The sequence below is a fragment of the Corvus cornix genome, chromosome 5 (genome assembly GCF_000738735.6).
Source record: "Corvus cornix cornix isolate S_Up_H32 chromosome 5, ASM73873v5, whole genome shotgun sequence".
Classification (NCBI taxonomy): Eukaryota; Metazoa; Chordata; class Aves; order Passeriformes; family Corvidae; genus Corvus; species Corvus cornix.
Genome location: NC_046335.1, coordinates 54,413,175 through 54,472,546, shown reverse-complemented (window position 1 = coordinate 54,472,546; position 59,372 = coordinate 54,413,175). Strand labels below are relative to the sequence as shown.

Below are 59,372 nucleotides of genomic sequence, written 5' to 3'. Positions count from 1 at the left end.
GGAATAACCGGGATAACCGGGAAAACCGGGATAACCGCCCCGCTGGGGCACCGGGGGCGCCCCCGATGGCCGCGATTCCCTCACAGGACGGGGGCGTGAGGCGGCCCCGCGCGCCTGCCAGGGATCCCCCCATGGGTCCCTCAGAGGCGCCCGGGACGCCCTCCCACCTCCCGGGTGTGCCCGGCGCATCCCGGGGCAGTCACACTTAAACCGAGCTCTGCATCCAAACTCTGGGAAAGTTGGAAGTCCCGGGGGTCCGGTGGGAGCTCCGCTGAGTGCTGCCAGGGGGGAGAGGCACAAGGCAGAGCGGGTTTGAACGCCCATCATTCCCACCTCGAGATGGGCACTGGAAAGGCCACGGACAGCCCCTGTGTGGTGGCTGTCCCTTAGCAGCCCTGTGAGTCAGCACCAGGGGAATATCCCGTGGCATTTTAGGGGGGGAAACGCCAACAGGGAATTCTCAGGTGTCCCAGAGCTTCCTCACAGAACCTGTCCTCACTGGGACACTCAGGTGCCCATGGCTTCCATGGTCTTACCAACAGGTGAGACATGGCAGCAATGGAAAATACGGAAAACTCCATCTTTTCCTCAAAAAATGAGTTTAAAGCCCTAAAGCAGACCCAACAAGCCTTGGAAGTTATTTGATCAGTATCTTTAGCAGTACCACAGTCCCCATCACTGAAGCCTCTCCATCAGTTGCAGAATGGCGTTTTTCCATAGAATCATGGAATCTGCTGAGTTGGATCCACAGGAATCGAGCCCCACTCCCAGTCCTGCACAGGACAGCCCCAAAATCCCACCATGTGCCCGAGAGCATTGTCCAAACGTTTCTTGAGCTCTCTCGCAGGCTTGGAGCTGTGACCACTTCCCTGGGGAGCCTGTTCCAGTACCGAATTTGTGATATTTCTTTTAAGCTTGGGAAACTGCTGGGAAGGACCTGGCACATGGAACAAGCCATGTGGCTCCAGGAGATAAATACACACACAATGAGAGCGAGACCCTGATGGTCTGCCTGAAATTCAGCTAAACTGCAGGAGACCTAAGAGTCTGAAATACTTCCTTCTTTGTTCCAGTGGTCCACAGGGATCTTGCAAACAAGAGCAGGATCAAGCAGTGGTACGATTGTTGCAGGATCCAGATGTTACACAGGAGAAGATTGAGGGGAAATTCAGCTATTTGGAGACACTGATTCCTGAAACAAATACCAGTCGTTGGTGATGGAGCAGGGAAAAATAAGTAACCTTAACAGCTACACTCCTGGAAGCCCTCAAGGTGCAGTAGGGCAACTCTCCTTAAAAACTCTCTGATATTGTTTACGAGTTGGACTTGGATGATCCTTGTGTGTCCCTTCCACTTCAGGATATTCTGTGATTATCCCATTTCACTGCTGCCCTTTGGAAATGCAACCTTTGGATGAGACGTTTCCAGGCTCTATTTAATGCAGCTGGACATCACCAAGAGCCACTCCATGAGTACAAAGGTTCTGTCTGCTCAGACCAGAGCTGCTTCCCACCTGAAAAGTGAAGGCAGCTCATAGTGCTGCCAAATTGTTCCCTAAAAATGATATTTTATTGGAGTTCTTCCCTCTGCTGTGAGCCGCAGGAACAGGAGGGAAACCACAGCACTCTGAGATCAGAGGGAGTTCAATTTTGGTGTTACACAGAGCACACTTCCTCCAGTTGTTAGATGTGTTCAAGTGGCTTCCAAAATCTACCACCTCAGACTCCCATAGCTAAACAGAGTGATATTTGAAGCAGAAAAGTGAAGAAATCTGGGAATTCTGAAGTTCTGAAACCACCCTGCAACTCAAGGAGTAAACCCACAGTGTCACAGTGTTCTAGAGGGAAACACTTGGGCAAAATTCATGCTAAAGTTTGATGACAAATATAATTTAACAGCTGCTTTTTGAGGAAAGTGGAGGTGAGGCCACCTTCCCTCTTCCAGGTGGTTGGAATAGAAGAACATTTGGACGATGGACAGGTTGAGGATGGGGAACTGTGTGCTCCAGAGCTGCACAAGAGTGGGAAGCACAACGGAGCCATCTGCAGAGCTCCCTCTCTTTTGACAAACTAATTTATTCTGAAGTGGGGCCTTTCCTCGTCCCTTTCTCAGAGGGATGAGGGGGAAAAATGGGAAGCTAATTGCTGATTCCAGAACAATATGTCTGTATGTCTGCTGGGCTCCAGCCTCTGTCAGGTGGCGGCACAGCTGAGATGCAGCATTTGGGCTTTTTCTCTCCTTATTAACTGGGAAAAACAAACCACCAAAACCCCGACATGAGATCTTCCTACCCCAAATTCTGGCCTGTTTTTTGGGAAAGGGATAACATCCAGGGCTGTAGACTGCCTGAACAGCAGCACGACAAGGATCTTTGTCCTCAACTCTCAAATTGGGCTGTGGAAGCACCTTGCTGAGGTTGTACCTGTTGGTAAAAGGGGTTGTAAAGCCCTGTGGCTGTGGGGAAGCTGGGCCAGGAATCAGCAGGGATTAAGGGATTGTCCCTCATTGCACCCCTCACCTCCAGGTACTGGGGTGGGATAGGGACACACACAGCTGAGCCAGCGCTAAAGGGGAAGAAGGAAAAAGAGGATTTCACTGTTAACACAGGGAAAACAGGGAAAAGCATTTTCTGACTGAGTTTCAGGAGTAAAAACTTTATTTGTCCCACAGGAGAATGGGGAAGAGTCCCAGCATCTCACTGCGGGTCAGGCTGGGAGAAGGGTGTTTGCACTGCACACCCCAGAGCACACTCAGAGCTCTCTGACCTTCAGGAACAACTGTGGTGAGTTTTAAAAAGTCACAGGAAATCAAGAGGAAAACCCCCCCAGCAGTGCTGCAAGGACAGAGAAAGGGAACCTGCAGCTCCGGTGGCCATGCTGGCAGGAGGCTGGCCTCACCTCTTTTTAATCCAAATGGGGAGGCAGTGCATCCCTGGGTACACCAGAGCTTCCTGCACAGCCACAAACTGATGGAAAGCTCCCATTCCACCAGCAGCTTGCAAACGGGCATGGAAGCTTAAGCAACAGCCCTAATCCGAGTAAGCTCACACACTAAGAGCAGCAGTGTGGAGGATCCTGCACTGACTGGTTCCTCGGCCGGGCCTCAGGGAAGGACTTGGCTGCAGGGAAGAGCCCAACACATCTGTGAGGGGGAGGATGGCCAGCCCCACCTTCCCAAACAGCCTTGTGGCCACAGATGGGGATAAACCCATCCTTGGGTCTTTATGTGGCCCCGGTCTGGCTGCAGTGACAGGGCTGGGTTAAAAAGTCTTTAATTCAGCACATCTCAGCTGCATCCCATGGGGATCCTGCCTTTTCTAGTCATCTCCCCCACCAAGAAACATCCCCAAATCCAGCTGTGTGATCCCATCCCTTCTGAGGTATCTGCAGAAAAGGTGCTGGTGCTGCACTGGCTTGCTGTCAAAGAGATGGGTTTTGGTGGTCCTCTCCTTTCCTTCCCCCTTCCAGGGTTAACCCAGTAACTGCAAAAGGCCAAATGAATCCCTGGTGGAGCTCCATGGACTGACTTGGAATTCTATTACACCAAAAAAGCAAATTGGCTGTGAGTGTTCAGGTCTGCAGCAAACCAGCTGTGGTTACACAGGCAGCTTCCTTTGAGATTTCTGTTTAAACATCAGCATTTGCTCGTTTTTAGCTGGGTGAAATATTCCCCTTTTTCCATCAGAAGAAGCCAGGAGGGATTCAGGCTGGAGGAGAGGGCTCTGCCAGCACAGAGGTGTCATACAGGATCTCATTACCTACCTGGAAAAATCCAAATTACTGTATTTGTGTCTCAGAGATTCATCTGCAACTTTTTGGTGCCATTGCTGCTACGAAGGTTTAATTCATCATTTATTTTAATTAATTTTAGTTTTAGAAAAGTTCATGCTGTTTATATCCGATATTGGCTATGAAGCAGCAGTGCCAAGGAAGTTCAGCAAATGAAAGGGGATTGCTGTGTTCTATTTCTTATTTCACCTCTCATCTTAACATTTTAAAGTGCTTTAGTAAGGAATATATAATAGATGTAATACATGTAATTTATTGATGGAGGGAAAAACAGAGGGACAATGAGAATACCTCAGTGGGGACCAGCACAGTCAGGAAATGAGACTGGATTAAATTAAAGCAGAGAATGACAGGACTAAGAGTTAAGAACGTCCCTGAGTGTTATGGTGGATGGAGGTGAATGTGTGTGCTTCAGTACATTGCAAAATCCAGATTAAAAGCAAGGACTCTGCTTTATGAGCTGGGCCATGGCAGGGAGTGACAAACTCACATGCATAGGAAGGATAAATGTCCTGCCTTGTGTTCCCAAGGTAGCCATTCTTTTATGAAGTGTGATTCACAAAACTAGGGAGGCTGAGGGGATCGCAATGCAAAACACATGTCCCAGAAAGTCAGGATGGGAAAGCAAGTAGCAATTATGGGACCATCTGTGCTGTGGGATGGGCTGCGGCAGAACCAGCGCTGGTCCTTTGCCCCTCTGTGGGTTGTTGGGCTGGGACAAACACTTTCAGCTGTGGTCGGCTTGGAAAAATCAGTGGGAACAAACCCATGGCTGCTTGTACAACTCCTTGCACAGAATTAATACAGGAAAAACCTAATAAGAAATCCCAAAGGCACCACTCAGCCAATCTGCATTTCCAGAGGAAACAGCTGCATCAGCAGGAAATCATCTCTCTTTTGTGTCCCTCAGGTGGGTGGGAGCTCGTGCCAGCACATGGACATGGGGACAGGGACATTCCTCAGTGGGGGAGATGTGTCTGCTTTTCACACTCCTGCCAGCACAGGGACACAGGGACATTCCTATTTTCCTATGTGAAAAGGAAACATCACTCCTGGATGCTTTTACCCTTTCCTTGTTCCCGGGCTCCCAAAGATGTCCAGCACCCTGAGGCCCACCCAGAGTCCCATTCAGAGATGTTTTCAGCCCCGAGAGTTGTTTTGCATTCCTTACTTTCAGCAGCTGGAGGCAAGATCAGCACAAGGAGGAACTAATATCTCCATGGGCTTTTTGTGGGACATCACAAAAAGCTCCAAAATCTTCATTAATACAATAACAACATCTCAATGTTGGGGGAAAATACACACACATATCTGTTAATCCTCTGCCTCATCCCAGGGGTTGGAGGGTGAATTTGGGCTCAAACTCACAGTCTGAAGCTGCTGCATCTCCATCCCTTGTTGGCCATACATCAGGCACCCAGTGGGAAGGTTTGGAGTTTCCCTGCGCAAATCTCCCTCTTAGGGACATGGTTTAGTGGTGGCCTTGGCAGTGCTGGGGGAACAGTTGGACTCGATGGTCTTAAGGGTCTTTTCCAACCTAAATTATTCCATGATTCTATGATAATCCTATTAGCATTAACATGGGCAGTGTGGCTAAATCCCCACATTCTGCACAGAAATGGAATCCCTGAGGGGTTGGCTTAAAATAACAAATACTCAGAAAGGGAGAGATGGGAGCAAAGGAGGGTTTGTCTGGTGATGGTGTCTCCTATGGGAATTAAATCAGGCCGTGCTCAGGGATTTGGAGATGCTGTGGAGAGTCATCTGGGTTGGGGATGGATCTGGAGGATGTGCAATTGGCTGGAGAAAACGCTGTGCCCTGGGTGGGCAGCACCTCCTTAATTTCCTTTCCTACATCTTTCCTCACTCTTGTTTGATAGCAGTGAGAGAGAAAAAGGAAAGGAAAAAAGGAAGGGTCAGCCCACCATTTCCTCGAGACTTTGAAACACAAGATGGGTTTTGAGGGATATGGGATGCACAAGGCTGTCAGGGGACGGATTGTCGAGCAAGTGCTGGCGCTGTGGGGAGAGCACAGAAAAACCCTGGTGCAGAGACACCATAGCAGGGGAAGAACAGCCATGCTCAAAAAGCTGGAAAACAGGCAGACCCACCACAGCCATCGATGTTGAGGTCCTGTCCACATGTCCAACGGCAGGATCTTCCCATGAGATGAAGTGAGAGATGACAAGGGTGCAGGACAATGGGGGAGCTGCTGCAGGGGAAGATGTGGGTCCCATGGCTGCAGGGGGCCACAGCCCTGGGCTCAGCCACAGGCTTATCCCAATGTCCTGGCTGCTGCAGCCCTTGCAAAAGTAGTCATTAACCCAAATATCCTCATTAGATCCTCACGTGAGGACTTGTAGTCCACCAAAGTATTCCTGCAGTGGGAAGATTTCTGCTCTTTTGAGATACAAAGGTGCCTGGAGTAAAGGGAACTTTAATTCAGGAGACCCTGGATGATAGTGATCACTCTTGGCTTCACATTTAATGAGCAGTTTATTCCTCAGAAGTGTCCATGAAGTGAATGGTGGCACAGCCTTGCTCCTGTCCCAGCTCAGAAACCCCCAACAGGTTCACACTCAGCCTGGAAACCGACCAAACGCAAACAAAGTGGGTTGTTCATACTGTTTGGACAGAGCCTTGGATCAAAACCCATTTATTCTGCTATTACTATTCATTATTCCCTCCAGTGGTACCCTGGATGTTTGAGCTGGGATCTGCTTAATCCCGTAAAGCCCAGCTTCTCGTGCCAGAACGGGGAACAAAGTCATAATTCTCCATTCGCAGCCTCCCAAACTGTTGCCATGGGAATGATGCAATGTTCCCAATTCCTGGGGCTGCTCTCCTGCCAGTTCAGGTAGGAGAAGCCACTTTCCCGAGGGAAGAGTGCCCTGGATTGAGTGCTGTGCTTTGACAATTAGCCAGCGAAGTTACGGATCGCTCCATCAAAGTGACAGCTCTGCACTCACAGGGACCTGGTTTCTGAATTGGAAATGAAGCCTTGGGCAAGCCTGGAGGTACCTGGAAGTGCTGGATCTGTACCTTGGGGTCCTCAGGTACTGATAGTCCCTCTGGGTTTGTCCTATTTACAGCCTTCCCCACTACTGCCATCCCCATCCAGGTCCCATCCCGCTGTCCCCAGCTCCTCACCCCCAGTGACACCCCAAAACAGGCTTCCTGCCCAGGAACCCACCCCCAGGGCTCCTCGCAGCCTCGAGTCTGTGCCAGGGCTTAGGCAGGGTCTGGTGGAGACTTCTGAAGTACAAAAATCCCTGGGGGGTGCTGAGGATGCATTTTGATGTGAGGGGCTGGTGTGGTAAGAACTTCCCAAACTTCACCTGAGAGCAGCAGCCCTGATAAATCCTCCTTAATCCATTACTGTGGTCAGAGATTGCCCCAGCCCTGCCTTATCCCCAAAACCAGGGGGAATCAGGGCACTGATCTCCTCAGAACGCTCCAGCCAGCCCCCATCCCATAAAAGCACTTTTCAGAGCTCATGGGAGGAAACGTTGCTAAAAAGTGTCACTTACAGTGAAAAGTTCAGTTTGCCTGTGAGAATCCAGAGCTGTACAAACTTTCAAAGCTAAAACGGGGAACAAGGCAGGTCCTGATAGGAGCCTTGTCCAAACCTGTGGAGATAAAACTGGTTAAAAGTCACCCTCTTTCCCCCCACCTGTTTTCTTTCTATAAACCAAATAAAACTGAAGCCTCAGACCCTTGGAAATGGCTACTCCCTTCCTCCTATCCTTGAGACTTCAAAGCCTAACCTGAAAATTCCATCAGTGCATGTTTACTCCTATGCCTTGCCCTAAATTTGGGTCTGAGTGGATCATCTCTGTACCAAATCTCGTTGTGCTGTTCTCTGTCACATTAGAACCTGCGCAGCCCTGGACTGCCCAGATTGGTGCCTCTTCACCCAGCACTGAGGGTTGGTGGTGTCCAGGCAAGTCCTTCCCTGCTGCACAGAGACTGGATTTGGAGAGCTGATCGGTCCCTCTCTTTAAAACAACACCCTTTATCCAGGCAGATTGAATGCAGGGGACCAAACAGGAGGCTGGTGTGGAGGGAAGCTCCTCAGAGCTGTGCCAAGGCTGGAGCTTGGCTGTGCCTTTGGGAGAGAATTTTCCAGCAAGCCATGCAGCACAGTGAGTCTGTGTCCAGCCCAAACAGCCTTGTTTCCTTCCCAAAACGTCACACGAGGTCTAAAGCCTTCCTAAAGTCAGGATATGTCTATTTGTGGTGGCTTCTTCATCCACACATCCAGTTTCCTCAGCAAAGAAGAGAATTCTCTGTGCGAAAAACCCACACTGGCTTTTTATCACCTGGTTATCTGCCAGGTGCTTCAATAGATCTAAAACCCCCCATACTCCAGAAGCTTCCCAGGCATCAAAGCACAGCCAAGCACTAAATAATCCCCTTGGTCTTCCTCTTAACACTTGGGAAGAGGAGTAGGAGTTGATCTCCTCCTCTGCAGGGTAGGATGTCTGATGGCTCAGAAACTGCTGGATCCTAAAGCTCTTCAGCATCGTCAGCACCAGATCCAGAGGCACAGAGGTCTCTCAATTCCCTCTAACCTCCCTAGCCAGCCCCCTGCCCTCCCTCCTGCTCCTCTATCCCTCCGACTCAGCTCCATGCAACGATGGAAACTGGGTTAATAGATGAAAGAGGAATTGCTAAAGCAAATATTTTCTTTCCAAAGCTCTCTTCATTAGCTATAAACACAGGGAACTGCTGCGGATAACCAACGTGTTTTAGAGGGTTGTGGCTCTGTGGTGAAAGCAGGCACTGGGGACACATGGATTTCTGATTTTTTCTTAAAACCAGCATTGCTCTAGCACCTCATCCCTACTTTGTAGCCCATCCCTAGGGCTGGAGAGGGAACTGTGGCACAGTTCCAGCATGGTTCCTTCTTCCCACAAGCACAGCTGGGGTGAAGGATATCATTAAATCCTGGTAATCCAAATTTGGTGGGCAAAGATGTCTTCAGGCACCTTTCAGGGGACACATACCCTTCAAAAACAACCCCCTGGCCAGAAAAACTTTGTGGCAGCAGCAACGGAGCAACAAAACCCAAGAAGCAATAAGCACAAGATGCTCCCCTCACTTTAACATCCACCTAAGAGCAGTAGTGATGTAAAAATCCCCCCAATCTTTGGGAAAAGGGAACAAAAATGTGATTTGAACACCTGAGGGGCATGAAATCCCCAGGAGCTCTCCTGGCGTCTCTTATCCTGAGCCAGAGCCGGCCCACCAACCCGGCTTTGCCGTGATTATAATCCTTAATTTCTGATTTTGCCACCTGCACTATGTTTCATGAAATTTTAAAGCTAATGCTCTGCCAAACTCAAATGGCAGTGGAGCAGATGTTTAAGTGCAGCCAAGGATGAATAAATTATGGGGCTCGTGGCTGTATGGTGAAGGAGGGAGAGGGTGGATGGCTCCAAATAGGGAGATAATTGATTTAAATGACATTGTCCGTTGGAGTCACCTGGGATCAGCTCTTTGGGCACAGGCAGAAGAGATGCAGCAATTAGATACTGGTCTGAGGACAGCAGTGACTTGCTTCCCTGCAGACTGGGCTCAGCCTCTTCTTTTTCGCTGTTCTGTGGCTTTTCTGCCTCTTTATCCCACCTCAATATCAGGCAGGGAGAGGAAAATGAGGCTGATTTTGCTCTTGGTCCACCTGGAGCAGAAATGAACCTGTTTGTGTTATCCGGGGGCTCTGGGAGGGAAGAGAATATGTTGAGCATTTAAAACACCTTTTAATTTCACAGAGAAAGGCTTAATAATCATTGATTGTTGGACGCCAAAGCCAGACCCAGAAGCACCAAACTGCATTTTTTAATCACGAGATGGGTCAGAAATGACGGTGACTCAGGAGCCCACAGGATTTTTGCTCTTCTCTGCTACAGACAACCCTGGTGAACTTGGGCAAGTTACTTAACCCCTTAGCATGGCCCAGTCCTTCTGGTGGGGAAGGTGCTTATCTGGCAGGGGTAAATACATTCCCTTGGCAAACCCATAGCTTCCTTGGAGGCAAGGATTCCCTGGAATCCCAAGATCTTGCTGATCCATGGGACCTCTCTTCCCAAGGGATGCTGTGGCTGGTTCTGCCCTATGCCTTTCCAAGGACCTGAGTTTTGGGGGCTCAGTGCCACCCTTGCCCTTACAAACCACAGCCCAGGGGTGGGACCTGCCTGAAATTGCAGCATTTTTTGCATTTCACCAAAATCAGCTTTTCTGCAACTCAAACCAGCCCTGCTGGAGTGTGCTGGCTTTTCAATCATCTGCCTGTCTGTGACTCCTGACACCTTCCTGGCATGATCTCCATGCCAGAGCACAGCCTCCCTCCAGTGCACCCCGACCAGGAAGCTAAGGCAAATCAAGCAAAAAGCAGGAGGCAAAGGATTGCTGCCCCTGCTGAGGAGTGCACTGAGAATGTTCACCTCCGGCTGGGCCCGGGACTGGCAGCAGAGGAAGGGGGACCCAAGGCACTGCCAGCAGCAGTTTTGGGGTGCTCAGAGGTGCTGAGGTTCTGACCTGTGTGGAAAGGACACCGGTCAAAAAGGGCTCGATCCTGCCTATGGCTCCGGGGAGACACTGCCACAGAGAAGATAGAGATGGAGGAGGTTTTCTAAGAACAAAAGCAGCCTGTGGAAGCTGCAGGAAGACTTCCAGTTTTCCAAGACAGGCCGAGTAAGAGTACAGGAGTATGGGTGCTCCTGTGTGCTGTGACACAGCTGCCGCTGCGGGAGAGAAACCAGTACCAAGTCCCAGGTGGATACTGGCTACTCCTGTGGGAACAGTGATCCAAACAAAGGGAGCAATGTCCCATCTCAGCAGGGATGTGAGAGCCAGGGCTGCCCCCAGAGCGGGAGATGGTCTCCATAAAGATCCAGGAAAGACCTTACCAGTCTCAAGTTCCGCACATCCTCATGGTCCCACGAGGAAGCTCTGCGGAGCCGTGTTGGAAACGCTGGCTCTTGGGAACACCAGCCCCGGGCAAGAACGTTCAGCACTGATGCGACACCAGCTCCTTGGGGAAGCAGGGCCTGGGGGAGCTGCACAGAGGCTCCCAGTGCTGGAAGCTTATGCTTGGGCATACCCAAGCAGAAGAAATCATCCCTGGGGATTTCCTGAGCGTGTCTGGTCAGCAGGGATGGGGCCAGGCCATCCCCTCTGTGCAGCTCCCTATCCTCATGCCAGCAGGAGCACCTAGGCGCTAAATCACAGTAGAGACCCTGCTGTGTTGCAGAAATAACCATTTGCTTTTCTCCTCTGCATTGGACAGACCAGGCAGCTACCACTCTTTCCTTTCCTTCAGACCAATGCTGGGCTTGTTATCCCTCCAAAGAAGCTCCAAGCTCTGCAATAAGGCGCAGAGAGGACACAGGCTGTGTATTTCCTAATGCCCCTGGCACAGGTTGGCTCACAGGGGGAGCATCGATCCAGTACAGCCCCCTTCACCCTGCAGACACCCAGGGCACGTGGATTATTTCCATCCCGCCAACAGCTGCAGGAAAACACACTCACTCCTGCCTCTCTTATGGAGGCAGCTGCAGCAGAGGGCTGGAAAATCCCCCTCTGGGCAGTCCCAGCTTTGCCACCAGACAGCCCCACAGAGGAGGGGCCTGTGCGTGTGCCAAGCCCCTCAGCTCAGAGAGACACCCTTCAGAAATTCCCTCTTCTCTCTCTGCCCTGCCCCACGTGGGGGATGCTCCATGGATGAGCTGAGCAGGATGATTCAGTGCTCATTGTACAGCCCGAAGAGATCAAGGTGCCTCAGCACATCTGAGTGATCCAAGTGCCGCTCTGATCCTCCTGCTGCAGGGCACATCTGTCTGGCTGTCATTGTCCCTACCAGTGGGGGCTGTGAGCAGAAACTGCAGGATCAGAGAATTCCAGAATTATTTAGGTTGGAAAAGATGTCCAAGATCATCCAGTTCAACCGGTGACCAATCCCCACCTTGTCAATCAGACCAGAGCACTGAGTGCCAGGTCCAGTTGTTCCTTGAACACCTACAGGGATGGTGACTCCACCACTTCCATGGGCAGCCCATTACAATGCTGGACAACCCTTTCCATGAAGAAATTCTTCCTGAAATGTATCTTTCCTCCTGCCTGGGGGCAGCAGTAGCCAATGGTAGGATGTCCTGCAGCAGCGCTACTTCAGTTTTGGGTCTGGCGGGGACATCATCTCCTGCCCATTGTGACAGCTCCGCGCTGGAGCGAGCAGGGTGGTTTGGGTAGAGCTTATGCTCTCAACCTCCTCAACCTCATTAGAGGTTCAGGATCATCCCCTTTCTCCTGGATGCCTTTGGAATGACAGATCCTCAGGCATACCCACACCTCCGGGTCTGCCCGGAGCTCCACGTGCCAAGGGAGAGCCGGCTGCTGTCCCCCCACCGCCAGCTCCCTCCTCCCGCTGGCACTGGGCCGCCTGCCATTTCCCTTTGGCGAGCACGCTGCTCCAGCCTTTTTTTCCCCATTCAGGCTGACAACTGGGCCTCAGCATCAGCTGCTTGTTGCTCAGCATCAGCCTTTCAGCAAACAGCAGGTGCAAGCGGGGCGACCCTGGGCTGCGCTACAGTAATCCCGCAGCCCCCCCGGGCCTCCCTCGCACAATATTGTCCCCTCGGCTCAAGAATGTTTTTGTCTCCCCTTCACAGTTGTGAATTCTTGTATAGATTGAAAAGAAATCTCTTTCTAATCTTCCTGCGGGGCCGTGGCTGGGAGGAGCGGGTGCCTCGCTGCGAGGGGAGCGTGGCCGGCACAGCTGTGCGGGAGGAGCGGGCAGCTGACAGGCAGGACGCAGCGACAGAGCGGCCAGGACGCAGGGATCGCGTCCTCTCTGCCTGCACCCGTGACAGCGGATACGTGTGGCTCCGTGGGCTCTCACTCCAGCCTGGTGAAGAAACCGACTCATCACCCACATGTGGGAACGCGGAGGTGACACAGCAGCAGGTCCGTGCTCCAGCAGCGGCGTTGAACCGCGGCGATTGCTGCCGGGAGCCCCGGGGAGGCTGAAGCAAGCGGGAATACACAGAGATTTTGAGTAACACTTCGTGTTGGGCTGCAAGAGGGAGGCAGGAGCAAGAGGGACGCTCGTGAACAGGGATGGAGCATCACCGCAGGGCTTGGCTTCAGCACATCTCTGTACAGTGAAACCAGGACGCGATGACACTTTCGTTATGTGTCACCCTGTACTGAAATTGCTCAAAGCCCAGCACGGGAGGGAAACATCATCCTTCCCACAGATTACCAAAGCCTCCCTTCCCCTCATGGACCAGCTCCACAGGCAGGAAACCACATCCTCTGTCCCACATACACACCAGCACACATGCTCCCCACTGCCCTGAAAGTGGGGTGAGGGTTCCTGCCCTCCTCTGGGACAGGCAGTGGGACAGAGCAGGGGACAGAGGGGCTCTCCAGGGAGCTGCTGAGAGGGAGCCAGTGGTCCCACAGCAACGCAGTAGGCTGAGGATCCCATCTGGCAGCCCCAGCAGGACTCAGGACATCTTTTTTGGAGGTAAGCCACCGCACCCAGGTCCCTGTGGAGGATCGGGGAGAGCCACTGCTTTGACTGAGGTGCTGTGCAAACATGAGTTCCTCTCCCACATCCTGCACCTCTCGGTGTGGTTTGACCTCTCTTGACAAGGCAAGATTTGCTTTAACCACAGCCCAGCCCCATGACGGGGCTGTGGCTCCCTGGGCGGATGGGCTGTAAGCCCAGCTGGCCCCACAGACCCTCCACAGTTTTACCTCGCAGATTTTAACACCATGTCCCTGGTGTGTTCATCAAGCAAACAGCTCCCTCACGCTGTGGGCAGCCCCACAAACACAGTCTCTGTTTAACCTCAAGCTGTGTCCAAAACTGGAAGGAGCCATGGTCTACTCTGCCCTGAGAAGCATGAGGCAGAATACCAGAGATGACCCAGCCCATCTTCCCCACTGTATCTTCTACTTCCCTTGAGTTTCTGGATCAAACACTGGCAGTGCCCCAGCTCAGTGTGAGCCCAGCTTTTCTACCACAAGGTGATCGAGTCCAACCTGTGCCTGATCCCCACCTTGTCACCCAACCCAGAGCACTGAATGCCATTGCCTAGTTATTCCTCACCTCCAGGGATGGGGACTGCAGCACCTCCCTGGACAGCCCCTTCCAATGCCTGACCACTCCCTCTGTAAAGAAACTCTTCTTTATATCCCATCTTAACCCCCCCAGTGCAGCTTGAGGCTATGCCGTCTCCTCCTGTCACTAACTGAACCTCATTCCAAATCCCACACAGCTGAAATAAGCTCTCTGTTACCTTGTACTGGGTTTGCATGGCCAGGTTTTGGTAGCCAGGGGACTACAGGGGTGGCTTCTATAAGAAGCTGACAGGAGCTTTTCCCACGTTCAGCAGAGCCCATTCCAGGCAGCTCCAAGATGGATGTGCTGCTGGCCAAGGCTGAGCCAATCAGGAATAGTGGTGACACCTCTGGGATAACATATTTAAGAAGGGAAAAAAATATGGCAGATGGAATTGGGTCCAGAGAAGAGTAGGATGAGAATATGTGAGAGGAACAGCCCTGCAGACAGTAAGGTCAGTGGAGAGGGAGGGGCAGGAGCTGCCCCTCAATCTTCAATCTGTGGTACAGAGCATAGTGGAGCAGGTTGTCTGTCCCCTTGCAGCGCATGGAGGGCCATGGGTGTGCAGAGATCCACCTGCAGCCCGTGGAGGACCCCACACTGGAGCAGGGAGATGCCTGAGAGGAGGCTGTGAGCTCATAAGGAGGCCTGTGCAGGGACCTGCAGACCCACGGAGAGAGGAGCCCACACTGGAGCAAGTTTCCTGGTAGCACCTGTGAACCCGTGGGGGATCCACCTTGGAGCAGGCTGTGTCTGAAGGACTGACGCTGTGGAAGAATGATCCACGATGCAGCAGTTTGTGGAGAACTGCTGCCCATGGGATGGACTCACACTGGAGAAGTTCATGGAGAGCTGTCTCCTGTGGGAGGGACCCCACACTGGAGCATGGGAAGGACTCCTCTCCATGAGCAGTAGCAGAAACAACCTGTGATGAACTGACTGTAACCACCACTTCCGTCTCCCTGTGCTGCTGTGGGGGGAGGAGTTAGAGCAGGGAAGGAGGGAAGGGTGGGGGGAAGATGTTTTTAAGGGGTTTTTGCCTCTCTGCAAAAAACAGGTGCTCTGATTTTGTTAGTAATAAATTCAATTAACATCTCTACTTCGAGTCAGTTTTGCCTGACAGTTCTTGGTGAGGGATCTCTCCCAATCCTTATCTCAACCCATGAACTTTTGTTATATTTTCTCTCCCTGTCCAGCTGTGGATGGCAGTGATAGAGAGGCTTTGGTGGGTGCCTGGCACCCAGCCAGGGTCAACCCACTGCATACCTTAATGAGTAACTCCCCCTGCTCTCCATGCCTTCTCTGCTCAGTGGCCAGCCAGCTGCAAACAGGGCAAGGATCTTGAAAAACAGGGAAGATGCAGCACATCCAGCCCTGCCACCAGCCAAAGGCTGTCAGGCCAGGACAATTTCCATCACATATCCACAGCAGACACTGTTCGGATCATACCCAGAGGCATAGCCCCCTGTGTTTTCCCTGTTAGCTCTGCTGCTCTCCAGAGGAGGCCCGAGGCACAGCCTGCATGATCTCTGTAAATGTATTTCTTTTAAATGAGAATCATGGGGAAAAACTGTGGTTGGGAAGAGGGAGAGATAGGCAGGGAAAGCAACACGGTAGCTGTTGCTGCTGCCAGCTTGGATGCGCTTTGGTGGGTACCAGAGCCTGCACCTCCCCTCTGCTAGGACCCCCCCCCAGGAGCACAGGCCACAGCAAAGGCGTATTTTATTAGTATAGTATAAAGATTAACCCCCTTTTCCCCAAAAAAACTCTCCCATCCCTTTCCCAAGGCAGCGAGGATTTATGAATCGCTCCCTGCCCCTGTCCCGAGATTTGTTAGATATTGATTCATTTTACCTTCAACTCCAAGATGCTAATCAGCCTGGAAAGTGAAGGCATTATTTATTATGTCTATTAAAATCAGACCTCTCCAGTGCTGAAGGACAGGTTTAAAAATCTCTAGGTTGCTTCCACCTTAGAAAACCTATTTTTAACAATCTGAATCTCACATCATCCTGTTATGGCTCTGACACTCCCTAGAAAAGTTCCTCTGGCACGAATGGATCGTAAGAGTGATCCAGGAATCATTTCATGGTAAAACATAAAAGTCTGGTCACATAACTAAATTCTTACATCCGTGTACAGCAATGCACTGAGTGTTTCTGGTATGAAGTGCACCTCAAGGTTCACTTCCACAGCATTTTCAGATGCAGCTCAGGGCACCTCTGTCCACCCTCTATCCAGAGATTTAGGCTGAAAATTAAACCCTGGGACACTTCCTGGGTGACAGCCACCCAATGAGGCTGAATAAATATGAAGTTTTGGAGGAGTGCTACCACCAGGACTTTAGAAGCTCTTTCTGCCTCTTTGTGACTTTTATAAACTCTCAGTGACCTACCTGGCAATTCAGGAAAGTGAACTCTCTTCAATCTGTGACATTTTAAAATTCTGTGTTAGTCTACTGTCACCTGGTACAGACAGGTGTCGACTACAACCAAAAAAATACACACAGTCGAAGGTGAGTTTTGTTAAAACTGCTGGGAGCTGCCTATGTGGCAACTGTTTAATTAACTGTTCAATCACATTTCCAGCAGCTCGTTTTGATTTGTGATTCTTATTTAAAGGCTGGCAGGATGCTGTGCGATTTCCTTTAAAAAGCTGGATAAGCCCCAATTTGCTGGATACAAGATTCACTGAGATCACTCACAAACACATTGCTCAGCTGCCCGGAGGTGGAGTGTGAGGACAGGCTTGGCCAAAACAACAACCTTCAGAGGGAACCAAACCCCAAAGAAAGTCAGCTCTGTCTGCCTGCTTCATTCACAGATGTCACAACACAGCTCGGACGTGTTAACTGTCCCCAGAGCGATGGATGGTGACAGCTCTGAGGGAATGACTTGGTGGGAGCAGTCAGTCAGTGCAGCAAGGACTCGGGCCTGCACTCAAATAACTCCAAAAGCAGCCGGAATAGGAAAGGAATTCTGCAAATAGGAAAGGAATTCTGCAAAGAAACACATGGGATTTAAGGAAGTTTTAGGAATCAGCACCTAAAACTCTGCTTGTGCACAGATGATTTTCAGCATTCATGATAGCAACCCCATGATGTGCTTGGTGTCAAGTTCCCACAATGGAAGGTATTAACCTTCCATTGGAAGGTTACAGCAGGAAGTTTCACCTTCCAATGGCAATACGCTAAATTCTAACTGTTTAACGGCACTCAGGGCTTTTTAGAAAGAACAAAGTTGTTCCCTCATTGTCCATTTTTGGTGGGTTTGGATTGACTTTCTGTGTGCAGGAGTGGCTGCACACCCCTTGCCAGCCTGCCTGGTGGAGGGATGAACCTCTGCTTTGCAAATCTGAGAACCAACAGCACATGAACAGCATGAATCAGGGTGATCACAAAAGAGAAAGAACACTTCTCCTTCCATGTACCCTCTGATTAATTTTGTCCAAGCCCAGTCCAGCAGCATCTGCTCCCAGAGCAGGCAGAGGGGATTCCAGAAGTGACGATGCTGGAATGGCAGGCAGGAAGAAGCTCAGTTGTGCATTCCAGCCTCACGGTCAAGGCCTCGTGGTGGTCACGGTGCTGCCTCTGTACTGGTGGCGTTACTTGAAGGTGGCGTTGAAGGCCCTGCCGATGATGAGCCTGCGCACCTCGCTGGTGCCCGCCCCGATCTCATAGAGCTTGGCGTCGCGCAGGAAGCGCCCCATGGGGTAGTCATTGATGTAACCGTTCCCACCTGCCACCCAAAACAAGCCACAGGTCACTCCTTGTCCCCAGTTTCAGGGCTGAGGGTGGGACAGCAGAGGGAAATGCTCTTGCACTGTGCTTGGCTCTGTCCAGCCATCAGTGACTCACCCAGGCACTGGATCCCATCCAGGGCCACCTGCGTCGCACACTCTGCTGAATACAGGATCACTCCGGCACAGTCCTATGGGACAGTCACAATGGCACAGTGAGGAAAGGTGTCACCTGCCCATCTCCAGTCCCTGTGCTGCCCTCACCCTGCCATCACTCTACAGACACCTGCTAAGAACCCTGAACTACTTGATCACAAAGCACAGGGACAGGGAGCTCAAGCAGTGTCCCTGTCACTATAGAACACTCATGGCAGGTCTGTAAAGGCCACATGAAGACAGAAGAAGGAAAAAAAAGTGCACCAGAGAAGCTGGTGTCTCACAAAGGCCCATCAATCCCTCAGGAGACCACTGTGATTTGCTCTGGGATGCAGAGCTCTGTGCTCCCACTGTTAAACACTCAACATCCTCCTCTAATAGAGGTGTGGTGACAGGTGGAGGTGACAACACCTCTAACAACTGCTACAGCACTTACAACAGCCAGGACATCTGTCTGGGCTGCCAATAAACATCTACTGATGCAGCTAAATTTCTTGCTTTGTAAAAGGAGGCTTGCTTTTAATTTGTGAGTGAAAAAAGGTACTTTGGGTGTGAAAAAAAGACCCTTTGGGCTGTGAGGACTCTAATTGTACAGAGGCTCCCCCCAGGTGAGGCTCTGGGACTGGAGGAATTGCCCCAGGACACACAGCCCAGGTAGGAGTAGAGCTCACCTTGGCATTGAAGTGGCCCTGGTCACAGGCTTTGGCCACATTGTAGACGTACTGCCGGCACGCCATGAGCCGCGTGTACATATCTGCCATCTTGCCCTGCATGAGCTGCACAGCCCAAAGACAAGGGACGTTAATTAACACAAGTGAGCGGGACCAACCGTTCCCCAAAATATCTCAGAGAAACTAGACACAGGAGGAGACATGGGCCCAGCAGACATGAGGGAGCTGGAGGTTCTGCTCATTCACAGACCCCTAGATATCAGCCACAGTCCCTCACCCGCCAACAGTGACTTCAGGCTCAGAAGTCTTTCCACCTTCTAACCACATCATAGAATGCCAGGATTTGTTGAGTTGGAAGGGACCTTAAAGTTCATCCAGTTCCATTTCCTTGGCATGCACAGGAACCTTCCATTAGCCCAGGCTGCTCATTATCACATTATGCAGCCCGAGCATAAACACCAGGTGACCTTCTCCATGCAAAGTCCCCGCCAGGACAAAACTCTCAGTCTTCTCAGTTTTAAAGAGAAAAGAGAACAAAAATTCCCAATTCCTTTTCTGCCTTACCTGGAAGTGGCCAATTTTCTGTCCAAATGCTTCTCTGACATGCAGGTATGGAATTGCATGGTCAAGAACAGCTTGCATGAGCCTAAGAAGAGCAGAGGGAAAAGGGAAACTTGAATATATTGATTTAACTATATATATAAAATATATAATTATTATAATATCTATATTTTATATGTATATATTATATAAGTATATATATTATATATATAATATATATATATATATAATATATATTATATGTAATGATTTAACTGAAATAATGATTTAATTTTGGAAGAGTAACCCAAGGCAAAAAGGTTCTCATAGCTAAAGTGATATCCTGCTGTCTTCCTACAGCTTCACTCAAACAAGGCTAAGAACAAAATCCAAAGGTCCCACATTTCTCCCTAGTGCTCATTTGGGACATTCTTGACATTTGGGAAGGTCTGACTTTTTAATTCAGGGGACTGAGACTTGAAGAGCTTTCTCACAAACATAGCCAGGACAGCCCGTGCTGCCTCTTATCTCCAGAGCCCCCCAACTCAAGGAGTACCAGCCAATACCATAAAAAAAAGCACAGGTAAGAACAAGGAGGGGAAAAAGTCCTCCTCCTGCTTTGTGGAAATTGGTCTTTCCACATGAGGATTAGCCCAGAGAGATCACTCGGGAGGACTAAAGGACTGTGGGGTGCCAATAATTACTGGGGAGCTTAAGGATTGAATAAATGAAGAACAAACCAGCTTGTGACTCTCTGGATAGTGTGTCTAAGGAATTGGTAACACAAATGAGCTGGTTATTCCCTGAGTAATAATGTAGGGATACACAAGCCAGCAACTGGGGACTGAGGCAGATTTATCATCTCTGGAAATTTTTATATCAAGACCAATCATTTCTCCAAAGCTTGCTCTGGAGGATCAGTGGACACTGGCAGGCAGACTTGCAAACATTCTTTCTGGCATTGCTTCTTCCATCCCTTGCCCCTCACAGGGGGCTCCACAGAGATGCTTTCAATTTGGAAAACCACTGTGTGAGGAGCTGAGAGCTCAAGGATGAGGCAGAGTACACGTGAGTGAGTGGTGGCTGCCGAGAAGGCCCTGAGCACCTCCAGGAGAGTCCAGTCAAGCAGCTGTGCTGGTGCTGGAGTTCTATGCTGGTTTTGACTGGGACACCCAGCAGCCACGGGATCCTTGCACCTTGCTTCCTTCCCACATCTGACCCAGCCTCTCCTCTTCTGCTGCCCCAGTAACCCAGTTCTCCATCCGGGATATATCCTACCAAGAGCTGCATCCCAAGGGATCCCCACCAGGCTTGGCGATCACCAAGCACCCTTCTGGCCCTACAACCTGTAAAAGATGACAAACCCTTACCCCAAGGGGCCCCCAGACAGCACGAGCCTCTCCAGGTCCAATCCACTCATCAGAACGTAGACTCCTTTGCTCAGTGTCCCCAAGACATTTTCAGCTGCAAAGAGAAAAGGAAAAGGGATTTATTTATGTGCAAAACTCAGACAAGCTGCTCTCTGAGGGCCTGTGTTCACTGAGGGGAGGAGCAACCTGGGCTAGCAGAAGGTGTCCCTGCCCAGGGCAGGGGGTGGGACTGGATGAGCTTTAAGGCTCCTTCCAGCCCAAATCGTCCTGGGATTCTATGAAAAATGACTGAATAGCCTGAACAATTTCCTGGAAAAAAATGTTTCAGCTTCCAAAGCCAAAGATCAGGAGGAGCATTAATGGCCAGAGTGCCAAGTGCGTTAACATCCAACACTGCAGGGATGTGCTTCTCCATGTCATCATCCTCTTTCCACAAGAACATGATGTTCCCTGTGGATGACTCCCGGGACATGATCAGAGCGCTGGGGCACTGGCCTTTATGATTTTAGGGTGGAGGGATCCAATACAGTTAGAAATGTCAGATTTCAGCTGAAACTCTTCCACTTCAGCTTTTGAAGGTGTCTATGGGGAGCTGCAAATGTACAATCAGGATTTTTATGATTCTGGATAAGACATCTTCTCCATTTGCTCTAGAAAGGCTGGAATTTTTCTATCAACAAAACTTGCCACTGGAGTAACAAACATTGCTATTACAGAGGCCTCTGCTGTACTAATAGGGGAAAGGATGTCCATTTTCAGGCCCTGGCTCCAAAAGAACTCAGAAATGTTACAAAAGCCTGTTGGAAAGTCTCCAGTAAAAAAACCTTCAGGGCAAAGTAGCTCACCTCCATACAAGGATGGGAGCTCTATTGGAAACAAGTTTCTTGGGAAGCCTCAGAAAGGCTTTGGAGAAGCAGTGGTTAAGAACTAGGTCCATGAGGGTGAAAGAGCAGTGACCTGACAAGGGATGTGCTCCCTCTCTGCAATCCAGCAGATTGCACTTTTCCAGTTCCACCAGCTCCCTTGGAGGCTGCCAGAGAGCAGATAAGCATCTGCAAAGCCCTCAGGGTCACGGGCTGAACATGTGTGTAATTAGTGATCCAATTTATCTGATCAAGAAGACAGGAAGCCACCATGATTTGAACGAAACTCACCAGGGATCTTGCAGTCTTCAAAGATCAATTCACAGGTATTAGACCCTCTCATTCCCAGCTTATCCAGCTTCTGGGCTGTCCTGAAACCCGGCATTCCCTGCAAAGTCAAGACAGTAAAAATACCTTTCATGTCTCAGTTCTGACAGACTGAAGAAAATCATGAGAGATCTGTGAAATTCCCCTGACCACAGGAACATGTGCAGGGTGCAAGGAAGGAGATAAAGTGACCTAGGAACAAGACCAAGTCTAAGTGCAAGTGCAGAGAAAACAAATGGACAGAGAAACATACACATAGGAACCCTGTGCATCCATTTTCTAATGCACATAAAGAGCAAATAAATTATTTGGACAGTTGCCAACACAGGCTCTCCTACAGCAAGGGTTGGAAGCTCAGCCAGTAACTGAACTATTCTAATAATGAAGTTATGTCCATCAGAAGGTTTACTGATCTCAGATTTTATTTTATTAAAGGTTCCTTTCCTGCCTGAAAGGCAGAAAGTAGTTTGTCTTTGAGGAAGAGGCTGGCAGTTATGGAAGGAAAACCAGCTGACTTCCAAATGAGGCAGTTAGGGTGAAGGATTCTGCTTTAAAACCCTGTGGGAATGACTAAACCTACCCTCTCCACGATGAAGGCGGTTATGCCTCGGGAGGCTGGGACAGCATTCATGTCAGTTTTAGCATAGACAATGAGAACATCTGCGTCTGGCCCGTTGGTGATCCAGAATTTGTTCCCATTCAAAACAAAGTAGTCTCCTGGAAGCCAAGAGATGAAATCTGTTAGCTCACGACAGCAACACTGGTATTCTCGCTCCATTTATTCCCTAACAGGCTTCCCAGAATCACTTAGGTTGGAAAAGACCTCCAAGATCGTCGAGTCCAATCTTTGGCCCATCACCACTTTGTGAACCAGACCAGAGCACTGAGTGCCATGTCCAAATGTTCCTTGAACACCTCCAGGGATGGGGCCTCCAGCACCTCCCTGGGCAGCACAGGACAGGCTTTACCTTTCTTATCTGCCTTCAGCTTCATGGACACAACATCAGAGCCAGCATTTGGCTCGCTCATGGCTAAGGCTCCAATGTGCTCCCCGCTGATTAGCTAGAAGAAAAGACAAATATTAGCAAAAGATGAAGACCAGCAGCACTGTTTGTGTTCCCTCTTTAGCCCCCCGCCTGTTTTCCTGCACTGAACCTCCACAGTCGCTGTTCTCTGCAAGAATGCAAAGAGAGCTCCTGTTCCGGTACAGCCCAAGCAAGGAGCTCCCTTGTGCTGTGCCGAGGGAACAGAACCAAATCCCAGTGGGATGAGAATAGTGACTCAGCTCTGTCTGAGCTAGACAAGCACAGCCCTGCTTGCACAACACATGAGGAAGCTGCCAAGGAACCATGCAGGCAGCCATATGCCTGTCCCCAGCTCCTGCCTGGGCTTTCTGCTGCCCTTTTACACAAACAGGAGCTGGTGAACACAAAAAGCCAATGAGGGGGTGAAAAGGGATGGGAAAGTTCTCTGCAATGTTCTCATAGCCCAGTCCCCACCCTCACCCCACAACACCCTCCTCCTGTACCTGCTCACACCAGGCTCTGGCAGAGCCGTTACTTCTGCTTCACTGTTTTTTCATCCTGCCCTTTTCTCCTTGCCTTTCTTTTTCCTCCCTGTGTACTTTTGTCCATCTTCTTCTCCTTTTGATCTATACTTTTTTTTTAAAAGCAGACTCAATGCTTAAGATGTGTTCAACTAATTCAATCCATCAGTGCATTGCTACAGAAGTCCTCATGAGGTGCTCAAATATAGTTAAGCACTTCTAAGTGCTCTGTCAGGAACCAAAACAAGTCAAGCTGAAGTGACATCTCATTGAAAGGCAGAGAATGAAGCATGAAAATACACCTGAGGAAGGAGGACACTTCAGGGTTACACATTTGCAGGCTGCACAGTGCTTTGAGGAAGTGACACTGTACTTTGCACGTCGTTTACATCAAGTTTTTTGTGCTGATAATTTCACTGATAATCTCAGTAACCGGGTTTCAATGTGCTCATTGTTTTTCCATGCATTGAAAAACTGAAATCTATTTAATGCACTTCTGAGTTACAACATCAATGCCCCAAGTGATGATGATATTTCACATGTAGTTAATTAACAGCCAAACCAAGCATTTGGGCAGTGAGAAATGGAGAATATAAAATAGGAAAGCAGTGACTTTCTTTCAGAGATCTCAAAATGATTTGGGAATTTGGAAGAATATTCTCCAGTGTCACCTCAAAGCCTCCCTTAGTAACACAGCTCTAGAGAGCTGGGCTGTGCTGCCTGCAGACAAGCACCTGGGCATAGGATGAGGTCAATATGGATTAATAGGACAAAAATTGACAAGCTAGAGAAGGGCAAGGTTGGCAAGGTCAGTATTTCCTAAGGTTTGGTCACTGAAATCTGCTGGTGCTTGAGATGCTAACACACTGTGAAAGACATTCATCCTCACAGCCAGAACCCAAATGCCACGTACCTTGGGCAGGTACTTTTGCTTCTGGGCCTCGTTGCCATTGCGCACGAGCTGGTTGATGCACAGGTTGGAGTGGGCCCCGTAACTGAGCCCCACGGATGCTGACGCACGGGAGATCTCCTCCATCACCAGCACGTGGTCCAGGTATCCCAGGGCAGATCCACCATATTCCACTGGGAAGAACGGAAAAAGCTCGTGTTACCCACCATGTGCACAAGATCCTGCAGCTGGGCTCAGTCTCCAATGAGATCCAAGACACTTTGAATGCTTCTGGATTTGACTGTTGCCGTCCCTGAGCTGGGCACTTCTGGCCCCATCCTCTCTGAATTTCAGTTTTCTCATCTTAAAGTCGCAGGGATATTTTGTCTTCAGCATAAACCATACTTGACTCGTATAACATAGTTTATGTGTAGAACATGCACAAGGACACATCTTGAACATGCTACTGACACTGCACAATAACGAGTCCTTCTTATCAACCTTAGTATTATCGCAAAGATTAAATCGCCAAGTTGCAACCTCCTTAAGGTGAGAACAAAGGAACACAGGCAAGGTTTGTAAAATCCACATATGTTTGCCCCTAAACAAGTGAGGAATCCTCAAGCTGCTCAAAAATGTGGCACTAAGGACTCTTCTAAGCCCACAAACGTGCAGGACACCAGAAATTTGATGAGTGGCCAATTGAGAAGGGGAATGATCCATAAATGCAATTCATTAGTGACAAGCATGTAGATTTTAAGAGAGGATGAAGTGAGACAGAGCAGCACTGGGAGCCCAGCTAGGCACATGGAGTTGAGCCTAAAACTAATAGTAAAGACTAAAGTTACACAGTAGAACAGGGAAAAAGAAGGCAGGTAAAAAGAGAAGGCTGAGAAATGTGTAACGGCCTTGAGGAGCCAACAGCCTATGTAAATATATACACATATACCTAAAACCACATTTATATACACACAAATACAGTAACCTCCCAACCTAAAAGTCTTGCTCTCCAGGTAGGAAGCAAGTGGTTGTACTGCTAAGAGAAGCACTACAACAGGACATGAATGCCAAGAAGCAGCTGGGGAGATAAACTGAGAGCACTTACTCGTCATCAATGTGGAGGCTGCAAGCAAGAGCAACAAGGGTAAGAGCAAATCTCTATGTGTGCTCAGAGTGACCAAAAGGCACAGCTCCAAGGGGCTGCTGTTCCAAATTCCTCAATTTAACACCACAGCCACTGGCATCACACATTGTCTTTCCTCTCATGTCCCTCATTTCAACTCCTGCCTTTATCTGCAGGGCCCTTTATCCTCTGAAATCTCCTCTCTCTACCGCGAACCTCAGTTTAGGCGTTTGCTATCAGTATCCTAAAAGATGGGTTTAACAATTTCTCAGGAATGCAAAAACAAGACATTTTTTTATTAACTCCTATTGAATGGCTGGGTTTGGTGCTTTTGCCTCAAGAAAGGCAAGGTAACTGTGAGCAGCACAAATCCAGGATTGCTTTGCACTGCAAGAGGAACAGGAAAATGATCCTGCCAGACACCTCCTCATATAACACAAACCATGGTGTGGTTTTGAACGATGCTGCCATTTCAAAGCTACTCTTTGTATATGACACGCCCATATTATCATTACATGGGAATCACATATTTACATTTCTTCACTTTGCCCTTTATAAAACAAACGGAAAATTACAAACACCACAGTTCTTTTAGTTTTAGGAAGAAAACAAATAGCACTGTTACTCAAAATGTTCCCGTAATAGACTTGATGCACTGGTGCCCAAACATGCCATTGAATTGTGTACACCCTCCTAAGATTCCACACGATCTTCATATCCTAAATCCCAGTCTCCACCTCCTCCAACAAAAGCAATGTCAATAAAGAAACATGCAACTCCACAATCCAAAATTAGGTGAAAAATCCTGGGCATAGGAGGGTTTGAGAGGTAAACCTTTGAGAAAATCAAGAAGGACAGGACTTGTGAGGAGATGGCTTATTTATAGTGTGGGAAACTGCTGTAAGCCTCAGGCACAACATCAAAGAAGAAAGAAGGTAAGAGTGAGGAAAAACAGGAGCAGCAGTAAATGGGGAAGAGGAGAGAGAAAGCAAGCAGAAATGCGGAGTCTTTCAGCACTGAAAGCAAGGCAGAGGCATTTTTCCGATGCATTGCTATTCAGCTGGATTCTGCAGAGCCTTTGCACAGCCACGTCTAGAAAACAGACTTTTCCATGGGGAAAGAAAGGCCCCATCAACTGTTTTTCTCCACTAAGGGCTTCTCCTCATTACCCTGCCTTGGTGCATTCAGCACAACCACACTCATCTGTAACATTCATCACAACACTTTTCACTAACCTGCGCAAGGCTGAGTAAGATTTCCCCTGATTTTTTTGACTGTGGTTGGCTGTGGTCAGCTGTCCGTTCATTATCACAGCATTTCAGGGCATTATTTTAGACCCTTTAACTTCTCCCATTATAGATGGATGTTTGGTCTGGGATACTTTTATCTCTAGCTCTCCTCCTTCAAAACTTGCTTCATATTAGAAAGGCACAATGTATGTTTGAGCTCCATATGTTACATCTGGAGAAACCATTTCTGAGCAGTGCCTTTAAACTGTGAAAGGAACTTTGTCTAACAAGGACAAAGGATTCAAAGTCAGAAGAATAACAACAGTTTGGAAAGAGTTTTTTAAAACACAAAGATAGGACAAAATGGATGTCACATCACAGACAAGGCCGTTGTGAACTGGAAAGTGAGAGTATAAGTGGTCCCTCTTTTGTCTGAGGAATCACCCATCAGAAGGTAAAATGGGAACAGACTTACCAGGGGCTGTGATCCCCAGAACTCCCAGTTCTCCAAGTTTCTTCCAAAAGTCCTATGAATACAGAACAAGCAATCAACCCAAACTGGCAGTCTGGGCATCAGCATAACAAGTTTCCCCAGGAAGCTCACTGGACACATCTGTTTATCTGCGATATAGCACGAGAATGAGGCAAATGCAACGATACCTGTTCCTCCCACAGTGCAGCTCCATCCTTGGAACTGAAAAACCACACAGATTTAAGGACACTAGCTATGCTACACATGGGAGTAGTTTGTGGAATTCAGTGAAAATTCACATGCCTAAATTTAATTCTGGAAGAACACCTCTTAAGATTTAACTCTTTGCCCATTCTAAGGAAAATTTTTGTGAAATAGTATAAAACTATCCACTACGAAAACATGAAGTGGTGCTATGAGCTGGCACTTTAAAACCCTTCCAGTAAATCAGGAGCTGGCAACTAAAGCCAAGGAAGCCTCCTTGGGGGAGATTAAAAAAATGGGAATGTTATAGCCATGACAAAGTGCAGTAGCAAAGGATGCTGTCACCAGGGAAGCCCACACATGTCCTGGTGGGGCCATCTCCCTACTGCTCCCGTCCTCTGCTATGTGATGGACACATAGGTGAGTGCTCCTCATATGGCCTCTGTGTCCAGCAATAATTATCAGGGAATATCTCCAGAGACTTCAAAAAGTATCATACAATAGCTCTGGATGATATCTGGAATGCCAGGCTAAATTTATACACTTCACTTCAAAGCTGCACATACATCCCTGGAAATGTCAACATCAGAACTCTGGGAAATCCTGGCAGATGTTTAGAGCTTTTTGAGTCTTGTAGAGCTTATAAAAACCAATAGTCAGATCTCTCATTTCCATCAATCAAAGCACCCTGTGGCTGGCACAGCATTTGTTTGGTTTATTAGAAAGGCAAGTTTCAGCTCAACAGTCAAACTCCACATTTCAGCATTTGCACACAATATTTTCACAGCAAATCTGAGAGGAAATTCATGTCCAAGAAGGGGACTGAGCCAGGAGTATACAAAGCACATGTTGGAGAAGGAGCCTGAACAGAGCCAGGCAGAAATCCCATAAGAATCCAAACGAGACCATTATCAATCTTTATTATTACTATTATCGCTGGGTTCTGCCCCAGCTTGCTGAAAGTTGGTAACAAAAGATAAAACAGGAAATCCAAAAAACGTTTTCTCTGTGGCTTTTAAGTTTGAAAAGTTAATGCACATGTTCCTGTGGTGTGGCCTGGGATTGTCTGGACTAATGCAGAGATCAAAGCCCGGAGAGGCTTTCAGAACCACATATGAAATACTTGCCCGCATGCCTTTGAATTCGTTTTCCTGGTCAATCTGTTGGGCCTTTGGAGCCAAATGCTCTTGGCAGAACTTTGTCATGGTCTGTCTAAGCTGGGAAAAGAGGGGAGGAAAAACACATCCGTTACATCTCAGCAATATATTGTCATCTTCTTCCCCTGGATCTTGCCAACATTCCCTCACCAGGCAACTCCAGCATCCCAAACTCAGAAGCACAAGACCATAAGGAAATCCACGGTTCAGGTTACTGGCTGAAATACCACATAAAAGGGTAACTTTTTTAGTCTTTTAAAAAGGAGCTGATGTACTTTAGTCTCTCTCAGCATTTAACCTTAATCGTACCCTGACATGAGAGAATGTTCCTGAACTCCTGCCTGCACTGGGGCTTCAGGCATGTTTTTGGGCAGTGAACTTTGGAAGCTGATGAACTGAGTTTATAATGTGGTAACCCTATCCAGTAGCTGCTTACAGCACCATTTAATTACAGGCAGATACCTGTAATAAGCAGGGATACTAATTAAAACGTGTTTGTGTGTCAAATTGGAACTACATTATCTACCTTACTACCTCCTACAGTGGGAAAATTTGATAGAGCCAGGAGTGTTCATTGATCCAAGTGTTAAAAAACCCAAAACATTTTTCTAAATTTTAAACTCTGAATACTTACATAAATGTATTCTACAGAACTCTATACACATACTAACAAAATTTATACAATGTCTTAAATGTTTTTAACAGGAAGATTTAAAAACTTGGTCTGGATCTTATGGTAGAGTTTAATAATCCCATTTTTTTTCTTTTTGGTTCTTTATTCCCACATATTAATTCTGGTGAAGGAACAGTTTTAGCGACTGAAACCCTGAGCTGTTAAACCAGAACTGACTGCATTACACTTCAGCAAAGAGTTTAAAATAAATTAGAAGAAGCTTAAAACCATAATAAAAAAAACCCCAACACCTTAATCAATTAGAGATTGAGGATGGACTTGGACAGGTAACTGTGATACCCTAAGCCAGTTTATAACAGTTATATTGCTTTTAAGTCACAGTTTCACTAATACTGAAGATTATTTCTGATCTTGTTTTTTTAGCTATTCCACCGGACAGATAGGAACAATAGGAATATTTTACACCTTCTTTTACACTTGCTGAATATAGAAGTACAAAGAAACATCAGTTCGAGCTGATAAGGCCATAAACATTAACACAAATGTGGCAAGGAATAATTCCGTAGCATGAAAGAAGAACAAGTAAGTTTATTTTGTACATCCATATGCTTGTACCATCAGAATTATCTGGAAAGTGAGGCTGTAGCTCCAGTGTTTCACTGGCAGCAGCCTGTGTGGAGCAGCCCTGGGAAGCCACTGCCCTTCACTCCAAGCCCTGGGGCAGAAGGGAATACATCTGGAATGGTCAGCACTTGGCTACTGCTGCACACAGAACACAGCAAAGCTAAGAATCATAGAATCACAGAACATTCCGAGCCGGAAGGTACCCACAAGGACCATCTGTTGGAAATGATGTAACTTTCCTAACCAATTTTTAATTAGCTGTTTAAAATAATTGTAAGTGTGCCCACTTTTAGTCAGCACTATTTAAGTTCCTTTTTCACAGACATTTATGGATACTTTGATCATTAAATCACCGAAACCTTAAGTTTGCTAAACTAATCCTGACAAGCTCCAATAAACAAAGCCTGAAGGAGTTGAAAATTGGACACCTGGGATCTTAAATTTATGGCCCTTCAAAGACATGGTGGAGTAACCAGAAGACACAGAGGAGACTGAAGCCTGGAAAGTTGGAAACTCCCCATTTGAGAAATGATAAAAGGACTAATGAAAGTGGGCCAGACTAGCATGAAGAAGGAGAAATCAATAACTGATAGAGGATAGAATACTAATTAATAAAGAGAATTATGCAACTTAGAACCAATGAACATTCATTTCTTTGTCTGCTAAAAATGTGTAAGTGAAAAAGTTTTGTGTCTTGGGTCGATGTGGAAGCTGGAACTTTGTCAGAAACACAAACATCTCTTGGTCAAGAATAAAGGAATGCCTTATTCACTAATACTAAAGACAGTGTTAGTCTTATTTTTCCCAGCATTTTCAGAGGTTTTTGGTAACAAGTCCAACTCCCGGCTCTGCACAGGACACCCCAACAATCTCACCTTGTGCCTGAGAGTGTTGTCCAAATGCTCCTTGAGCTCTGGCAGCCATTGCGACCATTCCCTGGGGAGCTGTTCCAGTGTCCGACCACACTCTGGAGGGAAGAGCTTTTTCCCAATACCCAGCCTAAACCTCCCCTAACCCAGTTCTTGCCCTTCCCTGGGTTCCTGTCACTGGTCACCAGAGCAGAGATCAGTGTTGCCCCTGCGTTATCCCTTTAGGAAAAGCCGTAAACTACAATGAGTTCTAAGAATTATCCTAAATCTTTAAATGCCCCATTGGGCAGGAGAACAAGCTGCGAGAGCTGCAACGCTTCTTTTGGGACGATGTGACACGACCCCACCGAAGTGTTCCTTTGACGATCACGTTTCTGACGATTACTGCCGATCCAACAGGCCCACCGTGGACGCAGGGGCCGTTCGCTTACGCAGTGCCACGCTCCGTGGCGAAGCCGCGGGAAGAGCCACGTGGGCCCGGGCGGTCACTCCCGCGGGCCGCGCGTCCGGGGCGCCGCGCCCCCGCCCCGCGCGCGCGGATTGGGCGGCTCGCCCCCGCCGCGGCCAATCGGTGCCCGCCCGCCCCGCCACACCCCCGCGCGGCGCTCAGCCCGCCCCGCCCGGCCGTACCTGGCGCTGCTCGGCGCTCAGCCCGTTCACCGTGTCGTCCACCGCCAGCCCCGCGCCGCCGCGCCGCGGCACCGCCAGCGCCCGCCACCGCCGCGCCCCCGGCCCCCGCGCGCCCCAGCACCGCCGCCGCCATGGCCGCTCCCCGCCGCAGGCCTGCGCGCAGGCGCGGCTCGGCCCCGGCACGCCCCGCCCCGCCGCCCGCCTCCCGGCGCGGTCGCGGCTGAGCCCGTGTCCTTGCAGCACCTTTAATGAACTAAACCCACGAACACCAGAGACCGCAACAGAGCGGCGAACGCCCGACACAAGGCTAACCGGCCGTCGCTGCTGCCTCAGCTCCCCGTCTGTCCCTACCCCGCCGGGGAGCAGTGACTAGCTCGATATAGGCTTGACAAAGAGGGACGACTGAAGTAGGGATGAAACAGCAAAAAAACAGTGCATCCTCGTGCCTCACATTGCCAGGAGCTTCCCCAGCCCTTCAAGTATGGCTTTCCATTCCTTAATTTGAGCTTGGATGTAGGACTGCTTCTCCAGGGCACGCTGCTTCTCCTCTTGTGCTGATTTCCACTTGGCCATTGCTGTCTGTGGAGAAGTCAGTGCACACCATGTTTTACTAACACCAGAGTAAGGAACAGCAAAGCCAAGTCCTAAACCAGCTCCAGCTAAAGCATCAGAGCTCTTCCTCCCAAACTAAGTCAAGTGAGATTTTTTTAACCTTGGTTGCTTGTGGAAAATGTAAATTTACCTATGACCAAAATTTAGGAAGTCTCCTATAAGTTATATTTTAGCTCTTGGGCTTCTTATCAAGAATTATAGAACTGTAACTTAATTACTGTTTTGGTCTGTATATAAGTAATTATTGAAGCCACTTGCACACTTCTAGGTTGCCCCAGAGATTAACCCAAGGTCACTGCTCTGCAACAGTTTCCAAGTTAAATCAAATGCTCTGACTACAAGAACAACAACCAGGCTGGTGGATCCCCTCTATTTAAAAGGGGAGTAACAGTTTCCTTAAGGTGTGGGTTTATATTAAAAGAGGAATACTGCAGGTTTTCGTCTGGTTCACGTGGAGAAAGGAGGATTGGGAGGAGCAAAAAAACCACCCTGAGCACCTGGTGCTCACTGCCTGGTTGAGTCAGTCTTACCTCAAGCATCTCCTTCTCTTTTGCAACTGTGTGACAGAATAATTTCAAATCTTCTATGACCTTCTTAGTTAGCGTCTGAAGAGTCAAAAGGAAAATGACTTTTAATATGATGCAAATAAATGTGAGTCTCAGCTGTTTCAGCATCAGAGAGAAGGGTAGGGGCACACAGACCCCTCCAAAGCCCACTTCAAGCTTTTCTTACTGTTGTCTTTTCCTGGCAAGCGCGCGTCTCTTTTTCCTCCTCTATGTTGCTACCTGTAACTAATTCAGGAGGTGCATTAGTGAACCTCTAATACACAGAGTGCTCTGAGAACAAACAGCTTTTCTACAGCAGGAAATACTAAGTTACTTTATCCAGGCCAGGGCCTACTACAGGAAGCAGCTTTTTCTCTTAAACCACAAAAAAACCCCCCAAACCCTGCAATTCCAGCAGTATTCCCTTACCAAGGAATCATGGTTCAAATTTCTTAGGAATAGTCACAACAGAAGAAAAAAAAATATTCTGGAGAAGGAGTACCAGGATGTAAGGGAAGTGCAAACTCCTTACCAGGACCGATGTTTCTCCTTTCTAAAATCATCATGCAAGTCTCCTGGATCTGCTTGAGCTTCTCAACTTCGTGGACCAGCCTCTCATTCTCCTTCTTCAACTCCCTTAACTGTATGGTGCCCTGCCATTAACACAGCTGCAAGTGAGGCAAGTTTCCAAGGAGATTTTCTTCTCCTTAGTAATACTGACAATAACAACTCCATAAGTGCTGCACTTGGCACCAAGAATCAGACCTTGCCTTCTGTCTCTACCAGCACAGCAAATTAGGCTGTTGCAGGTCCTCGCTCCTTCTTGACAGGATTAATACATTTATCACATCCACACATCATAGCAATTACTAGAAAAATTTGGTCATGGAGGAATTCCTTTTAGGCAACTTTATCTTTTCTTGTGCTCCCTCTCATTTATATAAATAATGCACACACTGAGAAGCATATAAACATTGTAAAGGAAAGGGTGTTTTACATCTTTAAGCCACAGCATGATTCCCTACACAATTCAGATATTACCAAGAAATTGGATAAGCTGATCAACCTCCCAAGTTGAATGTAATTCTCCAAGAGGATCAATAAGCATGTGGATTAGGGTGATCTGGCTGATAGTGTCACAAGCTTTGGGAACATTTCATAGGAAGCCTCAGAGGCTCTTAAAAAAATCAAGATGTGAGATAAGAGGAATGATCATCCCACAGATTGAGAACTGGAAAATAAAGTGAGATTTCACAGCTGTAGGTTACAGGGAGGGCCTCCTGTACATGACAGAAGTAGTACTAAGCATGTCCTAGAGTTATCTCTGAGACAGGGAATAATGAAGTGCCAGTTCTGAATCTGATTCCACAAAACCAGATCTGTTTGAAACAGAAGTCCCTGAGCAGTCCCAGCTCTTTCAGCCTTTCCTCCAGTCCCTTAACCATCTCTGTGGCCCTTTCTTGAATTCTCTCCAGTATATCCACCTCTCTTTTGTACCAGGAGCCCAGAACCAGTCAAAATATTCCCAGTTTGGCCTCCCCAGAGCTGAGCAGATGGGAAAACAACTTGCAGAAGAATACAAAGACATTCTGACAAAGACAAGAAAACAAGCAAGATAATCCTTAACATGATGCTGTATGGGTCAGAAGATGGAAATTACAAAATGATTTATTTATTTTTCTCTCCTATCCTTACCTCTGATCTTGCTAGCTGTTGTTTGAGTGTTTCCACCAATTGGTTCTTGTTTTTCAGCTCTGCTTCTAGTTGGAATCTGCTGAGAGGGCTGTGGAGTCAAAGAGCAAAGACTTAGGGGCAAAATACCAGTGTTGCACGCCTCCTAATTTCACAAATATGCCCTCTTTTAAGCGTTGGCTTTTGTTTCTGACCAACAGATTTAACTAGCAATCTTGTCAGGAAAGCTGCACATGGGTGAGAGCTTGCCACAAGCCTCCATGGGGGAAGACCACGGCACGAGGACAACTAACAGAGATGGCAGGGACGTACCGTCTCGTTGCTGTCTTCTTTGAAACCAGTTCCACTTTCTTGTCAGACTTAGGCAACCTCAAAAGAGAGATAAAATACAATTACCAGAAGATTACTATGTTCTTGCAGATCACCAAGCCTGTTAGTTTGACGCAATCTGCAAAACGAGCCATCTTTAGGACATCTGCCAAATAAAACCATCAATATTTTGCTTTGATTTACCCTTGGTTTGCAGCCTTGAAGACATTGTCCGCTGGAATGTTTGAGGCAAAGTTAAAACTGGGAACCTTGCTGAACTCTTGCTCTGATGTTTTGCTGATACATTTTCTCTTTGAAGGAAAAGTCATTTGCAATTCTGGGGAAAAAAGACAACTGTGAAAACACCACAGCCTAGAAAAGACTCCCTTTAAGGTCTCTTAAGCCTTTAATTTGAGGTAAAGCAGTTATATCTGGCTAGAATGGAGACTTTAAGGGAGAAGTAACTAAGAGCAGTCGTCAAGTTTTACCCAGGATCAAGGGTCCAGAATAAGCCACAAATAGGTCAGATGTACACAGTGTTAAAATATAATTACCAGGCTAGCACTAATGAGAGTTTGAAATGATAATACACAATAAAGAAGGTCTCGACATCAAGCAGACATCGTGTCACAAGGTTGTTGTTCAATACTGGAAGCAAAACAAACACAGCCCACATGAAACTCTGTTAAGACACCTCCATATTTTGCTGTGAGTGAATAGCTACTAAAATAACAAAGAAAACTAGCTTTTTATATAGAGTTTATTTCTCTTAAATCACGACTGTTTGAGTATACAAAGCTATGTTCACTCGGTGGCTTTAGGAAGTTGCTTTTTCTCCCTCAAGTTAAGTATTTTTCAAATGACACACCCATGAGCACATTTACACTAGAGCAACATGGAGTTTCCACCGATACAGCCCAGCCCCCACGTTTTTAACGCTAAGCCTGGGTGCCTCACGCTTATAAAATGCTATAAAGTGCTGTAAGCAGAATTAAAAGATTTAGAAAAGTAAAAGACTGTGAACGAAGCATCTTTCACATCAATGGGCCGCTGCCTTCAGCCGGTGGAGGGTACACACACCAGGCTGAACATTAACCTAAGTCCTAAATAGGGACAAAACAGTGGAATAAAACTTCTAATTAGATTTTGGAACAGCCACCACGCAGCCAGGCAGCCATGGAGCTAACGCCGGCACCCCCCTGTATCCCCCGGCTGAACCCCGCCAGCCGTGCCCCCTGGGTGTCCCTCCGTGCCTCGCACCCACCTGCGAACGGCTCGGGGCGGTGGAGCCGGGCGTACACGGGGATGCGGGAGAGCCGTCCCTCCATGGCGGCCGCGCTCCCCTCACGAGTTCGAACTGAACCGCGCCGGGACGGTTGGGCGGCTCCGCGCATGCGCGGGGGGGGGGGGGGGGGCGGCGCTGCCTGCGGGGGCGCGGGCCGGGGTGACGCGCGCGAGCGAGCGCGGGTGGAGCGGCGGCGCGGTGCTCGCGCTCCTTCTCGCTCGCGCCCCGTCTCTTTCGCGCCATTTCTGCCTCGCGCCCCCTCCCTCAGGGAAGGCGTTGGTTGCCATGACGAGGCTCCCACCCTCAGGGAAAGGCGGAGCGCAGTTCTTTCCTTCCTTCACTCCTTCCCACTGCCTCACCCTGTGGTTTGGGCACTCGAGGCCCGAAGATCAAGGGGTTTGTGGCCATCTGTGGGGACATGTAGGAGTCAGAGTTGTGAGGGTGCCGGTGCTGCCGCTGGTGTGTGAGGTAGTAAAATTGCTCTCTAATGCCGCAAGGTGAAATGAGGTATCTGTATAAAATGTTTCCCGACTTAACAGACATTTTTGCAGTGTTGGCTAACATGGTTTTCATAATGGGTGGGAAATCTCTCCCGAGAGCAATGGGAGAAGTTCCGTGAGGAGGGTGCTGCAGTCCCAGCCTGAGGGTGGCCTTGGCTGCCCAAACACCCACCTGAACATCCACTATGACAATTTCGGTATAAAACCATGAAACTGAAACATGAAAAATCCAAACCCATGAAACTGGCATATTTGACGTATTTCAAACACTGATATTAGCTTTAAAAGTCCATGTCCCTAATGGATATTAGGGAGTTGGTGTCTGTCTCCCACAGCACAGGAACAATTCGTGGGTGTCAGAAGAATAAGTATTTTAAAGATATCTATTTCCCTTTGGAAAATATATTAAGCACTTAAAAGATTAATAACCACAGTGTTCATGGTGAAAATGAAGCATCATACAGATTTTAGAAAAGTTTGTTATAAGCATTTATTGTATGTCAACTTGTAGAGAGAATGTTTTATTTCTCAACAAATAAGGGCAAAGAAATGCTTGTTTTCCTGTTGGTTTCTGGTAGAGGAGGAAAAACCCCTAAAATTCAAGATTCACCAGATATGTGAATTTTAAAAAGTTACATGTTTGTGGGGAATGCCTTGAGTGGAAACATGCTGTGAAGAGGACACAACAAGGCACCTGAGTTGGGGGGGATGAGGACTCTTTCCTCAAGGGGGAAATTCACACTGAAAGTCTTTGGCAGTATTAGAATTCCTTCAGATAAAACAAACTGAAGTTGTTACTGGAAATTGATTTGGGCTGGATTCTGCAGCCTCTCCCATGGTTGGGAAGAGGCTGTGTCAACTCGAAAGTCTTGACAGGACTTTTAATAATATCTTTTTTATAATATTTAAATAATATTTTGATGGGATCTGTGGACCTGGGCTTTGCATAAAGTAGAAAATGAAAAACTTTAATTTTTGTTATTAACAGTACACTTCACTTGATAGCTAGATTTTCAGTAGTTCAGTTTTGGCTTTTTTTTTAAAAATTTTTTTTGTTGTTTTTTACATGAGCTCTCCTTCTCTGTCGTTAAATACCTGGGGAGCTTCACCTCATTATTTCTCTCAAGAAAACAAAACCTAATCACCTTGTAGGAAATGACAAACCAGGTTTACTTGGTAAGTCCTGTGAACAGCTGTGAACATGGCACCAGACGGAAGTCAAAGGGCTTGTAGTCCAACAAGATGGCTCTCAGTCCTCTCGGTGGCATCAGATACGCTGGTTCTGTGAAAACACGCGTTTTGTATGGCTGAAATACTAAGAAATAGTCTCAGCTCCAGGAGAGGTGGGAGGAAAAAATTGATATTTACAGCTCTAAGGACATTCAGGCTTCCCCTTCCCCTAGCAGCAGCTTTGCTTTCTGCAAGGTCTCAGCTGTTGTAACCAGAACTTTGTGCACTGGATCGTTTGATCCAAACATCAGGCATGTCTGGCTGGCTGTTAGGTAGCACGGCCGGCCCTTCGTTTCCCAATCCAAACCGATTTTTCCATGAAGAGCTGTTCTGCTGTGATGCAGCTGGAGAGACATCAAAGACAGTCTCCCTCAGGTCCAGCCGCAGGGTATCTCTCTTCCCGTTCAGGTAACCTCGCTCCGCATTACCGTAGGAGTCAGACAGCTCCAAGGCATCGGGACAGGAACTGGTTGATTCAGCGAGCTTCAGGCCTTGCTCGAAATCACTGATCGATGTCTCGCTGGAGATGTTGAGCATATCAAAAGAGCTGCCAAGAGAACAAAGGCATCTGTGAATTTTGTAGATGTCAGCAGCAGGGAGAGGGCTGTGGTCTGAGGTATAATCTGACTGCTGCTGGGCAGTGTCACTGGAGCACTGGGATTTATTGAGCTGCCCTTCTTCTTTCATGCCAGTTGGCTGGATGTGGTCCAGCCCAGACCCATCCCATGCCTTCAGACCATACTTTTGACAGCGACAATCTCGGCAGAGTCTCTCCCTGTGAATTTCTGTTTCTGAGGTGCTGTGCTTGTAAGGAGAGGAAGTTTGCAAGGCGGGACACTGGCACAGGCCGACCTGCTGGTCTCCAAGGGTCTCCTGCAGATTCTGTCTCTCTCTTTCCAGGGAGGGGTGCGTTCCCACTCGAGGGCATCTGTTGTCTTCAACTTGTATGTCTTCAGAGAGCACAGAGGGCTGGTTGGACAGCTTGCTTGTGGAAGTGCTGTTGTCAAAGCTGTCGCTGAGTTTCCTGGACAAGGGCTGGAGCTCGTATTGCTCGTTTGCAGTGTTGGACTCCTGGACCTTCCGCAACCGGTTTTGCTTCTCACTGCCCCCACAGGCAAAGTTTCCGTTCGGCCCGGAGTCATCAGAGTAGTCTTTCATGGTGTGGGCACAAGGCCAAAGGATCTGCCCGCAGTTCTTCTCCGGGCCGAAGAAGCAGCAGAGCGACTGGAAGAAGAAGCTGGCAAACCCACAGCTGATACAATTGATCATCATGATGAATATCCCCAGCTTCCTGTACACCAGGACCGTGGCAGGCAACATAATGACCCCTGCAGAGAAGAGAGCAGAAGCTGCCATGGCTGTGGCACAGCTCATCTGCTTCAGGGAAAAGGCCACTCGGCTCAGGCGGTCGGAATGGGGGCACAGGTGATAGGAGATGCAGTAGTTGACGGTGAAGTCAACAGAGAGACCTACTGCAGCTGAAATGAAGAGAGACTCCACTGCATTGAGCTGCCACTCCAAGAGGACCAAAAGGCCAGTGGTTACCAGGACGGTGCCTGCAATGGCAGTAACAGAGAAAATGCTAAGCAGAACGTTCCAGGTCGTGAGCAGCAGCACCACGAAGGAAATGGCTATGGAGAGCCCCATGACCACCATGGTTTCTGTGCTGAGACTGTGCTGGAGGTTGTACAGCTGTAATTTACTGGTAAACCACCCGTTCTGAAGCCCCACGGGGGCAGTTTTCATTTCCTCTGTTATCCAGAGGCTGATTTCCTCATAGAATTGTTTGACTTTGCTGTAGTTGAAGCTGTAGTGATAAATAGTTTGAAACTGCAGCACTAAGGCAGTGAGATTCCCCTCCCCATCAAACCTGAGGCCCAGATCGTACGTTTCTGCCCCTTCCCTGCCCTCCTCCAGGAGCATCATTTTGATGCAGTGCAGGAAGACTTCACTTCTGTAAGGGAAGGAGAACTGGTTACAGCAAAGGTTGAAGCTGTGGTCTCGCTGGGAGCACTGGCGACTGTCCATCCACCTGAGGAACTCCTCCATGAAGCACACCGTAGATTTCTGCTCTGCATCAGGGTAATAGAAAGTTTTGTTCTTCACTTTTTGGCAGAATTCGAGGAGCCACTTCTGGGCATCAGGATTTTGGATGGTGAAGGTGGTGTCTGTCACTAGGGTGCCATTGCTTTTTGGATTGAAATGGTCTCCGTTATCCACAGGCAGAATGCCCCAGACAATCGTGACAGGCATACGCTGCCCTTCTCCATGCTCCAGCCTCTCAAACATGAACTGGTGGCAGTACTCGGAATCGTACCTCTCAAAGGGGTGGCTCAGCCTGAACACTTGGACCGACGATGTCTCCAGAGTCGGGAGTTTGAGTTTGGGGTTGGAACAGGAAATGTAGGCACCTCCGATGGCTAAGGCAGCAAACCAGCAGATCCAGATGTACCGAAACTTGATGACCCCACAAGGCAGAAGCTTTTCAAAGAGCAGCTTGGAAGTTTCAGACAGTGTGTTCTGGAGAGCCTGGAGGACGTAATGGACGGAGAGAGCGACTCTCTTGTGGCTGCTGTTGTTCCAGTAGGCTTCCGGCTTGTAAACGCAGGTCGTTGCGATGTAGCGCTCGTACAGCACGGCCGAAGAGGGCAGCCAGGTCATCATGAAAACCAGATTCACCAGCACCGAGGTGCCCATGTAGACGGCGAAGCAGCGGATAGCTGTGATGTTGCTGATGTAGCTGGCGTAGAAGGCAGCACCCGTCGTGAAGCATGAGGCCAGCATGAGATACGCAAAATGGTGCATGGTTTGACTCACCCACTGAGCAAGCCCGGCAGAAGGGTTCTGGCCCTTGCTGAGGTTCCACAGGTCGAAGAAGACAAAAGTGTGGTTGGCACAAATGCCGCTGAGAATGATGACTGCTGTCAGGTTTACGAAAGGGAAATAGGTGAATCTAAAGGCCACCTTGTACAAGAAGTAGGAGATCATCAAAGAACTGACAACAGCGAGGAGGACCATCAAGGTAATAAATACTGAGCGTAAATAAAAAGAAATGCTTAGAAAAATAGCTAATATTGCCAGCACTGGATACTTAGTATCAAGTAAAAGGTAGTGCTGGAATAGTTTCTGTTTAAGGCCCAGGTCCATTCCAGTGATAGATGTGTAGTTATCAAACAGATCCCAGGTTTCAAGGTTGTCTAAGTAGATCCCCATCATAGATGCACCTTTTCTTGTAGGCAGGAAAAGCAAGCTGTATTTGAGAGAGGGCACTTGGTACTCCATCGTCTGGGGACTGAGAAAGTCCCTGTCGACCAAGAAGTGAAGCAGTTGGTAGATGGCATTGAAGCGGGTACATTTTTCTGGGACTTGAGCACACTGAGAGTGTTTCTGTCTGACAGCCTCGGGGCCTATGCAGGATGGCGTGAGGACACCTCGGTGGTAGTCTGGAGCACAGGCACGGAGCAGGGCCAGGGTGTGGGAGATGTCTCCTTGGGTTATCTCCAGACACGAAGACCTGTTGTACAGGACAGCAATGTAGTTCCCCACAGACCAGCTCGGGCAGCATTCGTTGGCTTCAGTGCGCTGGCACAGGTCTCTAAAATGCACGTGTGAGCGTATCTGAAAAACATGAGGGGGCATCAGGTCAGACCCTCTCTTGCAGCCCCAGTGTTCCTTACTCGCTGCAGTAATTCTCCTGTCCTGTCCTGTCCTGTCCTGTCCTGTCCTCTTCTCTCCTTTTCCCCTTTCCTCTTTACCCAAGGTGTACCACTCATCGCCATCCATCCTCCCAGTGACAAATCCCAAACACCAAAGCTATGGAAAGTTGGTAGCCTTTTGCAAAAATTAAACCCTGTCCATTATTATATTTTATAACCACAGATTTGAAAATTTGGCTCCTATGGCAAATGCAGCTCATCCAATTAAACTTCCCACTTGTAAAGCTTGCCACCAATCTCCAAGCTGGTAGCTCCATTTCCATAATTATGTTCTGCTGCCCAAAATCCTCATCAGCTTCTGATGGACACCTTTAGCTTCTAGACCAGCTCCTGTTCAGTGTCCTTTATTCTTGTTTAATTTGCAGCTGGCAGGTGGGATCATCCCTGTATTGCCAAGTAGGTGAAATGCTTTTGAATCCTCCAGGTAAAACCTGTTGCATAGCTTACATTGTTTTTTGTCTGGCATCCTCTCAGCAAGACATCAAAGATTGCAGCAGACAGAAAAGAGACAGCCTGTACTTGTGTTCTTCCTGCCATCACTGACCTTGTCTTGTTCCATTTGACACATAGACTGAATTGCTTGCAAGTTCCATAAGCTCCCAGCAGTTGTGGACATAAATACCAGCTGGGAATAGCTCTTTTCTGAAATAAAGAAGAAGAAGAAAAAAATCATAAAAGGATTAGGTAATGAAGATGAAGCAGCCAGGCTGTTTGGAGTAGAGTCTCCACAGAAAAAAGAAATATGTATCTCTGTCCATAGGACTGCTCTGGAGGACTCCCTGGAGGGAAGCAGGTCACAAGACAGTGGTGAGCATGTGCTTTGTGTGACCTTATCCCTGCTCCTTGAAACAGGTCAGCAGCATCACGGCACTTTGAAAATCAAATATCAGCTGGCCTTTAGCGACTGCTGGCATCTGGTTCTGCACCCCTGGAACAAGGGAGGAGCTCGAGCTCAGCCAAAAAGCCCCAAGGACCTGCGGGTTTGGTGTGTGACTTGTTTCAGAGGTGGATAGAAGGCAGGGAAGAGAATAAAAATATCTGCATGTTGTTCCTCTTCTTTCTACTTACTAGTGTCCATTTTGGGACAAATTTGGGGGTGTTGGAGCTTTCTGTTTTTCTCTCCAGATTTTACTGCCATTTACATTTTTCAAGAAGAAAAGAAGGAACAGAGAGGGAGTGGGAGCAGACAAGGGAGAGGGAGCAGACAGCGAGTGGGGCATATGCTGTTTTTCCAGAGTATTCACTTTTGATATGGGTAAATGGTGAAAACATTAGTCCTTTAATGTGTGCTTTCAAGGTATATTTCTAAAGCGAAAACAAGAAGCATGGCAAAGAGTTAAGAAGGAGAAACAACTCTTCAGAATTTCTGAACCAGCCTTTTCTGACCACTGAGGTATGAAGTGCTGGGAGGGCACTGTCAGAGCTCTCACAGGTGGAATTGTACACACTTCTTGCTTAGAGCAAATTCAGAGTATTCCCTGTGTCCTAAACTCTGACAGTTCTGCCAACTGAGTTCTGGGTGTGCAGTATTTACTGCCCCATCGAGATTTCACTCACCTGGGGGACCACAGAAGAATCCATCTGCTCCATAGATGGTTTCCACCATTCTCCGTGTCCTTGCTGCTTGTTCTCCCTGAGCAGCCTTCTGTCCTCTGCCAATGCCAAGGTCATCATAGCTAGCAAGAGGGCAGATTATTGTTAATAATACTGTTAACTATTATTATTAACAAGAGAGCGTCTGGCTGAGAATTACATTCACTGACAAGGCTCTGGTGCCACACACAGCAATAGGCAGCCCAAATCCATTGCAGGCACACAGACTTCAAACTCTCCAATGCCTCAGTTGCTTTTAAGCGTAGGATGTATGTTGAAATTCACATAGATATTTTTGAATATTGAATATTGAATATGTGACTTTACAACCAACATGTTCCTCAAATCCCCCAAACCAAGCTCAAATACCTTTTCTTCTTGGCATAGGGAGAAAGGGAAAGGGTCTTCTTGTAGCCTGTATGGCTCTCGACATTCCTCCACACAATGAGCTTCCTGCCAATGTCAGTGTCCCGTGGCTCAAAACCCTGCACCAAGGAAAAGGGCTTTGTCACAGCTCCACTTCTGCTCAGCTGTCCTTAGGCCTCCTCTGACACATGGAAACTGTATGAGACTGTTACTGCATCTTGGAGAGATGCACGAATTGAACTTTCCCTTGAACTACTGCATCCCAGAAATGAGAGAAAAAATATGTCTCCTTCCCTTTTCCCTTTCCCTTTCCCTTCCCATCAACAATGGCTACAATTCTCTCTCCCTGATCACCTAAGAATCTCTTCTCCTTCTCAAGTGTAATAGGCCCTTACAGAAATGGGACTAATTTTCCTTTTTGCAGACAAACTCTAGCGTATTCTTATTTTTTCAAGATTCCTCCATTAACAAGAGGCAGGGATGACTTTAGGGAATGTGGCATTCCACATGGAAAACATTCCATGTGCATAGTGCTCGGAACAGGGCATGCTCTCCACATCAAGAGCCTCATGCACAGACTGTAGGAGCAAAAGCCAGCTCTTCTATCCAGTCTCTGCTGAGCCTAGCTATTCCCTGTGGGCAATCTCAGCCTTCCAGCCTTGGAAGGGGAGCAAAGGGAGCAATCCCAGTTTGTGCTGGCAGTGTCTCCACACCGGAGTGAAGGCACTGGTGGGAGTGCACAGCATGGCTGAGGGATGTGTTCTCCCTGTGTGTCAGGGGCAGCTGTGCAGGACTGGTACATTCTGCTTATCTTGGAGGGATGATATCACTGGTTGGGCATGGATTTACATTCCTATTGATACATCAACTGTAGGGACTTACCATTAGGGGTTCTGAAAAGTCAGGCAGATTCCCAACCAGCAGCCCAGCCATGGTGCAGATCACTGCTGCCACGGAGCACAGCACCAGCATGGCCAGCGGCCACTCCGTGATCAGCTGGGAGTAACTGCAGGCAACAGGAAGAGAAAAATGCAGCTGGTGAGATGCTTCTGCTCTGAGCAAAAACCTGCTGTAGAGCCAATGAGGTGTGAGTAACAGGAAGGAAAAAATCAGGGTCTCTGGTTTGAGCACTTATTTATTGTGAGGCTTGGAGGCTCTAGTGCAGCTATTAATGAACATAGTACACCTCTAACTGGATGTTTGCAGGCAGCTCTAATTAACTCGGGTAATTACATTTTGCCTCCCTGCATTTTCCAGCTTTTTCAATCAGAAATAATAAAAACCAGACTCTTGTGTCCTTGGGCAAAATGAAGCTTTAAACATTTAAATTCAAAGATTGCATTTAGAAACAGCCTCTTCATTTCCCTCACATTGAGCTATGTCAGCTGGTGGCTGCAACAGTTTGGGCTGCAGATTTCCAGACTGTGGACCCTGAGAAATCTTCAGGTTATTCTGAAGAGTCCCTGAAGGTAACTGACCAGAGCAAGCCCACTGTCACTGGTCTAAATTCACATGTATTCACTAGAATACATATAATTTTCATGACATTTCACAGAATTTTGATGGCATTTCTATACCATCAAAATCCTTCCAGGGAAGCAGCTTACTCTGGCCAAAGTATTATTTGCCAGTTACTTTTGTTCTTAAAGAGCTGGTGTAAAATTTTCTATCCAAGTTCTGTTTTTCCTTTGGAACAAACTGTCTCCCATGTAGGATGATCTATGAAAGTTACTCTCCCACATTTTTTACCAGTGCAGGTTTTACTGTGTCAAGATTTTTGTCTTTCTCAGAAACATCAGTTGAGATATAAGATAGCAGAATAGGTTCCTGCTCTGGTTTGGAAGGTTCTAGGTAGTTCTTTTGTGTTCTGCTGTATTTCTGAAATATAAGAAATTCTTTGTTCAAAAATAGTTGACAAGTATCTGTGAAGGGAAGTGAAATATTTATGAACTTTATTTGAGATGGAATGTTTCTGCTTTCCTGCTCTCTTGCCCCTTTTGCCTGGGACTCCACTGCAGCTATTTCATCATTAGAAACCATCACAAGCACTTCAAACACCTTTTCACATAACTTTTGATTTTTTTTTTTTTGGCTTTTTTTTTTCAATTTACAACTGCCTTATCAAGTTTGTTTTCGTAGACAAAGTCTTTCCTATGAAAATGAACAAAACTGCTCTTTACCTAATTTCTGGAGGATGTTTTGGGTATTTCCATGTCCAATTACCAGAAAAAAAAAGAACAAAAAAAAAGGTGCTTACCCAAACCATCCAGAAGTAATAGTTTACAAAAGTCAACTTTAAGTACAAGTAGAAAGCAATCAAATTACTTTAATTTTGATAAATGTATTTAAAATTCTCTGTCTGTTGAAAAGATAAGTTTATTTCCTGGATGAGCTCTTTTTGTTATTGCTCCTCGGATAAAACAAGCTGGATTAATCTTACACACATATATATACACACATACACACACACACACACACAGAATTATTTTATATATATATAAAGCTACTGTATAGGTTAGAGCCAGGCACCTGCCCAAGAACAGCTACTGGGACAGTGTTGCTATTCATTAATGCAGGTTAAATTGATCTCACAAGCAAATGGAGATTTTTTCCAAAGAGCGGAAAGCCCCAGGAGCGCTGACCTCGCCTCTGGAGCCGGGCCTGCTGGGATGTCACCAGCAGTAACACTCTGCTTCTCCTAATAGCAGGAGAGGAGAGCACTGATCACAGGGTACAAGGACAGGAAGCTTTTGCTGTTAAACATACCTTTTTGGCATCCTGAAAGCTTTATCATGTCTGCAGACAGAAAGGAAAAAAGATGTGTTAATTTATTATTTTCCTGGGAAGCCCAGTGCTGGGCTGATCCCTGAGCAGGTTAACCCTTGCAGGGCTATAAGCACCAAGGTGAGCCAGTGCTGACACAGTTCTGGCACTGTGTGAATTAGTTTAATGAATAACAGAGCCTTTTTCTCTCCCATTTTAACCAAACAGGATGGGAAGCCATGTAGCCACTCCTCCTTTTGCCCCTCTCAGAAAACCCCGCAGAGAGTACTGGACATTAGCAATGCAGTCCCATAGAAATCCCATTGCATATCTCATCCATTAAAATCTATCTGGTTTAAGTGCTTTTCCTGCACTTCTTAAAGGGTTCCTTGACAAAAGCAAACCTCTTTATTAAATCTCATGAGTTGGGCTAACAACAACTGTAGATAGTTTTTACTTCCTGTTTAGCTTAGCAAGGATTTTCCCCAGAAGGTGACTCTTACTTGTTTCCTGGGCCCCTCCAAAGACAGTGTCTTTTCAGGCTATAGGAGCAGAATGCCAGTGAAGCTGCTAAAAATATTTTACCAGGATTTTCTTCACAGAGGAGCATTTGTCACTCTACTTGAAGGGCTCTGGGGGGGGGAAATAAAGAAGCCTTCCCCAGGGGATCCAAAGTTTGTTAATGAATCCCTGAGGACAAGCCTTCCACTGGCATCCTGAAAAAAAAGCTGCATCTTGGTGGGTCAGATATCTGCAGGACCTTTTGTTCTGCTCTCTCCGTGCTGAAACATCCCCTTGAAACACGCCTCAGTCTGGCACAGCCTTGGCTTGGACCAGCTTCCAGAGAACTGCTCCCACCTCCTTCTGCAGCTGTGCCAAGCTCCACTCAACCAGTGCTCCCAACTCCTCTCACCCTCCTACACTCCTGCTTAAACTGGGAGAAGGTCCTGCTGCACTCCAATATCTGTGTTGGGCAGATGGCCCCCACTCCATGCAGCAGCCAACTGGTGACCTTGAGGAAGCTCATCCTTCCTAGCTTTGTTATGAGTGGGAGAAATGGAAAAGCAATGGAGGAGAGCTCCCCATGGCAGAGTCACTCTTGGTGGCTCATGTAATAAATGATTCTGTGTTTTGCTCGTCACGCTAATGCTCTGTAGATTCAGGACCGAGAGGAGCAGAGCAAAAGCCTCCCCACATTATCAAAGCAAGGTCTCTCTCTGGCAATGCACTGCCCATCCTGTGCTAATTCCCTCACAATAGCTCCTCAAGCAGATTTGCTTGGATTAAAAACCTCATTCTGGCATTATTATGTTATCACTTTTCTGACTGCTGGTGCTGCACACTCTGCCAGGGATTTGCAGTCCAGCTGTGCTTCCTACTTAAATGACCTGTTACAGAGGATGTGGTTGGCAATTTTGTTGATAGCATATGAGTGAAAAAGGGTCCCGGCTCCTTTGACTGCAGTTCCTCTACGCTGAAAACACAAGCAAATTAAATCCTCTGTAAATGGCTGGAAAAAGAGACTGTAAAGGGCTTTTGTGCCTAACACTGAAATGTGGGCAAGGAAGGAATCCTGTGCCATCTTTTATTAGGATTCAGTGGCTACGGCTGCAGCAGTGAAGGGATCATGATCTCTTGTGCCAAGAGTGGACTCTAAAAGGCACTCTCAGGAGGAAGGATGGTGCTGGCTGGAAGGAGCAGAGGTTGCAGTTCAGGCTGTTGTTATCCAGGCACTCTGTACACAAATGAATTCTGTCATGGACAACAAAGAATTCATACCCTGGTTGCTGCCCAACCTGGAAAGCCAAATAATGTTCCCCCCTTTTGTATCTCTCACTGCTCAGCTGTAGCCAGTGCTTACCCTCTGCTGCCACTCAGCTCTCTGTATGCCCACACAGAGGTAGAGAGCAAACTGGATCCCTCCGTGCATTTTGGGGCAGCTGGTGCCCTGAGCTGGAGAGCAAACCCATGCTTCATGCATCCCAGCTCACACCCTGCTCATCCCTCCCACTTGCCCCTATCAAGTCTGGAAGATGCTCTTTTGAGATGCCTTTCACGTGCCTCTTACCTGACTGTGACAACATGATGTTGCACTGGCTGCCGCTGCCCGGGGGACCACTGCTTCCAGGGCATTTCTGAGGCCTTGTGGTGGGAAGCTGGCACAGAATCACCACTGGAAAGGTGGGAACACAGCACAGGCCTCTTGCCATGCCCAGGGACTGAGGGCAGGCCATAGCTGCCTTGGGACTCCTCCTGGTTGCAGGGGTAATATGGGTGGTGCTGCTGTGAGTCCTGGGAGCTTGATGGCACCTGGCCGTTGGACTGGGTGGAGACTGGTCCAAGTGTGTGGCTGGAGGAGGGCAGGTTGTCTTCCCCCAGCCCGGGGGATGCAGGAATGGGGCAGTGATGGACTGGGCAGATTTTTTCCCAGGAAGTGCCACTGTAGCTGAGCTCAGCGTTCCCAATCTCTGGCATGGCAAGACAGGTCTGACAAGGTCCTGCATTTTGTTTTTCCCTATGAGAGAAATGAAGGGAAAGGTAAAACAGGGGAGAGGTTGAAAGGCTGTGCTGAGGAGTCGCATCCTGAGAACTGGAGATGCTCACAGACCTCCCACGTAACACAAATGTCAAACCTCGCCCACTGTGTCCTGTACCAGGAGTCAGCTTAAGGGCTGAATGGATTATGCTTTTTATAAAGACATCCGTGACTCACTCAGGGATCCCAAGTGATGGGGGATCCTGTAATCCATCCTTTGTGTGTGTTGCTCCAAAAGTTTGAAAAATTGGGTAATAGCCCACCCAAAAATTCTCCCAAGATATTTCACTGTGGAGGGGGGTCCTAACTCAGGACCCAGAGAGATTACAGAGGCCTGGGCAAACAGAAACCAATGGAATCTGCATGTCTAGAAGCCACTCAATTATCTGCACTCCTTGGGAGGATTAATTAGTGTGATTGCTCTGCAGAAGGACTGGCACTGCTCCATGTTGGGTCAGCAGGAGAGTGAGTCATCCCTGGCACTGACACAGCTGAGCAGTGAACCTGAGGGCTGTGATGTGTAACAGGGTCTTCAGCCTCCAGCCTGGCACATTCCCTAATGGCTCCCACATCCTGCATGCTCCACTGGGCTCTTCAGGAACTTTTTAGACACACATCTCCCAAGGATGACAGCAACAGATTTTATTGGTCTTACCTTGTAGGAAGGGGATGGACTGGGATCTCTATAGATCCTTTGAAAGTTTACTGTCCTCTGGCTGCCGAATTTACTGAGACAAAACATTCGCAGACTCCAGTTCCCAAGTAATAAGGTGTCTGCAGGATACACTTTCTCTTCTCCAAGGAATTAAAAACATTATTTCATTCCTATAGTTCTTGATTTATGGAGCCCGAGAGGTTTTGCTAGCTTGGAGAAAGTTTGAATAATACTTTGAGGGACTGCTTTGTCTGTGTGACACCAAAAACCCCTTCACACACAATAGACTGAGGTCCTTCAGACCCCAAAATGCTTTAGGAATTGCTGTCCCAAGAGATGCAAACACCAGCAGTTTCTGGTCCTTGTTCAGAGCACGTGCCACAGTCTCTTACAGCTGAATTATGTGTCTTGCTGCAGTGCCTGGCGTCCAGGATTAAACAGGACGAACAGTTCAGACCAGCCAAAATCACAAAGTGTCTCAAAGAATTACGAATGTTGGAGGAAGACTGCAGTGAGATCAACTTTAGCCTGAGGCACCTGGTGTGATGTGGGAAAAAATTAAGATAACAAGTTGGGGAAGGGATGTTTTTTAAAATTTTGTAGAGTATCTCTCATTTATTTTTCTCACAGCCACAGAAAAAGGCAGAATTTTAGTGATTACACGTCTCTGGAATTGCACCCAAAGTTAACTGGCATGAGATTATCAAAGACAAAAGAATCTGGAGAATACTATTAGCTCAGTATTGCTTGAAAATTGCTATTTTTTCCAGAAAGCAGGACATATTGGCCTTGGCAGTCTGTGCTGTGTACTTTCCAACATCAGTTGAGTTTATCAACACTGATAAACTATATTTCATGATTGTACAAAATGGGCTTATTTCATTAAAACCATTACAGGAAAGTAGTGTTTGTGGTAGCAGTTACACCAGTGCCGATGTGGACACTCATGCCACAGGCATCACACTCAACTTCAGCTTGCACACTGTACCAGTCCAAGGACAAGTAACAGAGAAATCTTGACTCATTAAGCAGCATCCAATGCTATGTTTAGTTTCTAAGCCTAAAGAAGGCTGCAGCAGTTACAGACACAGATAGCACATTCCTGGGTCCTGACTTCAGAAGCCATAATTGATGTGCAAATGCAAAGTAACTGGGAAGAAGTCAGTGTTTGTGCTGAAGCAGGTGCCAGAAAGCAGCAGACAGGTGTGTGCACACCTCAGTGAGATAAGGTTGAGATAAAGTTGTCCCCAGCAGTTCCAGTGCTCATTTGCCTCTGAGCTTCAAGGCAAGGTACTAGTAAGACTTGAGCTGGTTCAATGCAGCAAGAGGGAGAGCAGCTGGCAAAGCAGAAGCTCCTGAACTGTGACAACGATATCCCAGTCACCCAAAGAATTTGTCAAATAACATCAACAATAAGCTTGAAGTCCTTGCTGTCCTGTCCCAGGTGGATTAGTGACAGGATTACCTGGCCTTTCAAGTGTGTGATTTGTGTTAGAGCTCTGTGTAAAGGTAGTTCACAACAAGAGACTCCACACATGTCATATATGAGATTACAAATGCAGTGCCAGCAAAGCTGCTCAGGAGATGCAATCTGAACTCTTGTCTGGAGTTCTTACAGCCTCATCAGAGTCGTCCCTGCACGGGGAGGGATTCAGGCGCAGCACAGGGCAGGAGCGCTGCAGACAGACCAAGGGAAGATTAGGGTCTGTGGCAGTCAATAAATAAAATTACATCTTTAATTAGTCGTTGCACTTCTCTACTAATCATAGAGGCAACCTTAGGGGAAGATGCTAAACCACCACATCCCCTACAGTGCTAGTCAGCTGCAGGGGCAGAGGTTATTTGGGACAGGACCTGGAGGGTCCCTCAAGCCACGCTTTCAAGCCTGAGGTGTAAATCATCTTGCTCTTCCCATGTGTCCAGTGACTTGGTTGTGGTTTGTAGCTTTGTACTGCAGGGAATTTTCATCAGAGAGCTGAGGTCATGGTAGTGTTATGCTTTGACAAGGTCTAGACCTTTTCTCACTCCCTTTTTGTTACCTCTAATTTACTCTTTTTCCTCAGCCTTGATCCTGTTGTTTTCCCTAATTTTTGCACACTTTAAATAGGTGATGCTCTCCTGCAGTGCATAATAATTTATAAAGACACTGCCATACTGACATCTTGTGTTTTGGTGTTCCTACACCTGTACTGTATTTCTGATCTTTTTTTTCAAAGGAAAAACAAAATTGTCATCCCTTTAAACTGCTGGATCTGCACAGTAATCTGGGACCAGAGGCTTTTCATGACTTAATTAGCCTGTCTGCCTCATCTGAGGGTGAATATGTGACACTGGACAGAACAAAAGGGCTTTTACAAAATACACTTTGAACATGGTCAGGGAGAGGCAGGAGACCATGCAATGAAAAATTCTTCCTCCGCAAACCCCTCGGCTACAAAACCTCCTGGAGGGGAAAGCAGATGCCAAACTCTTGGATATCGCAGATTGCCTCCGGGTTTTCTGCACATACGTTGGTAGCGTTGAGTCTAATATTTCACATGAAATCACACTCTCCTTGTTTACCATCTTTGCTGTGAAATGCTGTCAAGTTCTGCTCTTCCTCCGTGTGTCGTCTCCGAACTCAATCCCTGGCCTCCTCAGTGACTTCAGATTCTGGAATAACTTTGGCAAGTTTGGATCATTCACTCGTGACTTCTCTTCATTATCTTCTTTTCAGACTAAACAATTACAGCTCTGTCAATCACCCTCCGGATATGAGTTCCCTTATGCTCATCCGTCTCCAACTCCATGACGATGTGACCTTGGTTATCCACAATCTCCAGGGAAACCTGGAGCTTGCAAATAATGATCGGTTCGGATAATCACTGCTGGCAGCTCAGCAGAGTTCAAGTCTCCACTTGCTGCTTTCCCAATTAGCTGTAGTGCTGCTGAGCTTAACCTTTGGTCTGCTGAGGTCTGCACCAGACATGTAGGCCGGTCCTTCTTTGCCTGAAACCATGTCACTATTACTTTTCTGGGCCCTCAGGACCTTGAACTATGCTAGAAAAATGTTTCTGGGGATTTCTGATGTCTGTTTGCTGTCAGGCATGAGGAGAAGAGGGCAGAGCACCACACTGGACTCTGCTTGCCTTGCTGACACTGACAAAGACTTATTTTTAACATTCATTCCCACTCTGGGCTGTGTCAGATATTTGATTTCTTTGGGATTAAGTGAGCAGAAATGATGTCTCTGCTGCAGAAAAGCCTACAGAGGCAGCTGGCAGCCTCCATTTTCTTCTCCAGGCTCAGCTGGATGTAACCAGAGAGATGCTGGGAAAGGAGAAAAGAAGGGGTGTAAGGGAAGGGATGGACTAGGGTTAACTGCTCCTGTTACCCACAGCAGTGAGCTGTGCTGCTCTCGCTGTTTGCTTCCCTGTCTCTTGCCCTGAGATGTCTAGACAGAACAATAATCCAATTTATGGACCTGCCCGAGTCACTCTGAGTGCAGCAGTGCTTCTCTGAGATGAGTACCAGGGCACAAACAGGGTGCTCATACTGATGAGTACCACGGCACCTACCTTGTGTGAGGGAGCTAGCAAAAGGACTGCAGCCTCTTCCCACAAGGAAACAGGAAGGAGAGGGTCAGGATTTCTAAGGAGACAGCTTTCTGCCATTCCAGGTCTGCAGGGATGTGGAGCAGTGGTGGGATAGAGGGTCTGTGGTCCATCCCCCTGGCGCAGAGTATCTCCCTCTTCCAGAGACCAGCATCCTTTTGCCCCACACAGGATGGCTGCAGGACCTGGCTTTAGGCTTTACCTGCTCACTTGGCCCCAGCAAAGTTTACTGGAAACATGCCATGTTGGCTGCCTGCTCCCAGCACATTCCCCTCGGGATGGTTTAATTCTGCAGCACACAGAGCTGAGCTGGGATGGAGGAAGCTTTGCAGGCAGGGAAATAGTAGCCTTCCTTTTCCTAAGCCACTACAGTTTTTGGCACTCCCTGGTCTTGCTCTCCCCCCCAAGCCACGAAGTAGGAGCGCACATGTGGTTCTGAGAGGGAAATGGGCCAAAAATATTCAGCCTTTTGCAGGAATGGTTCCTTTCTCAGTCTGCCTAATTCCACCCTTGTCCCCAAGCCCATTTCTATAAGCACTGCTTTTTTTTTTTTTTAATAGATCATCCCCCCCTTTGCATACTAAAGAGAGGATCAAGAAAGAAGCACTTTGCATATGAAAGATGGGAAACACCTACTGAGTGAATGGAGCTGTCTGATGCCTGACTCAAACTACAACTTCTCCTGTTGACAGAGGAATCTTAAGGAGGAATAAAAACAAGGAGAAAAATGGCAGAAGTCTGTACCTTGCCTACAACTGGAGCCCTTTTTCATCAGGAACCTTTGCTCAATTAGCCATTAGGTGCTACAAAATTTCATTAATTAAAAAAAAAAGAAGCTAGTTTTATTTTCTTTTCCCTTTTTTTTTTTCTTCCTCTAGCAAAGTTTTGTTTGCATATCAGCTGTACAAGTGTTCCCAAATGAAAAAGAAATATGAATTCTTTCTGGATTAAATCCATGTGCTATAGGTCAGCTCCCATCTAGACTAATAGCTTTTTCCTGGAGAGCTGTAAATGACTTTTTAAGAATGTGCTTTTATAATGGAATTTAAATTTCTCTTTGAAAGTACCACCAGCAAAACTGCGGTGGAGCTCTTGAGAAAAATAGCTTTTTGCCTTGTATTTTCTAAGGAGATAAGAGTGCCCTTTCCCTGGGATTAGGGGAGGGTTCATTGCATTTCACTGTCACCTTGTTATCTAGCTCCCTGTCTCCCTGACAGAGAGAGACAGGCACTCCTGAGCAATCCATCTCCTCCTCTGGCTGCGGCAAATCCTTGTGCAGTGAACAATTCCTGTGGAGTTCTTTTGTTTTGCTTTTTCAGTCTAGCAGCAGGATCGTGCATACCCTTGAGAAGACCTACAGTCTTTTTGTTAGTGAGACTCCTGAGTATGTTAAATCATCATGAAAAATTAATGAGACTGCAAAACTCTGCTTCCCACATAGTCTGCCAGGAAAAGTTTTGTTTTATAATCCTTTTCATTGACTTGTAAGAACAGCCTTATCTTTACCCCAGGCAGCTGCTGCTGCTGCCGTGGGTACAGGTGTGTGTGCTGGACATGGAGGGCTCAAGGTTCCCACCCAGCCTTCAGTGCCAGAACAGCTGTCTGCATTGGGAAAATCATGTTTGCTAAGCCTCGTTTTGAAGAAAAAAAGGAGTGAAATGAAAAGGGAAAGGAAATGAAAATCCCCACCTTGGTGTTCCAGACTGAAAGAGGCCAGGAGGAAGATGGTGTTTTCTAACATCTGTGGTTTTTTGCTGATGAGGTGAGCATTGATGATGAAGAGCCTTGGCTAGGGCAGAGGGTGGGGACCACAGAGCTAAAACTGAGTGAGCAGCATGGGTGAAGTTTGAAATACACCTGTGTCAGGTGGCTTAACTCTGTAACTTACCTCTCACAGGCTGCAGTGTTCGTTTCAAGACCTGTCTGAATGGCGAAGGAGTACTCAGACAAGCAAAGAAGATGGCTCCAGTGACAGCTCGGCCCCAAGGAATGTGCAAGGTCTAAACTAGGGCTGGACTGTGTGAGAGTCACTGAACACCCACAGGCACGGCAGCCTCTGGCCGAGGACATCAGAGCTGTCTAATGAGCAGTGAGTGCCCTGTCAGTGCCCCCGGGCGGGTGGGGCTCTCTCAGCCTGAATATCCTGTACCAGACAGAAATGAAACCCTTGGGCTTTCAAAAGGGATTTGTGTGCTGCTGACCTCGGGGTGTGTTCTGGTCAAACAGAATCTGAAGAGCTCAGGTCTGTTGCCCTGGTCTAACAAGTGCCAGTGTGGTCGTGAATATGGGATGGCTCCTTGCCCATGATTATGGGCTGTTGATGTTTCCAGAAAATGTTGACGATTGTGGCTGCCAACTTGGCTTAAGACACCAGGTAAGAGAGCATATGGCACAGGGGGACATGATGAGGGATGCGGGGGTTTATGGAGATCTTTGGAGTGAAACCCATGTTTGCCCACAGCTGAGTGCAATAAGGTTATGTCTGAAACACACTGAGCTTACCAACAATAGGTCTCCCGTTGCTGCAGAAGAGGGAGCACACCATGTTGCAGGATAGAAACCTGCTCGGGAGACCAAACCGGGAAGCCCCCCGGCACAATTGGCTCTGCATGGTGTTCCTGGCCCCGGGGTAAGAGCAACCAGGGCCCCGGTTGGGCAGCGCACATCGCCAGAGCCCGAATCGCGGGTGGGCAGCTGGGCAGGCAGTGAGGGATTCTGTCTGCACCCCCGGTAGGACGACGGGACACACTTCGGCGGGACTGAGGGGCCCTGGTGCTAGGAAAACCCGGTGACACCGACCACTTCCACACACAGAGCCGCGGGTGGCGGCAGGACGGCAGTTCCCACCCGCCGGGGCTCCGCGCCCCTGTCCCGACCCCGCAGCTCCTACCTGGGCGAGGCGGGGTCGCGACCGCGGCGCGTCCCCTCGGGCCGCGGCTCCCGGGGCGCCGGGGAGGGCGCGGCCTCCATGGCCGGCGGCGGCGGGCGCTGTCCGTGCCCGCGGTGCTGAACGCTCCGGAGCGGCGGCGGCGGCGGTAGCGCCCCGGCGCGCCCCGGCGCGTCCCGGCTCTGCCCGACCCTGCTCTGCCCGGCTCGGCGTGGCTCGGCTCGGCGTGGCGCGGCTCTGCTCGGCTCGGCTCTGCCCTGCTCGGCGCCGCTTTGCCCGGCTCGGCTCGGCTCGGCGCGGCTCTGCCCGGCTGGGCTCTGCCCGGCTCGGCGCGGCGCTTGCGCGGCCGCGGAGGCGGGCCCGGCGCGGGGCGGGCACGGGGGCGCAGCCGCCAGCGCGGGGAGCGCTGCGGGAGGAACTGTGAGCCCCGGGGCCAGCCTGGCTGTCGGGGATGGGGCTGAGCGTGTGGGTGCGGAACAGCAGCTCGGGGCACCGGGCATCCTTTGGGTGACAAGTCCCTCATCCCCGCAGTTGTGCTCCTACTTGGCCCGGGCTGGGAATGCTCCCAGAATCGCTCCTGGCCCTGTGTGGCAGGTGCAGGGCAGCGTTTTGAAATGTTGGCTCTTAGCAGCATTAAATAAGTAAATGATTTTATGAAGTAGATGGTAGGTTTGAAACAACTGAGTTGAAAGCATGGAGAACACAGGGAGGTCAGGCATGTCCACCTCCTTGCAGGATCCATCTGTCCTTGTCTACTGATACCATGACATTGCTCTGAGGTGGGTGGTAGCTACATGTGTCCCTTTGTGCATGGGGATAGCTTCCCACAGAGCTTGTGGAAGGTGGCTGCTCGTTCTGTAGCTGCTCTCGTACCAATGACCATGCCATTAGCTTGTGTAGGAAGGGCTTGGGGCTTTCTCATATCTGCGTGTATGGCCATGGGAGTGGCAGCGACCTTCTCCTCTCCCTTGTCATCATCCTTTGTCTGGCTGTGGGGATGGTTTTGACCTTCTTCCTTGTGGCCATGTCTGTGGACCTCACAGTGGCTGTGACCTTCTTTCTCGTGAGGGTGGCATCCTCTTTGCTTCACACATACAGAACAGCTGAAGCAAAAAGGGAGAGTATTAGAGCAGAGAGTATCCTATAACTCCCACTAATCCTCTAGCTGCTTAGAGTAAGTCCTTCCTGCCTTAATGACTTAAATGCCTGAGGCAGTTTAAAGAACAAAAAGCTTTTCCTAATGCCAAGGTGGGTGTCTCTCTCCCACCGAAGACTGACACCTCTCCAAATCCAGCAGGAGGGAGTTTCGAGGACAGGCTACTGGCAGCACCACTGGCCCAGCGTGGCGCTCCCTGCTGGGCTGGGCCACGGGGGACCAGCCCGCTCTTCTGAGCCTTAGCCACAGAAATGTCACTTGCCTGCTAGGATCAGATCCACTGCAAGGAGCAGCTCTAGAGCAGCTTGTATTGTGTGGCCCAGCAGGAAAGACTGAAACCTAGTATCTGCTGAAAAGATTGGCTGGCATTAATGTGGTGACAAGGACATGGGTGATACTTCTTTTTCATTCTTCCCAATGCAAAATAATAATTCTTGCAACAGTAATGATAATAACAGAGCCATGGGAGCTGCAAGGATGGTGGGAATCAGCTGGATTACAAACATCCCACTGCTTCTGACAGACAGGCACATCTTACAGCTTTAGTTTGGCTCAGCCCGAGGTGTGAACTCCTTGTCTGGGAAGTGGGGGTGATCACGCTTCCTCACTCCCACAGCTTGGCAGCTCCTCTGTACTGCTGCAAGGTATTCAACACATGGATTAATTATTTTTCATTGCCCTTAGCCAGGGACTACAGCAGGGCTTGTGGCCCCAGCTGGCTGCAAAGCACTGCCTGAGTCAGGCAGCAGGGCGTCCCTCCTGAGGGACGTCCTCCTGCGTCCCTCCTGAGGCTGCCGCTGCATGGCCAGGGCTGGGAAGGACCGGCTGTGGTGGCCAAACTCTGGGAATCCAGTTGTCCCTTACTTCAAAACCTGCTTGGCTCTTGCCCCTGCAGTGCAGCAGAGGAGAAGGTGCCTCTTCCATCAGCCGGAAGCTGATGCTCTCCTTAATGCGTTGTGCCATTTGGAATATTGCCACTCTGTGACCTCCGTGTGCTTGGCCAGTTTGAGACTGGTGGGGCAGATCTCAGTGTCATTCTAGGGGAGGCATGTGCTGATTGCAGTATTTCCTCTCCTTACAGAAACAACCCAAGGGTGAGCAGGAAGGACAAGCTAATGGGGCTCCCAGACTATTTTAGAAACATAAATGCTTCCCACAAGACAATTCCATCAAGATGAGACCATCCTTCATTCAGAGGAACTTTCTTTCACAGTGCCTGGCAAACCATGATGGGTGAGTCAGCAGGATGGAAGCCAAGTGGTCCAGATCAGTCTCTGGATTGGGATGCATCCCTGCCTCTCTTTCTGCATGCAATGCTACCTTGCATCTCACGGAAACCATGCTCAAAGCTGACAGCTTGCAGTGGTGACACCACTATGATGTTTTGGACAGTGCAAAACCACCCATGTCATGAGTTTCATGGACACCCAAGCCCTTGAAGTCACCATGGCCAAAGCAAGGCTGGGTATCACTGCGCAGCTGCCTCGGATTGCAGCAGACTGCTGGTTTCCAGGCAATGTGCAACGGCTCGTGGATCTGCAGCCAGCTTATGAACCCTGGTCTGTCACTGCTCACTGGAGCAATGAAAGAGCCAGGGTATTTCTGCTGCTTGAAGCCAGTGACAGTGTGCCAGACACCTCCTGTGCTGGAAGATTTCCATGGGTACAGCAGCAGTCCTGGCTGCTCCTGCTGCATAAACCTCCCATTGTCTCGGCCACTGAAATTGCTTCCTTAGCCAGAGAACAGCTCTCTGGCAGGGGCAGTGCTGCATTAGCCAACTGAGCCCCAGTCACTTCCCTGTGCAGAGCTTATTTTACAGGTGAATGTAGCTGCCCACCCTCTGCAACTTCAGGAGGGGTTAATTTAGAGACATAAAGTGCTTTAGTCATGGCTTGAGTTCCAGGGCCTGAGTCAGAGGTGTTAGTATGAATGTTTACATTTTACACCAAGCCATTGTTGCTGGGTGCCTGAAGAGAAGGGCCCAAATGGATGTTGGGTCTCCTCTACACAGCCAGTTTGATTTGCTGCTGTCCCAGCAGCACAGCATAAGCAATTTCATTGTGCACAGAAGGACATGTGTCTCTGCAGATGTTTGCACTTCACAGAGCCCACCTTTTTCCTCCGGCTCCTGGCCCACGATGACCTTTTTCTGGTTCATAGGTGCAACAAAATTTTGAATTTTTACAAGTATAACTCCCTAAAAGAATAAGATTTAGTGCCTATTTGTTCAGTGCCGTTTGTCACCACTCTGTACTGGGATGGGCTTGGAGCAGCCATCACCTTCCAAAATTTGTGCACTTGTCTGTGTCAATAAGAAGCATCCTCACCAGTATGCACCAGTTTAAGGCATGAAGTTGAAACGGGCTCAGGAATCAGGCTCACAGGCCGTTTTTGTCAGTCGTTATTTCTGCCCAGGGTGTGTGCTGGAGCATGACCCACATGCAGCACAGCACAGAGAGATCCGTGCAGGGCCCTTCTCTCTTTCTCAGGGTTCTGCAAGGCTCCTGCAGTTCTGGAAACCTGTGAATAGCTGTTGACCCAAGACCAAGTCTGAGAAGGTTGCGGGCATATGGCAGTTATGTTTCTGGGCTCCAGTACATTGCAAACTGAAGCAAATAAGAGATGTGCTGAATTTGCAGTGTGTTTGAAGGGGCAGGAGGCCCATGGAGACCCAATTCAGCTTTGTCTTGGCAGGGGAAGTCTCACTGTAGCAATATTGTCCCATTTTCCCCGGTGCTGTGTGCTAGGAGCGCAGCCACGTTCGCTCTGAAGCTGCCCATATGTTCACACCATTTCCCAGCGTGACTGACAGCGAGCCAGTTCCCTCCGAGCATCCTGAGATATCCCAGAGTAATTCATCCCTTGCACATAAATATTCTTCCTATGAGGATTTGGAACATAAATTCTCAGCCTGTGGAAGGCCAGAGAAGGTGCTGGGATATGCGACACCTTGACTAACTGTGCCTGTTACAATA

At 48.3% G+C, this 59,372-nt stretch overlaps 3 protein-coding genes across 4 annotated transcripts; all 3 read right to left on the bottom strand.

Moving 5' to 3' along the window:
• Positions 1-15,785: 15,785 nt before the first annotated feature.
• On the bottom strand, positions 15,786-31,092 carry IVD (isovaleryl-CoA dehydrogenase). Its single transcript, XM_039553018.1, is given in 13 exon segments — positions 15,786-17,654; positions 17,774-17,846; positions 18,483-18,587; positions 19,047-19,128; positions 20,393-20,486; positions 21,547-21,643; positions 22,163-22,299; positions 22,551-22,644; positions 24,042-24,211; positions 26,845-26,896; positions 28,173-28,262; positions 30,960-31,059; positions 31,061-31,092. Coding segments are annotated over 13 exon segments (1,260 nt in total). The 3' UTR covers positions 15,786-17,520.
• Positions 31,093-31,185: 93 nt separating this feature from the next.
• On the bottom strand, positions 31,186-35,494 carry KNSTRN (kinetochore localized astrin (SPAG5) binding protein). The gene is made up of 8 exons (XM_039553477.1): positions 35,382-35,494; positions 34,322-34,454; positions 34,121-34,177; positions 33,812-33,899; positions 32,649-32,769; positions 32,304-32,362; positions 32,102-32,176; positions 31,186-31,538 (listed from the first exon to the last, which is right to left on the bottom strand). The coding sequence occupies exons 1-8, from the start codon at positions 35,443-35,445 to the stop codon at positions 31,407-31,409; spliced, it is 729 nt and encodes a 242-aa protein (XP_039409411.1). The 5' UTR covers positions 35,446-35,494; the 3' UTR covers positions 31,186-31,406.
• An 873-nt stretch (positions 35,495-36,367) lies between these two features.
• DISP2 (dispatched RND transporter family member 2) lies at positions 36,368-55,324 on the bottom strand. Of its 2 annotated transcripts, XM_039552129.1 has the most exons (8): positions 55,245-55,324; positions 47,639-48,085; positions 45,574-45,603; positions 43,690-43,813; positions 42,811-42,926; positions 42,406-42,524; positions 41,393-41,490; positions 36,368-40,750 (listed from the first exon to the last, which is right to left on the bottom strand). In XM_039552129.1, the coding sequence occupies exons 1-8, from the start codon at positions 55,322-55,324 to the stop codon at positions 37,331-37,333; spliced, it is 4,434 nt and encodes a 1,477-aa protein (XP_039408063.1). In that variant the 3' UTR covers positions 36,368-37,330. The 2 variants fall into 2 exon arrangements, with proteins under 2 accessions (XP_039408063.1, XP_019144974.3); XM_019289429.3 differs by lacking the exons at positions 42,811-42,926; positions 45,574-45,603; positions 47,639-48,085; positions 55,245-55,324 and having other exon boundaries at positions 43,690-43,778.
• Positions 55,325-59,372: the final 4,048 nt, after the last annotated feature.

Excerpts from the sequence above, each read along its gene's own strand:
- KNSTRN (XM_039553477.1), bottom strand. The coding sequence starts at position 35,445 with ATGGAGGGACGGCTCTCCCGCATCCCCGTGTACGCCCGGCTCCACCGC. Across the intron at positions 33,900-34,120 it reads AAGAAGACAGCAACGAGACG|CCCTCTCAGCAGATTCCAAC; the intron begins GTACGTCCCTGC and ends TTGACTCCACAG. Across the intron at positions 32,770-33,811 it reads AACAGCTAGCAAGATCAGAG|GGCACCATACAGTTAAGGGA; the intron begins GTAAGGATAGGA and ends TGTTAATGGCAG.
- DISP2 (XM_039552129.1), bottom strand. The coding sequence starts at position 55,324 with ATGGAGGCCGCGCCCTCCCCGGCGCCCCGGGAGCCGCGGCCCGAGGGG. Across the intron at positions 48,086-55,244 it reads CGCGACCCCGCCTCGCCCAG|GGAAAAACAAAATGCAGGAC; the intron begins GTAGGAGCTGCG and ends TTTCTCTCATAG. Across the intron at positions 42,525-42,810 it reads CCCTATGCCAAGAAGAAAAG|CTATGATGACCTTGGCATTG; the intron begins GTATTTGAGCTT and ends CCCTCTTGCTAG.